This window comes from Haliotis asinina, chromosome 2 (genome assembly GCF_037392515.1).
Source record: "Haliotis asinina isolate JCU_RB_2024 chromosome 2, JCU_Hal_asi_v2, whole genome shotgun sequence".
NCBI lineage: Eukaryota > Metazoa > Mollusca > Gastropoda > Lepetellida > Haliotidae > Haliotis > Haliotis asinina.
The window spans coordinates 29464566-29536654 of NC_090281.1; the positions used below are offsets into that span (position 1 = coordinate 29464566).

Here is a 72089-nt window from a genome sequence, read left to right on the forward strand (position 1 = left end):
CAACGAAACAATCACGATAGGCAATAAATATGTTAGATATCCATCTTAAAACATGCCGATAATAATATACATATTGACACAGTTATCAAAGAATCAAATCTCAGCAACTCGTCTGACTGTAATTTATGAACTACGGCTGGGTTCCAACATCCCGAGTTCCTCCACAAGGTCGATCCAGCACTTCCACTGTGTGGACTTGTTTGGGCAAAGCACTAGTAACTGTTCGGGCGCATGACATTTAAATATAATTTGTTTTAGCAGAAAACTTGCATTTATCCTCCAAGCACCCTTGCCTTGCCCTTGGCGGTGCGTGATCTTCGATAAAAACTGCTGTGATTGCTATGACTAGAACTAAAACCATAATGGATACAGGCTAAATATCTTATACCAAGAGAACGTTTTCCATTTAACCAATTTGAATTTTAAGTGCATTGTTTCTTTTGCTAGCCAGTATATATTTAAACAAAACATAAGATAAATAATAAACTAATACCCTTATGTGATGAGGAAATCTTAATAAAGGCAGAGATATGTTATTCTTTAAAGAGCAGGTCAGGCACACATCTTCCACATATTGGTAAAACAGTTCCTCATTAAAAATCCTACAACATACTTAAAAATTGTTTAATTACATTGATTCCATTCAACAAACATGCTTCAATATACTTCCCCTTACAAAGGCCTAAGCGGAAATAAGGATATAAGATTTAAAACAAGTTAAAGAACACCCATACTTGGGGTAGGTTTGTTGTTAAAAACTGAACTCAGTAATATTCCAACTATATGGCGATGGTCTGTAAATAATCGAGTCTGGACCAGACAATCCAGTGAGCAACTGCACAACCACTGATCTGCGCAACTGGGATACGGTGAGATGTGTCAAGCCAGTAGGCAAGCCTGCCCACGATCTCGTTAGTCGCCTCTTACCACAAGCATGTGTTAACCAAGACCATTTCTATCTTGGATCTTCTCAGGTGTGCCCTCAGCACATCCATGGGTTTCTGAAGATCAATTCTAACTGGAATCTTCATGGATACTTTTCACTCTTGGAAGGCTGTATTGTTGTACACACAACCCATAACAGATTACCTATGATAATTGATAAAGAAATCCAGCGTGTTTAAGTATCTATTGAACAGTTTATCAGCAGTACACAGACAAAACATGAAACAAGCAGAAATGCTACTAGTGCAGCTTGATACACAACTTGTATATATACTCAAGCGAACACTTTCACCACTAGACTACACCAACAGCCCAGTGGGGTCGAATTCTGGACATGAATACATTACACTGTGAAAAAGAGACCTGTCGTCCTTCAGTGCATATTGATGTGGCTACCTATATATAGAACAGTCATAATACAAATAAACTCACATGACATATTTTCATATATCAGAATTTTCCTTGGATTTCTTACTATCAAGGTCGCTTTTATTATTCACACTATTATTATATATTAGTACTGGTTATTGCTCTCAATATGCAGACCAATAATCAGAGCTCAGTAATCAATCACTTGTAATCATACACCGCACAAAAACAATGTTGGCGATAATGAGACAAACATGAACGAGTGAGGGAGAAAAGCTTTGTGCCACACACAGCAATATTCCAGCTATACAGTAGTGGTCTGTAAACAATTGAGTCTGGACCAGACTATCCAGTGATCAACAGAATAGCTTGATCTACGCAATTGATCTACGCAATGTCCAAGTCATATCAGTAAAGCAAGGATGGGTTACTGAAGATCAATTCTAACCAAACCTTTGTGTAACTTGTGCAAAGGCAACTTGTTCTGATTAATTACGACAAGCATGGGTTACTGAAGATCAATTCTAACTCATTCTTCACTCATCTTGTGCAAAGGAAACAGACTCTGATTAATATCATGATCAGGATGACTGATGATACACACTGATGCGTCACACATGCGTGTATGTTGTGTACATTGTTTATGAGAAAGGTAACTGCATCAGTTATTTAGGTGTTGATTTAACAAACAATACAACTCGAGACATTCTTTCCTAAAATTTAATTTGATGTTTCCTCTTTAATGAATATCTGTTAGTCTCCTGAGGATATCTATAATATCTAACATAAGGAATATAGACTGACAGACTAAGCTTAAAACATGCTTGTATTTTTAGATGATAGGGGTAAGACAACATGGGCATCCCGTATATTAGAAACTTTTTGTTTTCTCATGGGTTTGGCTAAATCAAATAGTTGCAAATATTAATCTATTTCTTAAGCAATTTTGAGAACAATCTGTTAGCACGTATCATGAAGCATGTCATTCCTGTTTAGACAATAGTTCAAGATATCAGCTGTACAGATCGCAAAAGAGCTTAATTCAGCCTGAACTGTATCTCTCTGTATTGACATGAAGAAATATCAGACGCATATTTGTCAATTTTCAGTTGGGCTTATTAGACTTATCAGTAACCAAGGGCAGACGACTTTCAATAGAGACACGGTTAAGGTTTTGTCCACTTTGTAGCACAGCCATAGAAGATGAAATTCACTTTGTTTTTATATGCCCGTATTATGTCGATGTAAGGAAAAAATATACCCCAAATAACTACCTATTAAAATATCCTTCCACTGCCTTTGTTTCCATTCTATCCTTCAAAAATGAAAATGTAATATGTAACCTTGCCTTCTATGTAAAACATGCTGTTATCCTTAGAAGCAATATCTTATCTGAACTGTAATTTCTTTTGCGAAGTCTGTAACATGTGCTGACAATATACCTGTATTACTTGTATATGGGCCGGAGACCTTACGTATAATAAATATCTTTGACTTTGACCAAGTGTAAGATATATTCATCATCCAATCAATTACTTCAGCAGTACAATACATGCTTATATCATATAGTCAACTGGACTGTCAATGTTTTTCAAAAATATTTCTCGTCATTGATCTTTTTGCACCTACTGAAGTACACCTACAATCTTCTAAAACAATGGTTTATGAACACGATGAAGTGGCAAGAAGTTAGTTTCTCTGGTCGTCCGAGATTTCAAATATCAATAAACAAAATAATCAAGTGCACTAAACATCATGGACTGAAACTAGCAGCATCCCTCGAGATTAAGTATCAATGTCTAGACAGACCAGGATGAATTATATTTCCAGTCCTTGGGAATATCAGTTAATAATTAATCTATTAACTCAAAGTATTAAACATATGTTAACAAAGACAATTATTCTCGCTATACAGAAAATATGTCTCACTTTCATATTAATTGTTTCAGCATAAACTCAGGTTTAGCTTACCTGGAAATCTATCAGCTTGATGCATTTACATGTTTGTTAACAAATCATTTCTGATGCCACAGCTTATAATATATCTGATCAAGATCACCAGTTGTCCGACTACCACTGGTAGCCACGGTGGCTGCGTGGGTTACATACGAGGGGAAGTCAATATGTTCATAGAACTCGATATAAAACAGAACACAATGGTTGTGATATTGGTTTTATTTTTCAATATAGTCTCCCTGAACCTCGATGCATTTTGCCCATTTGTCTTTGAGACTGTCTATGCCCTTGAAATAGAAGTCTTCAGATTGGTCCCTCAGCCACGCCTCTGTTGTTGCCTTGAGGTCATCATCATTGGCAAATCTTGTTCCACGCAAGTGAGATTTCAAATTGCGAAACAGATAGTAGTCGCTGGGGGCCAGATCTGGACTGTATGGGGGATGGTTTAGTTGTTCGAAGCCACATTGTTGAAGGGAAGCTTGTGCAACACGGCTCTTGTGGACTGGTGCATTGTCGTGGAGAAGCATGACTCCAGCTGTCAACTTCCCACGCCTCTTCTCTTTGATGGCCGCTCTCAATCTTTTCAACAAGTCAGCATAGTAAGCCCCTGTGATCGTAGTTTTAGGTGGTTTATAGTCTATGAGAATCACACCCTTTGAATCCCAGAAAACGGTTGCCATGATCTTGCCAGCAGAAGGTTGTGTTTTGAACTTCTTGGGTGCAGGAGAATGCTTGTGCTTCCACTGCATGGATTCTTGTTTGGTTTCGGGATCCCAGTGATGAATCCAGGTTTCATCCCCAGTAACCAGACGAGCATGAAAGTTATCAGGATCAGCGTTGTAGATGTCCAACAGCTCACGACTGGATTCAACTCTCTGGTGACGATCATGTGCATTTAGGTTACGACGGACCCATCTTGCGGATACCTTGGACATGTGCAGGTGTTCATGGATCACTGTGCAAACACTTCCATGTGAAATGCCACACTCTGAAGCCATCTCGTCCACCTTTATTCTCCGATCGGACATAATTAAGCGTTGGATCCGGGCAATTGTATCTTCTGTAATGGCTTCAGAAGGTCTTCCTGACCGTGGGTCATCTTCCAAGGAGCTGCGACCTCGCTTAAACTCAGCTGACCATTTTGCCACAGTGGAATATTGAGGGGCTTCCTCGCCATACACATTGATCATGCGTTTGTGGATTTCGGTTGCATTCACACCTTCTTTAGTGAGAAACTTGATAACTGCACGAAACTCAGTTTTGGAGGTTTCCACGATTTGTGCAGGGTAATCGTCTTTTAAAGGCTCTAACTCTCAAGTAAATGCTCGAGGAAGGTTGGGTATCAGTATACAGAGTCACAGATGAATCAACTCAATAATGACACCAATGACAACATCACCAAGGATATATCAGCACCCACTTCTATGAACTTATTGACTTCCCCTCGTAGCTCACGATTTCATGCCTGATCCTGAGTTGGAGTTCTCTGTTAACCCAATCTGGCATTCTGATGCTATTTTATCTGATATCTTCAATGAAAGCCAGTATTGGAGATACTTGATCAACTAATTGATATCATGTGATATCTCCTTGGAGAGTTTGCTTTACTGGAATTAAGTTGTATCATAATGATTTGAAGACCATTGTGATATCACTGGTAACCATGACAGCACAATCAAGTGACATCACTTAGAGCTGCAAGTTTTACATTAAAGATTCTGATTATTACCATTTACAAACGGAAAATGATTTTGGACAAATGGAAAATGATTTTGGACAAGTTCACAATAGTGTCATTTGAAATAAAATATATCAACTAGTGTCCAAATATTTTATACCAAAGGACACCTTGTGAGATTCCCTATCTAAAATCTGTCAACATAAACACAAATACATTTCAGCCAACATTTATCATCAGACGTCTGCTGCCCTAGTAAGTATTGTCTGTGTATTGTGATGACCTCTCATGACCACTCTAGACCACTGAGGATGCTCTTTCACTCTCTCACATCTTGACGACAGATCGGGCATGTGGCGTTCCTCTGCAACAACAAATTTCACTCATTATGTAAATGACTCCTCGGTCAGAGACAACTAACAGGATCGAGTGGTCAGTCTTACTGACTTGGCTGACACATGTCATTACTTTGCAACAGCATTGATCAATGCTCACGCTATTGATCACTGGTTTGTCTGATCCAAAACTAATTATTTACAAACCTGGCTCCACTTGCACAAAGCGATCTTAGCGCTGCGACTATCTTAAGCTTATATTGGAGAATGGAAGTTACTATCATTGTCACGCTAAGATTGCTTTGTGAATGTGGGCCCTGGAACACGGTGAGACTCATCTTGGCTTATACTTGGACAGAATGTTAGAAGCAAATGTTGGGAAAAATCAGTTTCATGTAATTTGAAATATTCATGACAGCAGTTAATATATTGTTAATATCCTATAGATTTGTATGAGTGAAATTAATTCCTGCTTGGGAGATATTGTTGTACTCAATGGCAAGATGTTTCTGTCACATGTGTGTTAAAGTTACCACTTTAATGAAACTGAAGATATCGAGGACAACATAAATGTTATTTCAAGATCCTATGCATTCTGACATAAACTGCTGCTTTGGAGAGACTGTTCTATCAAAGGGATGACCTATCTGTCACACTGGGTGGGGAGCTGAAGTTGCAAGCATACGTTCATCCACCTACCTTCAGCCACTCATCAATGCACTCGCTATGATACTCGTGTAGACATGGTAGAGTGCGGAGTGTCTCCCCCGGCTGGAAGGCAGTCAGACACACCTGGCAGTCTGTGTTCTGGGCTGCTGTAGCACCAGCTTGGAATGAGTGGGTGGGCAGATTCCTGATCTCCTCCTCGCTTACTCCCCTTCGCTGTACCTCCCCTAGCCTCTCCGCCAACTCCCACAGCCCCTGAATACAATCAGTACAAGCAAGTAGAGCCAACCATTCAGTATTCAAAGGTTTGGTTTCTAAAATATAATTTGTACAAGAAACCACAAAAGTAAGTATTTTGATTCATGCCTTGCCTACCAAATAAATGGCAGGGCTTCAATTTTAGACAACCATAATCACTATTTTGAAACAATATTTGAATATCTGTTCAAATTATTTCCCAGTAGAAAGAACATAATTTTGGCTCCACCTCGAGCAGATTCTCGAGTGCTAAAATGATTGGAAGTTGATGATGGAGTTCACGCTACATCATCAATATTCCTGATTTCCCAGTCAAATCTTGGATGAAGTTTTCAGTGTGGTATGTTTCCTTTAATAAGCTATGAGAATTAAATGAAATCTGATGTTTTACTTGTATGAAGAATCGTTAAAATGATTGAATTGCAATTCCAATCTCAAAAATTGAATCAAATCAAGGTCATAGTGAATCGATGCAGGCCTTAAAAATAGACAATTGCAATTAGAGTTCCAGTTAAACATGCATTGTCAAAAAATAATTTCACCTCCTCATTAATATTAATTTCAGTGGTTACCTAAAAAAATCTCATTATCATAAGCATTTCAAGGAGGTATGTGACATAATCTGATGTATTTTGATGTCATCAAATTTCAACATGCTGATATTACAAGGTTTTCAAATTTGAAGGTTTTATTGATTATTCGATGCCTGGGCAAAAGCAACTTTCTAATTCCAGATAAAAGTTTATAGCACTGAACACTCAAAAGAAACACAAATCAGAAAACATATAATGCTTGTCTCCTTAGTGATTCCATGATTTGCACTGTAGACCAAAACCACTAATACAGTTATTCCACCCTCAAACAGCTATGATCAACACTCTGCAGAGACTGACTTGATAAGGCCAGACCAGACCTTATTTCTTGTTTTACAGAGAAATGGAACTATCTTTTCAAGAATAAGAAAAAAAATAAAGAATTATTTTCCCCACTCAAAAAATAAAATCATAATGTTTTTATTAGTCAAAAATGTAAACTTACAGGAAATGTTTCAGGTTGATTTTTTTGGCCCTATATACACATGTGGGGAATCGAACCTGGGTCTTCAGTATGACAAGCAAACACTTAACCACTAGACTACATCACAGCCCTGCTGAGGGATTGGTTTGCATGAAACTTGGTCAAAGTTTTTTCCGAGAAAGATTTGCTCACATCATAGTCACTGACATCCACGTTCTGCTCGTTGCCCGTGAAGTCTGCTGCCCGGCTCATCGCCATCACCAACAGCATTGGATCTTGCTGCAACACATGCAGAATGGCAAGATAAGAATTTGGTTAAAACTGTATCCTGTACACTCAGCACAAATTTGTAGCCTAACTTTTGACTAGCATGGAAGTCAATGACTATGCTTGTTTGTTGCTGAATGCGAACTCAGCAATAGTTTAGCTATATGACACCAGTCTGATAATAATCAAATCTGGATCAGATAATCTGGTGATTGACATCATAAGCATCTGTGTATTTGGGATAAGATGACTAGTCCACGACCCTCACCAACCGATCTCGTTTGTCGCCTCACACTGCAACTGAATAGAATGAGCACCTGCTTGTCCCATACAAACGAGCCAAAACATGTACTTTTTTAAAATACAAATATATATATTCCACATTCAAGTAAATAATAGTTCAACCACCTAATTATTTTGGACAAATGTCATCAAACAAAAAAGTGAAGCACAACATTAAATTAGTCACTGATGTCAGTAATGCAAATTATCACTCACCATGATGTTGATAAAGTCGTCATTCATGCCGCCTCCAATGGTCAAAAGCACTGTCTCGGGGTCAAACTCTCCATCTGGGAGCTGGGCTGCAAGCAACATAGCTTACTATGGTTACCAGAATTATGCCAGCAATTAGTGGTGTTCCAGTGATGGGAAATAATCGAAAATCTACCAAAAGATTATGAATAAAAATAATTATTTGCAAAAAACATATTTTCAATCAATCAGAATTTTGCTGTTTTAGTTAAAACACACTTGAATGAACTAACCTGACCATTAAATTTGATGAATCTTCAATAACAAACATGTGCTCAACAGCATAAAGCTATATCTATTGTAACTCTTCTATAGTTTAATTACAGTGTCCAGTGACTTGCCTATATGTGAGCATTTTATTGGCTGGCAGTATTACAGTCGAACCAACATTACAATGAGGTGCAAGGAAGATGTGTCTGTGGAAGGAGAAGGGGGAGCGAAGTGGGAACAGGTTTGAAAACTGATATTGATGACAGTGATATCAGTGATACTGATGGCAAGTAGCAGATTCACGAGACTTACATGTAGCAAATAGCAGATAAACTACCACTAAGCAGTCAAATTACTAAGTTTTGTTTGTTTTTCTTATTAGTACCCCATTTTGACTTAACTTAATGTTATTTCATTCCCCTCTGTGTTAGCACAAGCCTATTATCCATAAAATATTCAGACAAAACCTCGGCTAGGACAGAAATGACACTTTTGGCATTTTTTGTATTGTCAAACACAATAAAAATCAAATCTGAGTTCTGTGTTGGGTTGTGTATGGAAATCGTCAACCGATAAATAGCACATAGAACCTGTTCCAGTAGAGTAGATTGACACGCTTCACAGTTTATTGCTATATATACCCTTGTCACCTTAATGGTTAAATGGACTGCACCGGTACCTCTATAATTCATAAGTACATCTATAAGTAGTTATAAAAAAACATTAGAAAAAACCTGGGCAAAACCCCTTAGAACTGTGGATTACATGAAAAATGTATATAATTCCACTACAACTGATAATCATTCACCACAAGTACTCTGATAATCTTGTCTCTTGGAACTGCATGAAACTGGTGACACAAAATACAGAAGTTTACCTTGCAGTTTCTGTGTGATTTCTGACTAAGGTGACATGTTAAGCATTCCAACCTTTCATGTGCATATGCCTGTACGTTTTAGTGTGAAAAATGTTGGGGTAGACTTGTGGTTAAAGCATTCGTCTGTTATACTGAAGAACTGGGACTGAATCCAAATATAGGTACAATGTGTGAAACCCGTATCTGGTATCTCTTGCAGTAATATTGCTGGAATATTGCTAAAAGTGGTGTAAAACTAAATTCTATAAACACATAACATAAACACAAAGAAAACTTTTATGCATCCCACAAAATTCTCTGTGTACGTTACCGGCAGTCTGTTGGTGTCGGATCGGGAGTCTTTGCCTCCTGAACGGATGCCCTGAGGTGAACTGTATGAAGTTCCTTGGTCCCCGTCTCTGTATCACAGTCACTCTTTCTGGATGACCGACCACATGAGGTTGGAGGCCTGTCCCTTCAGGATCAACATCGGAGTCAGACTGGCCCACCTGTAAGAAAAGTTTTAACTGGTTTTGTAAACAATGTTTACAACAAACATCTTCATAATGAAACGACTGATGATACTGGGATTTTGTCCATTTTATTATTTTCGTGTATTTTAGTCTAAATGCATAAAACAAACTAAATACCAAGATCTTTATGGGTAAATCCTCTTTGACACACAATGTTTTGGGGTCATTTTAGACCCTTCATCAGGTGACCCCGAAACACTGTGTGTCAAAGAATTAAAAGAAGATTTATCCATAAAACATCTTGGCCATATATAACAACTTCTAAATGCTGTATAGAGACATCATAACTAAAATTAGTAATCAGTTTGTGTTTGTCATAACTGTAGGTGCAGTGGGTTAGCCTAGTGGTTGAAGTGATCACTCATCTCGCTGAAGACCCGAGTTTGGTTTTCCACGTGTGACGTCCATTTCTGGTGTCCTTTGCTGCAATGTTTCAAGAAGTCATGTAAAACTTAACTCTCGCACTCATAACCATAGTTTACGTTAATTAATTTAGTAAAGTGACAAGTATTATCAACTACATAATGTTTGTGGAAGTCTCTATGCATTGCCTATAGTATTACTGGGACTACCATGTTATTATTTTGTGACGTTATATTGTGAGATTATGTATTGACAACAGAGAACTGTCATTTTATCATTTTGTGAGGTTATACATGGAAAAGCAGTGTCAGAGGAGATTGCCATTTTATCATGGATAAAGAAACCACCTTTTCTTGTTTTGTGAGATTACATCGGGATTAAAGAGTATTCAAGTACAGGTAAAGATATTTTTTTAAAATGTTACAATAAATGCAACATCATTCCCTAAGTTTCAGAAAAAAGTAGCATGTGTACACTTCTTTCACGACAAAAACAGAATGAAAGGTCAGAAAATGCTCAGTTTGAAATCCAGCACTGAATTATGTAACTTGACTCTTTTTGTATTTGAGTTATCTATCTTTGACCTAGAAAATAGTGTAAACTTTCCCACATGAAAATATATAAAATATAGCCATGTAGATGAGTGTGTGCATAAAATTTGCTGTAAGAGGTACACTTCTTAAAATAATTTAAAATTTTAATCCAGACTTTGAAAATCTGACATAACCACTTCATGGTAGGCTGGATAAAATTATTGATAATCAGAAATATCATCAAAAGCAGAATTTATACATGATTATCAATATGAAATTTGTGCTATTGATACTATTGTACTTTAATTTTTTTGACAGAAAAAAGTTATATTTTTCTCATATAATATACAACTTTGTGACTTTATCCATAATCTGCTTCTCAACACAAAAACTCACTCTCTAAAAAATATATTTACTTATTTCAGATATTTTTTACATTTTTGTTTAAAGCTATGTTTCCAATATTTATTGATAATCAATAGATATTTAGTTAACGAGTATCGATCACAATTATCTCTACCAATAGCTAGCCCTACCTCTTGGTCAAGGCACCAAAAGAATGAATAAATGAACGAACTAACAAACAAACGAATGATCGATTGAACGAACAAACAAACAAGAGTCATCAGAAGATGACATATCCCCCCAGCCCCCAAATATTTGAAAGGAATCAGCTGGCAGTTACTTAATGTTTTCTTAGATAAAGTTTGAATCGTTTCCATGGAAGTCATAAAAAACATAAATGCCATATATCTGTAAACAGCAAAAGGCACCACTTCAAGATCTGTCTCATGTATCTGCCAAGATCTGTTAAAAGGTAAGAAATAGTATTTGAGTTGTGCTCTGGAAACGAAGCCTATCCCTCCATTTTGAGACTATGTCAGAACTGTTTCAATGGAAACTGGAAAAATAAAAAAGCCAAAACATTGTAAATTGAAAAAGGCACCACTTTGTGGTCTGCGTAAAAAACCTGCCAAGTTTTCCTGTAAGATATTAAATAGTTTTCCAGTTGTGCTCTGGAAACGAAGCCCGTCCCTCCATCTCAAGACTAAGTCAGAATCGTTTCCATGAAAAATATACCAAAAACACCTGTAAATAACAAAAGGCACCACTTTAGGTTCTGACTGATGTATGCAAAATGTTTTGCAGAAAAATATTGAACTGTTTTTGAGCTCTGCTCCGGAAACGAAGCCCAACCCTCCATTTTGAGACTAAGTCCGAAACATTTCCACTGAAACCTAGAAAATAATATACCCAAAAAAAGTGTAAGTAGCAAAAGGCACCACTTCAGGTTCTGACTGATGTATGTAAAAAGTTTTGCAGAAATATATTAAACAATTTTTGAGTTCTGCTCCACAAACGAAGCCCATACCACCATTTTGAGACGGTCCGAAACATTTCCATGGAAACAGAGAAAATAATAAATCACAAAAATTTCTAAATCGCAATCTTTGGGGTCTGCCACACATATCTATCAAGTTTTGCAGAAAAATATTGAACATTTTTTTGAGTTCTGCTCCGGAAATTAAGCCCCTCCCACCATTAGACTAACACCAAAATGTTCCATGGAAAAACAGAAAAACTAAAAATGCAAAAACTCTGCAAATAGCAAAATCGCAGGGATGGATGGACGGACAGACAGACAGACAAGGCGTCGACTATATCCCCCCGCATTATAAGCCGGGGGGATAACAAATGAATGAAAGAAAAAACGAACAGACAAACCTCTGGGATGTCTCCCCTGAGGTGCTGAAATCCCAGCCGTTGTTGTTGCTGCATGTGTCTCCGGGCATTGGCTGTCTCCTCTTCCTGCCTCTGAAGCTGCCTGGCCAAGAGCGAGTCCACTTCCGTCATTCCCCGATAACGATTAAACTCTTTCTGCAATTGTTCTGCACATTCACTATCACTGAGGACTCCATTTTCCTGTCCATTTATCTCCTGGGCAAGTTGTTGAGCCAGCAGCTCATCATTGTGAAACTGTGTCGATCTCTGTTCCTCTTCCTGCTGAAGTTTCCTTGCCAGTTCCTCATCTGTGACCAGCGCTTGTTGCCGCTTGTATGCCCTCAGGGGGCGTTGAACCAGAATAGGTTTGCCTCCCTTTTTTCCTCCCCCAGAGCTTGCCATTTTGGGAAATGCCCCTGAAGCACAGAATGAATAATTATGGAAAGGTTAAGCAGCACAAGAGTGAGTGAGTGAGTGAGTGAGTGAGTGAGTGAGTGAGTGAGTGAGTGAGTGAGTGTTTGAGTGAGTGAGTGAGTGAGTTTACTGTTCCAGCAATATCTTGAAGAGTGACATGAGAAAAGGGATAAAAACATTTTGCCAATGCAAGAAGTCTAACCCAGGGGTGGAGTGACTGAGAGAGTGAGTGAGTTTAGTTTTATGCCGCTTTTAGCAATATTCCAGTAATATCATGGCAGAGGACACCAGAAAATGAGCTTCACACATTGTACCCATGTGGGGAATCGAACCCGACATGAAGAGCGACCACTTCAACCACTAGGCTACCCCACCGCCCCACCCAAGGGTGGAAATAACTTTTAAATTGTTAAAGTTCTTCAGTACAATGGTACACGTTAAATCACCTGCCTTGATAATTTTTCCACTATCCCTAATGGATTACTTGTTGATATTTTAAATAAGCAACATAATTAATTTTGTACAAATGGGCTTGCATGACAGAAAAAAAGCACTGGACTGTAACGTATGGCCATTTCCATTGAATATTCCATTCAGTGAATTTACAGTCCATTTGATTTCAGTTGAAACCTTTGAATTGCTCACTAATGCAAAAATTTTGCACACTCACATGAAATTTACAGACCAACTCTGATGCTTTGTCTCATAATTTTGACCACCCTAATAAAAAAAAGAGTTAAACAAATGACCATTGTTTTGTTGTCATTTATCCCTATTTTCTCATGAAATTTCATGGCACACACTTATAAAAAACATCACAACACACCCTAATAAAAAATACCAATAAGTGACAACAAAATTACGATCATTTGTTACACAACTATTTTGTTCGGGTGGTCAAAATTGTGAGACAAATCATCAGTGTTGGTCTCTTGATTTTGTGAGACTTCAAAATCTGATTTTGCTGGAATAATTAGATTTTGTGTTAGTGAGCAATCGATTGGTTTCAAATGAAATCAAACGGACTGTAGAACATGTGACTTTTACATTGAAAATATCTACATGATCTGAGGCCTTCACAACATGTGTAGATAGACAAACTGGTCAGTTGACACCCATTCACAGCATGGTGAACTTTGAGTTTGTCAGGTCCTCTCAGAAGGATATCAATATTGGCCGAACAATCGCAGACTGACATGTACACATTGGAAGTGCGGCCAGACTGGAAGTATAGGAAGTCAGCCACTAGTGCTTGTTGGAAATCAGATGAGAAAATGACTGAATCATGACATTGTTCACTTAAAACTGAAGGAAAAACAGGAAATCTAAACATATTAACAAAGAAAAAGGATATAAATTGACATAGTAATTCATAAATGGAAACAATGGTGTTTGTTTAACATTTCAGCGATTCCTAATTTGAATTACCAGTCTGAACTTTTTGACATAAATCTTTTTATCTTTTCTTATTATCATGCACTGATGCCTTACTTAATACATGTAGTTTTCTGTTGTATGTTTAATGCCACATTCAGCAATATTCTAACTATGTGGTGGCAGTCTGTAAATAATCGAGTCTGAATAAGACAATCCAGTGATCAACATTATGAGCATCACTCTACCTAGTCGGGATATGATTACATATGTCAACGTTGTCAGCAAGCCTGACAAATAAACAAATCTTTGAGACCTGACTTTTACATCTTCATTCATATAAGTTATCTTTCTCCTCTTTGTTTCAAATATTGTGTACATAATGCACATAAACACTGAATATCAACCTGTTTCATATTCTTTTTCTTTCACAGAAGAACTCATATAAAATATATGTAATATTCTCAACTTCATGTTAGTCATGACTGCTAAAATGTCCTAAAATTATTGAAAAATTCAACCTGCATAATTTGGTGAAAATTCACATACAAGAACAGAGCAATATAACTATAACATGAAGACAAGGTCATCTCTTTTCCCTACCAGTGCTCTGACCCTAAATTTGTTCCTGTTTTATAATTCCACCATAACATTCATGTCCTGAAAACACACACCACATTTGGTTTCCCTATCTATAACGGTAACTGTCAAAATCTGTCCTCATTGGAGATAACGTGCAGTAAGTTAAAAAACACATGACAGGGGCCATAACTAGTCATGTTCTGATTAGTTGAAATAAGTGACCAAACAACCAATCAATCAATCACATTTTCTCACAATCGCACACAAATGATTTTGGAACAACTGTTTTAGTGCTTGAAACACATGGTGATGGAACACTCCTTGGAAATTGTCAGGGTCTGAAAACATGTTTATTTCTCAGAAAACTCACTTCACCTACTGAAAAGTCATCTTGAATATGCATGTGAAGTCTGGGACAGGTGTACTCTCGAACAAATAAATAAACTAGAACAGATTCAGTTACAAGCAGCAAGAATAGTTACTGGTCTACCAATATATACATCTCGGGAAGTTCTTTACTTTGAAACTGGATGGGAAACATTACAAGTTTGTCACAGAAAAGAAAGTCTATGTTTGATGTATAAAATTCAACATAAAATGACTCCTTCATATCTAAAAGAACTCCTTCCTTTGAATGTTGGTTCTAAATCTAAGTATAATCTACGTCATTCTCGAAATATATTCATTCTAACTCCAAGACTTAAACATTCAAAAGAATCCTTTTTCCATCTACAATATGCTCTAGGAACAATTTTCCTCTGTGAATAAAATATGTTTAAAACAAACAAACAAACAATTACTAGAGAACTCACAAGAATATCTAAAATCCCCCAAATTAAGTATCATATATATACATGGTTGAACCACTATCTGTTACTTCTGTTAAGTCTGCGGAAGAAAAATATGAGGAGAGGAACTCTTTCCCTTTGTCGTTTAACCTCACACTTAGCAATAATCCTGCTACAGGATGGCTGTCTGCTGGAAATCTAGTCAGAACCAAACAATCCAATGACTAATCTAATTATAAGCAATATATTTCTCTGTGTATCAGTGTTTTTGACTGTGTGAGTGTGTGCAAATTCTTTGTATGGAGGGGGTGTGTCAGTTTGTTATCAGGGTCGCTCTCAACTGTAATCAAGTTATATGGCGTAAACAAATCGAGTCTGGACCAGACAATCCTATGACTGACACCATGAACATAGATAGTTATGTGTGTTTTCGCTATGTTTCATTCGTAGCAGAAATACCTACATGTTAGCAATATGAAAATAACATCATAAGAAATATGTAGAGTCTGTGATGAATCACAGCTGTTGTTTCCAGTGTCTCATCACCATAATTATCACCACAACAAGCTTCCCTGTCCAGTCTCGGCGATTGGCGGTATTGCGTAATGGGTGGCAGAAAACTATCAAATCTCCTTGACAACGCCAGATGAATAAACCAGAAGGAAAGTATACCTACTTCACACACCTGGATGTACGTAATCAAGGCAAAGGATTCTTCACCTTCCTCATTTCGCTTTCGGAAGATATTCTATCTGGGTGTATTCCTTGAAGTTATGGTGATTCCCCATACAAACTCCTCACACCGATAGCTCAATGCAAAGCTCAATATCACCACACCATCTTTGAACACTGGTTCCACGGTTAAGTTGCGCTTCACGCTAAACCTTTATGTTCAGACAAGGAGCCCAGTCCTTTGGGAAAACGAAGCTTCCACGCGCTGGGAAAGAGCTTTACAAAGGGGCGTAATTCTTTAGTTTGTTACTGTTTTGGAGTACTTTGTGACATTAAGATCGTAAGTCGGAACATGGCCCTATGTGTTTTATATATCTATGTATTTCTAAACACAACTAGATGGCAAAAAAACCTCGCAAGTGCTTCGTAAAGAATAAAACCACAACTAGAATGCTTGAAGTTGCCATAAAATATGAATATGTTTACAACCATTAACATCGAATGTTCTGGAAGGTTTGTCGTGTTTATAATGTGACTAAAAACCAGATCACACTTATGGATCCAACAAATCATTATTACACAAGAGTCAGACCACAAAGTAATACAATTCACCACTGTATCCCGAATGAGTCACTGTTGTTTAGCACGCAAATGGAGGAGAACGTCTTGAAAGAATCTGTTCACGAATTACTGTGGTATCCTTCTGGTATCGCACGCGTACACAGACACAGTTGTTAACGTAGTTTATTTACTGTTCTTTTTTCACAGGTAAGATTGTTTGTATGATGGGTTTGTAGCTTCTGGTGTCGCTGGGCCGTGTCGTTCCATCGCTAGCAGTAGTAAACACTCCATAGGAACAAGGAGGATATATAGATACTTAAGATGAGCAGAATTAAACAAAACATTTACAATATGACAATTATTGTGAAAGATAACTGTACTAATAAATCACACAAATGTATGTGTGATATACAAACAGTTTCAGGTGTGTGTAGAATCCTGACAGGATGCTGGGGTTCCGATTCGATAGAGACACAGAGACATAAAGTATATGGAATGATTTCAAAATATATACTCTTGGAAAAAGGTTAGGCACAGTGGATATTTTTAAGAAGTTTTATATTTCGACTGACATCAGAGGTGTCCATGTCGATAAAGTTGTAATGTCTTCAGAAAACACTGAAAGGAGAGTTTCCGTTTCCCGGGCTAGTGTACCCTAGGGTTTCAGGTCTGGATGCATGGCACTGCCACAAGGGTGTGGCAGGGGTTGGGATGGGCCACGGAAGGTGAGTCACTGCATTATTCTGCATGAAAACTGTCACTGCACGAGATATAACGGTGTGGCCCACTGTTTTCATCCATGAATACAGGTCTTGTTCCAACACTTCTTGGATACACAGATCATGTGTCAAATTCCCATGTGTTGTCACGTTTATAGTCATCAGAGACACACCCCCACACCATGACGGAACCATCTCCAAAGGCAACAGTTGGTTGAATGTGGCTTTGCTGCCAATGTTGTATGTCGTTGACTCCAAACTCTTTTAAAGCGTCCACCAGTGAAGAAAGAATCGGCTTTCACCAAGCCAGTATGTATTCTTCGTCCAGTCCTCAGATCCCATGGTAATCACCAAGTCAAATGTGTTTGTTGGTGATCACCCCTTTCAACTGTCAGCAAAGGGCGTTTGATGGCCCATTAGCTCTTTAGGCGCTTCGGGACTGTAACCAATAGTGTTTCATACTAGTCCATGAGGCAAATGGTTATTGTCGTCCAGCGATAGTACTCACGATCTGACGTGACGCAGGGTCGTCAAATACCAAGATGTGGCACGTGCACAAACTGCGATTTTTTGATAAATAGTTTGCTCCCAGGACATGTTTGAAGACAGTATCAACGGGGTACTCTTGTAATAATGTCGTAAATGAACAACAGCGCATGTGAGTGAGTTTAGTTTTACGCCGCACTCAGCAATATTCCAGCTATATAGCGGCGGTATGTAAATAATCGAGTCTGGACAGGCAATCCAGGGATCAACAACATGAGCATCGATCTACGCAATTGGGAACCGATGACATATGTCAACCAAGTCAGCGAATATGACAAGCCGATCACGTTAGTCGCCTCTGACGACAAACACAGTCACCTGTCGTGGCAAGCATGAGCTGCTGAAGGTCTGTTCTACCCCGAGACATAAACGTAAAAAAAAATAAAATAATTATTTTACTGAATGATTTATTATACCGGACGGTTGTGACGTGACACATACTGGCTGACGAACAGCTATAGCCATATTTTAGCGTATTTACAAAATTACTCCGCCCTTCGTTAAATTAATGAAACAGAATTAATTGTGATACTTAATTAGCTATAGACCAATTTGCCCAGTCCGTCTGTAGCAGGATAAGGGGTGGTGCTTCAAGATGACCGACGCCTGCTGGAGTGTGAGTGTTGACTTGCATCCACAATTTATTGAAACAATCTTTGGCTTTCGATTTCCACCCTGTAAAACAATTATAACACACCTGTACTAATACAGTGGATTACACAATTACAATATAATAATACAAATTACCCGAACTGCATAAACTCCAGATAGACATCGTTAATAATAAACACATGTGGTTCACAAAAACATTGCTGTATCAAAGCATTACAATTATAATCAGACAAAAAATACATACATTTCCACACATATTAGCAATAATAACATGACATAAATATATGGTACCTAGGTGATGGTGTGGATTCTACCCTACACGATTCTCACAGCATGTCCCATCTATAAATAACATAACACCACTAAGTAATAGACTGTATAAAATAAACCTACATAATATACATGTATCCAACAGTTATATGTACTGAGATATGCACAGAAATATATGCAATAAACACTTATGAAATTATATTACATCTCAAGTGGTACACACATTACATTTACCAGCAATAGATATAAAACATGGCTGTTGTGTAGGTACACATGCTTGTGTGTCACCTGAATCTCATAAAAAAGTTCAATTGTTACTAGTGAACTTGTGATTATAATCTTGGTACAATAAACATGAAAATATTGCCTATAAACACACATTATTTGATTTAGACTTATACTATTCATAAAACACTTTCATATCTTCACATCACACTGTAATAATGTAACCTAGACATGCATGATATTTATAATATAACTATATTTAACAAATATTACATCCTACATAAATATCTATAATTACGTTCACTAACCGGAAGACGTGGCTTCGACCAACCAGTCACAGTCTGTCAATCATGTTAGACATGACATGGCGGTAGCAAAACATACATACTTGTGATCATCAAATACCATGTAGGGCACATGGGCCATCTTGTGAAAAAAAATCTCCAATCAGGTTACCTGCTACTGGGTTAGATTTAGCTAGTAAATGTTTTTACATTTAACTGCTAAACTAAAATATAGTAAATGTTGAGAATTTATTGATGTCAACTTCAATATTATGAGAAACACAACATTTATACTCCTTTACCAGATAACGTCTCAGCTTCATGTGTTTGACTTCAGGATACTGTTCAAAGATTAGAAAAAAATAGCGGGAGGTGCATTTTCGGAATAACGTTACCTACAGTTGTGCCCGTTTGTCCTCCCAGGATCTGCTATTTCTGAATTCGAATCTAACAATTATTAGTTAACGTCTGGGGTTTCGGATTAAATAGGTTCCATTGTTTGATTTAACACGACCTAAAACAAAACTTTAGGTGTGGGCAGAGGTGTGTGTGATCTAAAGTTATGTCGATCGGTCTAAAATACACTCTTGTGAAGTTTCACTTGTCACCTTCCTGTAAGATTTCTCTAAACACAGACAGGGGAAGAAAGCAATTAAATTAGCCGATCGGTTGGGCGATGCGAGTGAATGTATGAGTGTGTGTGTGTGTGTGTGTGTGTGTGTGTGTCCAATCACAGTTTTCCCCGATTTTATGTTTGTCTGTCATGTATTTCAACTATATGGCGGCGGTCCGTGAATGATCGAGTCTGAAACGGACAAACCAGTGATCAGCATCATGAGCACTGACTCACACAACTGGGACATGATGACACGTGTCAACACAATCAGCGAGTCTGACGACACGATCCCGTTAGTTGCCTCTTTCTACAGGTCAGGGTTGCTGAAGATCAGTTCTAACCTGGATCTCCACGGGCAGTTTCACTAAATACAGTGACATACGTCTTAGACCAGGTGCACTCCATGATCTAATAATATTCAGTGAATGAGTGAGTGAGTTTAGTTTTACACCGGTTTGAGCATTATTTCAGCAGTACCATGACGGGGTGCGCCAGAAATGGGCTTCACTCATTGTACAAATGTGGGGAATCGAACCCTGGTCGTCGGTGTGACTACCGACCGCTTTAGCCGCTAGGCTACCCCATCACCTAACACCAAACTCACTCATTCAGAACTATGTGATAGGGTGAGTTTACAACTTTGCTGAAAGGTTCACAACCTAGGATTCGAACCCAAGACTAGTGACGCAACAACACCCATCGCCGAGTCACCGATCTGCCAACAGACACCAAGAACTGATTAAATATTTCATAGCAGTGATTTCAAAATTTCAAAGCACATTTGAGACCATTCTCTCAGCTGAAATCATATACTCAGAATGTGATTCATGAACCCAACTGAATGATACCTAACCCACGGGCGGATGCAGATTTTTGGGTTAAGGGGTACACGCATATTTTCTCGGTGAAATTATTTCCTCTTGAAAGAGACAATATGACACTTGGATAGTTGGTGTGGAATATATACATCCGTAAAACTATGTGCGCATGCCTGTGAACTTTGAACCCAGAAGACAGGTGACACGTTCTTTGGGGAATTGTCTGCAGCCGTGAAAGTCGACATGTAAATAATGCCTATATATGTCAACATCACAATCAAGGGGTTTAAACTCAACCTGGCTCGCGTATAACGGTCGTCTCAGACAGGCTTTACAAGATCGTATCATATGGTTACACTATAAGTCAGAGATGTCTATTGCGAATGCCCGGGATGTGTATTCCATTCCCTGGAATGTAACTTGGCACTGATAATTTCTAAACCAAGGGACCCGTGAAGGTCCCGGGGTAGAATAGGCCTTCAGCAACCCATGCTTGCCATAACAGGCGACTCAGTTTGTCGTAAGAGGCGACTAACGGGATCGGGTGGTCAAGCTCGCTGACTTGGTTGACGCGTGTCATCGGTTCCCAATTGCGCAGATCGATGCTCATGTTGTTGATCACTGGATTGTCTGGTCCAGACTCGATTATTTACAGACCGCCGCCATATAGCTGTAATATTGCTGAGTGCGGCGTAAAACTAAACTCACTCACTCACTCACTCTGAACCAAGGTTTCGAAGTAACTTTGTCTTGCCACCACTATAAAATACTGATCGTAAAATATCACATAACTGGAAACTTCCAATATATTGTGGTGACACCTGGTTTCGAACCTGCAGCTCTTTGCTTTTCAGTTTGGTTTGTTCACAAGGCAACGAAGAATCGCTGTGACGAATGAGATTGTTTGTCAGTATGAACCACATATTCTTCTGACGGCGGATACTGTGAGCAGCGCACGTACAGGACACGGGTAGCGCGAGAAGAGCTCATGCATTGCGCAGTCAAAGACAAGGTGTTGGCTGCCAGTTGTACCCCAGCTAACTCAGACTGTTCAATCACTTGCAGGCCGTTCTATCTATGTTGTTCTGCTCCGTACATGTACACAAAACATTGGCACAAATTGAAAATAATGCATATTTCCTGTATACATTCATGACGGTTCACTTCTCCTCGGTTTTGGTGGCAAATGAGAAGGAAAATCCCCAGGGCCGAACAAACTCGTTATACCACGTGTCGGGTAGATGTTGTTGTTGATTTTTCTGGCAGACTATATCTAAAGCGGTTGATAAATTATATCCTCGGGATGGTGGTTTATCTATAACTGAGTTTTAGTTTTAAAAAAGCTTGATGTTTGACTGTGATTGTCGGACTAACCATGTGCTCTCAGCAGTGGGTGGAATGCACGAGCTTTTCGTGAAAATCAGTCAGGTAACGGCCACGTGATGTGAACGCACTCGCTTTACCGTGTACCCGATGGATATTTATTATAACGCATCGAAGCTATTGGTATATTGTTTTAAAAGATAGTTTACACAAAAATGGTTGATAAGTTGGAGAAACAAGGACTACGGGGATTTAAAAGAGTTTGTGAACCGTGTGAGGAGCTAGGGATATCCCGACTCTCAGTCTATTGGAGACCGTCGCAGTCAGGCTTTTTCCCACACCAAATGATAGCGCACCTGAAATACCATGCCTGTTTGCAAAACAGTCACGAAAGTGCTCTCGCTATTCAAACAATTGACTAATTCAATCAATAACCAATCAGGGGGGAGAAAGTGCATTCTGCTTTTATTTTGTTCAAGCGGTAGTTTCTTGAAATACCATCGGACAATATAAACGTACCTCTAATCTTAGTACTGTCCTCTGCCTGGCAGTTCAAAACTGGAATTAGGATACCGATGTGATAGACACAAAATGACAAAAGTACCTGAAATCTTGTGTTTGTTGAGGCTGCTCCCCTTGTTTCAGACACATGTAAGAATCCCAGTCGCCTCTGGGGAGGAGAGGAAGTCATTAGGCTAAAGCGTTCATTCAACAATGCCTCGGGTTCAACCTTTCACTTTTCAACCAATCAGAGGAAATAGGTGCATCCTGTTTTTCTTTTGTTAAACCGGTAGTTTCTTGCACATCTTAAAATGCTATCGGACAATATAAATTAGTACTGCCTTCTGCCTGGCAGTTCAAAAATGGAATTATGATAACGATGTGATAGACACAAAGTAATAAATGTACCTGAAATCTTGTATTTGTTCAGGCTGCACCCCTTGTTTCTGGCACATGTAAGAATTAGGTTAAAGCGTTCATTCAACACGCCGATGACTCGGGTTCGATTCCCCAAATGGTAGCAATTGTTTGAAGCTATTTGCTTGTTCTTACCACCGTATTCTTATTAAAATCGACATGAAACACAATTCACTCACTCATGGCATAAGTTCCCTAAACAAAATGACGAACTATATTTTGAATTCAGTGTTCGGCAGTTATTTTTATTTGGACAAACCGAATGAAAAGCCAAACTGTTTCCGAATCTGTTTGGTTAAAAAGTCAACTTTATTTACATTGTAGATTCAAAGTTCGCTCAAGCTGTACAAGAATTTGGCTCTGGAATAGATGGCACTGTGCAGTTGTACCCGCTACCGGAAATGACGTCATGCAGTTGTGACTGGCTGAAGCAGTGGACGAAGCCGAGGGGGATCGAGCTTTGGATGAGAGGCACCATGTCACAGTCACACCTGAGGGTGACATAAGATACAGCCTTCAGACCTTCCAGCGCCTTGCAGCCCACGTTCATGATGGATCCTTGGAAGATGTTGGAGGTTGAGGAGAAGGACGTTGTATTCAGTGAGGCGAAAGCGTAGTCGTTGAGGTTGGTGACGTTGTTGTAGTAGAAATTGAAGGTCTTGCTGCTAGATATCCTGCTGAAGGCGTACCCTTGGACGATGGTGATGTTGTTGCGTTGAAGGTTGAGGGCCGCGAGGTTTGACAGTCTGTAGAAAGCGTGGGATGAGATCAAACCAATCTGCCCGTATGTGATTGAAATTGTTCTGGCAACATTTTGTAGGTTTTGGAAGGCACCAGATGCGATGTTACCGATGCGAACTCTGGAGATTGAAATTGTCTTCGCGGGAATTCCGCTGAAGGCACATCTGGCAATGGAACTGATATTGCCATTGGTGATTGAGATGGACTGCAACCTGGGCATTGCTGCGAAGGCGTTCGGGGGTATATTGCTGTTGATGTTGTTGAGACGGAGAGTTGTGACATCGGGGAAGGCGAGAGTGGGAAGGAAGGTGAGGCCGGTGCAGGTGATGCTGGTGCGGCCTATACAGGAACATCCGGTCGGGCACTGGGCTGAACACAGACTCACAATCAGTAACAGCAGTAGAAGACGAAGAGCCTGGGAAAAATAAATTGGACATTCTTAGGGGTTAATGGGTTAGCGAATCCCGACGCTATCAATGAAAGCAAGTGCGCGGCGAATACAACAGATTAACGACATAGCAGTAGTCGGGAGGTTCAATTTGATGATGGTGTCACGTTTTATGCACACAGTCGTCATTATATTAGTACGTCATTTCGTCAGTAGGTTATTACTTCACAAGACTGTTCCGTCACTAGATCATTAAGTCAGTAGGTAATTGCTACAGCGTATCATTACGTGAGTAGATGAATGAGTGAGAAGACCATTGGGTAAGTAGATCATTGCTTCGGTTGACCATTGGTAAGTAGGTCGTTAGGTCAGTAGATCACTGGGTAAGTTGACCAATGGACAAGTAGATCATTGAGTCCGTGGATCATTGCGCCACATATTTGGGATTACACTTAGTAAAGTACAGATTATGGTACTTTTTGAGTATACTTCAAGTCGCCAGCACACTAAGACAGCGATTAAGCCCACTAAGCTCCCGCGGTTTACTGAGAAAGTGTAGTCCCATTTATAACATACGTTGTTGTTCTGCCTGGCCCTCGGAAGTATTTCTATCTTGCCGTTTACCCCCCACTAGGCTATAGTTCAGCTATGACGGTGCTCTTTTTTTTATCGACTGTGGACCAGACGATCCAGTGATCAACATCGATCTATTCAAATGGGATACGATGGCATTGTGTCAACCAAGTCAGCGAGCCTGACCATCCGTTCCTTTAGTTGCCGCTTACGACAGGCATGGGTTGCTGAAGATACGAATCTTCACGGGTCCGCTCAACATTTGAACACGATGTGGTCAGTTATGTGTAGGAATGGGGTATCCACTATAGACTAATATACGAACATCCCCTACACTCGAACGCACGGACGCGCACGTTCATTCACGTTTCCGACTAACCGAAATAGTCTTCGTGGCATTCAGGTCCGTTTCACCCACTCCACCATACACGTCTGCAATGTACCCAATGACAAGAAAAATTCATTGACAAAGTCCTGAAAAGTCATTACAATCTCAACATTTCTTTTACTCTGAGCGATACAAAGTCACCAAATCGTTATGAATATAACTGTTGTTATAAGTGTGAAAAAAATAAAATAATTATTTTACTGAATGATGTATTATACCGGACGGTTGTGACATGTGAAACATACTGGCTGCCGAACAGTTATAGCCATATTTCAGCGGATTTACAAAACTACTCCGCCCTTCGTGAAACAGAATTAATTGTGATACTTTATTAGCTATGACCAATGTGCCTTTCCCTGTCAGTGCTGCCGAGGCCGTTTATACGGTTATGGGCCGGGAAAACTACTTTCTTAATTATAAAGAGGAAAGTAGGGGTAGCTTTACCGGTCATAGAGGATGGGGTGCGTCACGGTATGTGATTACGGAGATGTAGCTTTACCGGGAATCAAGGCAATAAAAAACTAAGTTACCGTATTCACCATATTTAATTTGTTCGGTTTTGCTTGCCATATATTACAAACAATGTAAATGAAATAAATGTATATACATGTAAAATGTAAGTTTACACCAAAAAAATTCCTGTAAGTAGTTACTGCCATTTCATCATTGTAATCCTCACATCACTCCAGTTTTAACAGTTCAGATACACAGTCAACATATTCCATATCATCTATGTCCTGGTTCCGTAGATCTTGAGTCAGGATCTAAGACGACTGTCTTCCTGCCGGTAGCGGCGTTTCCTCTGTGGAGCACTAGGGTAGGTTGTTAGTCGGGCACAGGACACTTCGATCACTGACTGCTCCCTTTTGAAAACTCCAACGACTTCAAAATTATTGGGGTGACTCTTTCTGGCTTGCTGATTAAGTTTGTGATGGAACCCTTCTAGGTGGTTATTTGTCCTTCGTCCCCGAAATGGTTCCACACCAATGGGGAAAACTGGTTACCCTCCACCCACGAAGCAGTCACATAATCCAGGAATGATCGCACTTTGAGGTCATCGGGGCTGTCAGCAATACGTTCTAACCAAATATTATCTACTTTGTCAAGGAGGCACAGGGGAAGAGCAGCAGCTCGACGTACTATCCTCCGCACATCATCGTCCTCCTTGTAGTCGTTGACGAGGTTCTCTTTCTTGACTCTCCTCCAAAGGCACTGACAATAATGAGAAAAGCACCCCGAAGATGGGTTGTTGGGGGGAAAGCCGATCTTACTGCATTATGGGCTGCCAACTCAAAATCCAGCTGAACAACAGGAGGACTGAAATGCAAGTTCAGGGTCTCAGCCAACTGATGAAGGTACTCGAACACAGCAGAGTAAGTTGTCTCCTTCCTATCTGGGAGTAGTCCATACACTAGGGGAAACGTGTGTCCTTGGAACTGGGCTTGAATTGTATATATATGGTCGAAGAGACGAGGTGCAGCAAAGAATGTTCCGTCACAATATATTGTATCTGCGTCACACAGGATCTTCATGTTCTTGTCTGTGGTGAAGAGGGGGATGTCGTTGCTGATCCGATGAAGGAATCTCTTGCCAGCTTCTGTCTCAGCCCACTTGTCCTCAAGATGAATCTCAGGTCTGGAAGCAGGCAGTCTGGGAACAGTCCTGTGTCTCTGTCTACACATGATTGTCTTCACAGAGTTGAAACATGGAATCAGTGGCAGCAATCCGTCTGGAAATCTGTCGTGGTAGCGCCGGAGAAGTGAAACCTCATCGTCGTAGATCGTTGGTAAGGGGTACACTCTTCCTTGGATCTATCAGTGAGTCTCGATTTGAACTGAGCAACCTCCATTTTGAATGGTACAGCAGGATGTGTGTGTTCTCCTTCTTCAACGGCATGAAGTCTGCTGTCTCTGTATGCAAAAGGAATATTCATGAGTTGATATCCAAAAGTACATCCTCGCTTACGCTCGGGAGTACACTTAACATATTAACCTCTCTCTCTATATATATATACTTTGTTCTATCTATCTAACATCGTTTAATATTTCAAACATTTTTAGTTTACCCCTTAATTTGCGTAGCAATAACGTATCAATGTAAAACAAAATGTACTACCTTGTGGTCAAACGAGCAGGACATCCAGCAACAGTGCATCTCCAGTATTTCTTTTCTGCCTTACTTCTGCGACACCTGAACTTGTATCCATCAAAAAATAAATGTTGTCCTCCGCGCACTGTGTCAACGAACGTTACTATTACTTGTGCGTTTGCCATGATGACTGAAGGTATAGCCCCATCAGATAATTATATATAATGAGAGATACGAAACTGACAAACATGAGTAGATGTGAGTTGGAGGCGGATGTAGTTTTCATCAAAATTGTAAACATCACACACTACTCTGTGATTCTAATAGGAAACAAATCGTATTAAAAAACAGAAAATCACAGAGGTCGTTTTTCTATTAATCGGTAATTTTCAGGGTTAACTGATCACAGTGTTCATTCAGTTAAGTAGCTTTGGCGGTACAATCTTGCGTTGGAGAAAGTAGCTTTCCCGGAACTACGCTAATTAAAAAAGTAGCTCTCCCGGGCCGACAGCGTTTATACAATACCGCAGCGGAAAAGAGAATCATGGCAGTACAAATAAATGTTTTCTCACAACTAACTGTAACCATATGCATTTCAGAATTCCTCATGTCGTTTATGAATATAAAATACAAATACATTGTAGATCAATTCTTGCCGTTTGACGTAAATACCAACAACTGACTTTTACGAAATTATTCGTTTTTAGGTTTTGCATTTGAGAATATTATAAATACATTTTATCCTCTGAAGAAAAAAAGAAGTATACATATTCTTACCATGCTCAAGGTTCGTGATGTCAACGAGGCTGTTAGTCGCTCACGCACAGAGGAGTGTGTTGGTAGAGCCTTGATTCATCAACGCGCATATTTATCAGGTACACGCGCAGATGGGCGGGTTGGTTTTAGAGGAAGGCGTGGCTTCGGCCGACCAATCAGAGCCTGTCAAACATGTTTAGGCCTGTTCGAGTAATGACAGTAACAAAACATGTTTAAACACCATCGTCAAATACCATTTGGGCCATGTTATAAAGACATCTCCAATCTGATGACTCCTTACTGGTTTAGATGTAGTTTGAAATGTTTCAACAGTTAACTGTTAAACTAAAATAAAGTGAGTGAGTGAATTTTAGTTATACGCCACTTTTGGCAATATCCCAGCCATATGACGGAGGGGGACACCAGAAACTGGGCTTCACACATTGTACCCATGTGGGGAATCGAACCCGGGTCTTCGGCGTGACGAGCCAACGCTTTATCACTAGGCTACCCCACCGCCCCTAAAATAAAGTAAATGGTGAGAATTTATGGATGCCAACTTCTTTATTTTGAGAAACATAACTTCCCTTACTGCTTCCTTCTCCTGTCAAATTCTCAACTTGTGTGTTTTACTTCTACAATAAGGAGAACTGGAGAGGGTGCAATTTCGAGGAAACTTTACAAAACAATGTGTCAGGAACCGCTTATTCTAGATTCGAATCCAACATTCGGCCATTCCAGTTTACGTTTGGAAATGTCCGGATTAACAAGGTTCCATTATTTGTTTATACTAATCAGCAACAGAGAGCAGTGAAAACCTTTACATGACCCGAAGCAATGCTTTAGCTATGGGCAGTACTCTCCATCTAAAGTTAAGTCGGTCGGTCGGTTTCAACTACAATGCATTGAAGTTTTACTTGTCAACTACCTGCACGGGCCGGGGGAAAGCAATTAAATTAGCAGTCGGCAGCAAAATTGTAATCGGTCGGGCCATACGAACCAGTAATTGTTGCCCTGCAGGCGTGGAAATGAAGGTGGGCTAGTCTAGTGGTTCAAAGGGTTCGCTCGTCGGGTCTAAGGCCTGGGTTCTCTGACCCACATGTCTACAAAGTGAGAAGTCATGGTGCCCCCGCCGTGATATTGCTGGAATGTTGCTATAAGCGGCGTAAAAATAAACTCACACTCTCATGGGTGCCATTTTCGTCTAAGGCTCCGCAACTAGGTTTGGTGGGAAGCGTCCCAGAACTGACTGTGATCGTGGGTTCGAATCCCAACCAACCAAGTCAGCGAGCCTGACCATCCGATCCCGTTAGTCGCCTCCTGCGACGAACATGGCTTACTGAAGGCCAATTCTAATTGTCCTTTATTGATAACCGATAGAACTTCTGATAATATTTACTGAGTGGGGGAATGAGTATAGTTTTAAACCGCCTTCATCGACATTCCAGCAACACCACGGCAGGAGGACACCAGAAATGGGCTTCACACATTGTACCCGCGTGGGACAAGCGAACACTTAAACCATTAGGCTACCCCGCCGCCATTTAATAATATTCAGAGCGGCTTAACTCAGCGTGTAACCGTATGTGTACAGCTTTGCTGAAAGAATCACAGCCTCGAATTCGAACCCAAGACAAGTGAAGCAACAACACCCATCGCCTAGCAACCGATCTGCCTGTGACACCAAGAACTGGTCAAATGGCAGTGACGAAGAGCTGAATACATTTTCAGAGTACGTTTGATGTGCTTTTGATAAAGACCATTCTTTCAACTGATGCACTTAAGCTCCAAGTATCAAAAACCAAAATCAAGACATATTTAGAAAAAAAATATGGAGGGTTGAAATCGGACGAGGGAAAACAAAATGGAGGCGCGGTGGGCGAGGTGTAAGGTGCCTGGGTAGTGATCCAGCGAGCTTGGATGTGCCGGGTTCGAGCCCACCTGTGACCGGGTGTAAAAACTTCAGCTTTGTGTGCAGACACTTTATGTGTTGTCACAATCCCCAGTGTACAGTACACAGTTAAAAGAACCTACGAATCCGTCGGTATATGACCAGAAGTTGGCCACACGAATACGTGCAAACATCTTGTTGCGGGTACAGCAACGTTCGGTAAACTTGGACAAAGTGCTGTGACTATGTGACCCATACAGTCCACCTAGATGCTAGCGGGTATGGGAAAAGCCGGACCACATTAATTCGGCGCACCTAGCAATAGCTGTATGGTTCCAAGGGAACTGAGATTGAAAACACGGTGTGCCGCTGTGATGAACATCCAATGATTGAGGGAAAAAATGCCTTTGCCATGGGTCGGATTTCTGAGAAGAAATATCTAAATGTCAGAAAGGTCGTAATACTCGTAAAGAACTGAATAGCTTCACAGCTGGGAGCTTTGTTGACGAAGAATCGTAGAATCCTCGACGAGGACAACAATACAACAATGCGCATGCGTGATATCACTGACCCGGAAGACAAATGACGAATTTCCAATGCATTCGTCACCACTCGTCAAATTCCGTAGCCTCAAAGACGCTTGAATGAGGCATATCAACAGGTTTTCCACGTCCGAACAACATGACACATACTAAATCTTTCAAATACCCTTGTCCCAGGGAAATTTTTTTGTAGGTTAAAGATTGGTGCAGTACTTGCATCCCAAGTACACTGTCGTCAGGCTCCCCATTGTTCTCGGTGCCCTTGGTTTGGTACCTTCTGCTCTCTTGGCGCAGATCAGGAGAGTGCCTGGGTTCTCCACCGGGAGCACAGCCCTTCTGACAATCTGGGTAATGCAGAAGGCTGCAGTGTTGGGGAGCCTCCATATTCTCCGGAAAGTTCTTGGTGGGTTCGACTAGGCAGTGTTTCCTGGGAGAAGTCCCATTCGCTGTCTGGGCTGCGTGTAGAGGGGGCGAGGGCCCTGAGCTGATGATGAGCTTGACCAGCCTGACCGTGCTAGGGTCACCCAAACCCTCTCTGCTGCATTTCTATCTCAATCTGTAAAAAAATAATGATACTTATATGCGCCTAGTATCCATCTGACTAGATGCTCAAAGGACGCTGTAATCTGAATCTGATTATCATTACCCCGGATAACCCACGCTGCCTGTTAGGCGCTAGAAGGTTATAGTCACATGACTTTATCTCGCCGGGTACCCATGTCCTGCTAATTTTCTGAACAGAGGCAAATTTGAACTAACTCACTTGCCTAAGGTGAGACCACATGTTTCCTATGTGCTTCGTTGTGGGGCAGGACCGAAGTTCTAGAAACTCTCAGGAGTCAAACTGCCAAACATATTCACCCATCCAAGCACTGCCCGAGCACGACGGGACTTAACTTGAACTGATGGTGACCTGAGCTCTACGCACAGGACCACTTGCCACCAGTGAATATAGCGTTCCCTCGCCAGTCCGATAACCTTATATTGGACTCCCCAGGTGTGCGTGGTATTCATCGAAGAAGGTATTAATCGTAGAATTGCATTATACTGTAAGTTTCGGCCGGTTATAGTAATTGTGTGACGATTTATCGATACGCATCGCATCGTTGGGCCGTCAATACATTGAATCGATACAAAATCTTACATTGTCGTATATCCCGATACGGTAGTTCAAATGGGCCACGATACATCGATGTTTTACTTTGAATATTGCCGAATGAATTAGTTTGATATCTGTCAAGAAAAAAGACTTAATTTTGCTCTAAGACTGAAATATATATATGTTTATTTTCCCTTCAATAAGTAAACGCTTTCTCGGAAAGCTTGATATTAACATTTCCAAAGTTCGTGTAGAAACGTATCTCGTTTCCGAACATTGAAAAACGCTGGCAGAATTTGACGAAATACTTTGAAATAGTTTGGTTTTGATCTTTAGGTGTTTAACAGTTGGTGTTGGCGTTAAAGATTTTAGTATCAAGATACGTATCGTATCGCCACCCGTATATCGGGATTCGTATCGTATCGCCACCCGTATATCGGGATTCGTATCGTATCGCCACCCGTATATCGGGTTTTCGTATCGTATCGCAGCTTAAGTGAAACGTGATTTTAATCAGGGATACTCTACAACAGGGATAGGTCACTCGCTTGCTTTCTTTACCTTTGTACTACTTAACGTGTGTCTCGTCATGCTCCAACGCACACATGCAGTGACTTGGTTCGCTCCCAGCACAACCTCAGTTTTGTTTAATAGAACTTCAGCCAGTCGGAATTTTACAATCAATGAATGAATTATGGTAAGAATTAAGAGCAAGAATTATGTGAATGGATAAAAGAAACAAAGAAAAAATAAAAGAAAGAAGTACATATGAATGAATGAAAGAATAAATGGTACACCGCGGCCTTCCCTCCCAACACACGTTAAAGAACGCAAAAGTACCGTGAGAACACGTGTTAACATCAGCTGTCTTTTTAAAAAATCTACTTTGGGGCAGTTTTGTTTTCATTAATAATTAATTCGGTTACCTTATTGCATGTGGGGAGTGGAATGGACATTAACAAAATGTTAACTGACACTGTCACACTGCCCTCAAAAATAAAGTGTAAAACTGTCACAAAGCGTTCTAAAACACCTTTCCAGTTTTGCCAAATATAATAAGATCAACAAGAAAGAAAGAAGTTATGGAACTATAACCCTCAAGCATCAATGGCGAATCGGATCAGATCGGCAATATGTCATAATTTTCAAACACCTCAAATACACACATTATGTTTTAGATTATGAAACTATCAGTATTACTTGCAAATTTCAGCTGGTAGTATATTCCCCTAATAAGAATTAAATAAGAATTAAGACGTTTTTGAAGTAATAACCAGAAACACTCAAACAACGGCGTGTAGTATTTCAATGGCAGATCAGAGCAGATCGGTCACATTTTTCACACACCTCTAATACCCCCTGACATTCTTTTTTGATTATGAAACTATCACTATTACTTGCAAACACATTTCACCTGATTGTATATTCCCCTCATATGAATTAAAAGTGTATGTGCAAGATGTTTTGAGGAAGTAACTAGGAATACTCAACCAACGGCGTATAGCATGTTAATGGCGGACCAGAACAGATCAGCGATATGTCATATTTGTCACACACGTCAAATACACCTAACATATTCTTTCTTAGATTATAAAACTATCACTATTACTTGCAAACACATTTCACCTGATAGTATATACCACTCATAAGAATTACAAGTGTATGTAAAAGATGTTTTTGAAGAAATAACTAGAAACACTCAAACAATGAGGATCAGAACAGATCAGCGAAATGTCACATTTTTCACACACCTCAATTACACCCTAACAATTTCTTAAGTCATACAACTGTCACTTTCACTTGCAAAGACCTTTCAACTAAAGGTATGTTTTCCTTCTAAAAATTAAACAAATGTGTGAAAGAAGTTTTTAGCGGCACAATTTAGTCTATCTTACCGGTGAATCGAGAATAGACGCCAGAGAGCTATAACATACCGACTTGAAACTTTACTACAAATCTACTGTCCTAATACGGACACTAATACCAATTATTTGTCTTAAACTGAAGTGACAAAATAGTTAACCTATCTTCAACATGTAGGATTTCAGTTGTTACAACACTCGGCGAACTTAATCAGCTGTAGAAAATAAACCGGGCTCAATCTTAAATACTACGCTGCCACCATACTGGCTACACTGGTTACGTAACGACCCGAGACATACGTTCAGCGGCTTTTAGGCAAGTTTCTTCTCCCCTTCTATATAGACTCCCTGGTTTAATGAATGATATTGAGACTAAGTTTATCGTTGTAACTGAAATGTTAGTACTGTGATCTTGTCGCTATGTGAACCTTGAACCCGGAAGACACGTTGCACGGATTCTCGTTAATGTGTGCAGCCGCGAAAGTCGATGTGAAAATGCCCGTCTCTTTACAACACAGTCAAGGGGTCTGACCTCAGCCAATGATGGCGCACCTGAAAGACCACGTTATCAACGTCTGCCTTTTTACAAAACAATCACGCAAGTGTTCTCGCTATTCAAACAATTGGCTAATTTACTCCTCAACCAGTGAGAGGAAATAGGTGCATCCTAGTTGTTCTTGTTAAACCGTTAGTTTCATGCACATCCTAAAATAACACGGGACAAAGTAAACGTACCTCTAATCTTAGTACTGCCTTGTGCCTGGCAGCTCAAAACTAGAATTAAGACTTCAATGTCACAGACACAAAATAATAAAAGCCCCTGGAATCTTGTATTTGTTCACTATGGATACACACACAAACAACCAAACACAGACACAGACACAGGCAGACAGACAGACAGACAGACGGACACACACACACACGACAAAAGTGTGCAATTATAGAGTGTAAACTAAGTAAAATTTGATATTTCACACCGTAACACCAGCCAAATAGACATTTTACATTTTATGATGAACCTCCCAGTTTTACCACACTTTTCTATTTGTTCGAACTTACGACTTGCATAACAGTATGCCAAAGTCTTTCTTCAGCCATGGGTCGTGCAGTAATTTCCTGAGCAGTGAGTCGTCAAGTTACGGCGAGAACGAACATTTGACGAGTTTTAACGAGGAATGTAAGTATTGGTGTTACTCTTATAATAGTTAAACAGACGCAAATTTAATAGCTTGAGATCATTTTAATGTCTTTTGCCAGCCTTTCAGTTTTTCTATAATAATCTCTGTCCAACATAATTGAACATTGGGAAAGTTGACCGAATTGCTGTAGTTCTTACCTTTCCGGGTAATCGATTCCGATTCAGGTAAGTACATGCGGGTACTCGATTCCATTTTTCCTACCCTTCAAACAAGCAGAGGTTATCCGAAGGTGGTGTATTCGATACAGGCGATACAGGTGTGTCGTGAACCTTACGTTTCGAAACATTTAATGTTACAAGCATTTTCCTTCCCTTCACCACGTCACTAAACTTGACCACCATACCCACCCAGTGGCCTTTCAAGAACATTAGTGGGTATACATTATAACCGTAATGAAACTGTTACATCTACAATGTCTTAACAGAAAACCCATGAACAGGATCCGATACACTCGATAACGCAATATAATGAACAACAAAGGAAACGCAAGTTCCCAAAACATGAAATCTTCATGTTAGGTCTTCCACGTGAAAGACTTGGAAAAAAACAGAGTTTGATCTCTTTTGCTGTTAAATATGTTTACATTTCAGTAGTAAGCTGAAAGAACACTCTGCTTTCTTGCTGCATTGAATTATGTATGAAATTCTATGTCATGAGACCAACAATTCTTCTAAGATTTGCGAGATCAGTTACTGTTTAAGAAACGTGTCTTCGATATGGTTTACAGCAAACACGTGCGTATTGATAAAATCTCGTGTACCCGGAAGATCTTGGAGGGCCCGCGGGGCTCAGACATCTTGTTCGAAAATCATGGGAAAAAATTACCGTCACAGGTACGGACGACATAATGCTGATTTGAAACTATGCATGGCAAGTTTCTGTTCACAACTGCTGCTGTCACACGGTATGAAAACGCAACGAATTAAAGTTTTATGCAAACATTTCATGCCTTTGACAATACCATTAAAAGGTAGATGCTTACCCAAAGGGAATGTTGAAATGTTTAAAATCGCTACATGAATACAGTTTCTGATGTTATCATTCTTGATCAATAAACATGTTCTCTAGAATACGAGACAAACCAATTTTCTACACAACAGACTGTCAAAGTCCATGCACTTGGCCATCGGCGTCATTGTCCATGCTCCTGACCACACCAGTCCCTTTCTTATGTTGTTCTTGAACAACTAGTCATTGTCTTTGCTCCTGACCACACCAGTCCTTTTCTTTGTTGTTGAGCAACTAGTCATTGTCCATGCTCCTGACCACACCAGTCCCTTTCCTTGTTCTTCAACAACTAGTCATTGTCCTTGCTCTTGATCACACTATAGTCCCTCTCCTTGTTCTTGAACACCCTAATCATTGTCCATGCATTTGGTTAAATCTGATTTTCTTTGTCAACCAAAATATTATCTACATGTCATTCAGTTCTATATCCATGTTCTTGGCCATCCGTGTTGTTGTACATAGACACGACCAATCTATTCAATGTCCATACTCTTGACCTCACAAGTTTATGTCTGTCCTGACCACACGAGTAAATGTCTATTCTCTTTACCAAACGAGGTAATGATTGTGCTCCTGACCACATGAGTAAATGTCCATTCTCTTTACCACACGAGGTAATGATTGTGCTCCTGACCACATGAGTAAATGTCCATTCTCTTTACCACACGAGGTAATGATTGTGCTCCTGACCACACGAGTAAATGTCTATTCTCTTTACCACACGAGTAAATGTCTATTCTCTTTACCACACGAGGTAATGATTGTGCTCCTGACCACATGAGTAAATGTCCATTCTCTTTACCACACGAGGTAATGATTGTGCTCCTGACCACACGAGTAAATGTCTATTCTCTTTACCACACGAGGTAATGATTGTGCTCCTGACCACACGAGTAAATGTCTATTCTCTTTACCACACGAGGTAATGATTGTGCTCCTGACCACATGAGTAAATGTCTATTCTCTTTACCACACGAGGTAATGATTGTGCTCCTGACCACACGAGTAAATGTCTATTCTCTTTACCACACGAGGTAATGATTGTGCTCCTGACCACACGAGTAAATGTCTATTCTCTTTACCACACGAGGTAATGATTGTGCTCCTGACCACACGAGTAAATGTCTATTCTCTTTACCACACGAGGTAATGATTGTGCTCCTGACCACACGAGTAAATGTCCATTCTCTTTACCACACGAGGTAATGATTGTGCTCCTGACCACATGAGTAAATGTCTATTCTCTTTACCACACGAGGTAATGTTTGTGCTCCTGACCACACGAGTAAATGTCTATTCTCTTTACCACACGAGTAAATGTCTATTCTCTTTACCACACGAGGTAATGATTGTGCTCCTGACCACACGAGTAAATGTCTATTCTCTTTACCACACGAGTTAATGTTTGTGCTCCTGACCACACGAGTAAATGTCTATTCTCTTTACCACACGAGTAAATGTCTATTCTCTTTACCACACGAGGTAATGATTGTGCTCCTGACCACACGAGTAAATGTCTATTCTCTTTACCACACGAGGTAATGTTTGTGCTCCTGACCACACGAGTAAATGTCTATTCTCTTTACCACACGAGTAAATGTCTATTCTCTTTACCACACGAGGTAATGATTGTGCTCCTGACCACATGAGTAAATGTCTATTCTCTTTACCACACGAGTAAATGTCTATTCTCTTTACCACACGAGGTAATGATTGTGCTCCTGACCACACGAGTAAATGTCTATTCTCTTTACCACACGAGGTAATGATTGTGCTCCTGACCACACGAGTAAATGTCTATTCTGTTTACCACACGAGTAAATGTCTATTCTCTTTACCACACGAGGTAATGATTGTGCTCCTGACCACATGAGTAAATGTCTATTCTCTTTACCAAACGAGGTAATGATTGTGCTCCTGACCACATGAGTAAATGTCTATTTTCTTTACCACACGAGGTAATGTTTGTGCTCCTGACCACACGAGTAAATGTCTATTCTCTTTACCAAACGAGGTAATGTTTCTGCTCCTGACCACACGAGTAAATGTCTATTCTCTTTACCACACGAGGTAATGATTGTGCTCCTGACCACATGAGTAAATGTCTATTCTCTTTACCACACGAGGTAATGATTGTGCTCCTGACCACACGAGTAAATGTCCATTCTCTTTACCACACGAGTAAATGTCTATTCTCTTTACCACACGAGGTAATGATTGTGCTCCTGACCACATGAGTAAATGTCTATTCTCTTTACCACACGAGGTAATGATTGTGCTCCTGACCACATGAGTAAATGTCTATTTTCTTTACCACACGAGGTAATGTTTGTGCTCCTGACCACACGAGTAAATGTCTATTCTCTTTACCACACGAGGTAATGATTGTGCTCCTGACCACATGAGTAAATGTCTATTCTCTTTACCACACGAGGTAATGATTGTGCTCCTGACCACATGAGTAAATGTCTATTTTCTTTACCACACGAGGTAATGTTTGTGCTCCTGACCACACGAGTAAATGTCTATTCTCTTTACCAAACGAGGTAATGTTTCTGCTCCTGACCACACGAGTAAATGTCTATTCTCTTTACCACACGAGGTAATGATTGTGCTCCTGACCACATGAGTAAATGTCTATTCTCTTTACCACACGAGGTAATGATTGTGCTCCTGACCACACGAGTAAATGTCCATTCTCTTTACCACACGAGTAAATGTCTATTCTCTTTACCACACGAGGTAATGATTGTGCTCCTGACCACATGAGTAAATGTCTATTCTCTTTACCACACGAGGTAATGATTGTGCTCCTGACCACATGAGTAAATGTCTATTCTCTTTACCAAACGAGGTAATGTTTGTGCTCCTGACCACACGAGTAAATGTCTATTCTCTCTACCACACGAGTAAATGTCTATTCTCTTTACCACACGAGGTAATGATTGTGCTTCTGACCACATGAGTAAATGTCTATTCTCTTTACCACACGAGGTAATGATTGTGCTCCTGACCACATGAGTAAATGTCTATTCTCTTTACCACACGAGGTAATGTTTGTGCTCCTGACCACACGAGTAAATGTCTATTCTCTTTACCACACGAGGTAATGATTGTGCTCCTGACCACACGAGTAAATGTCTATTCTCTTTACCACACGAGGTAATGATTGTGCTCCTGACCACACGAGTAAATGTCTATTCTCTTTACCACACGAGGTAATGATTGTGCTCCTGACCACATGAGTAAATGTCTATTTTCTTTACCACACGAGGTAATGTTTGTGCTCCTGACCACACGAGTAAATGTCTATTCTCTTTACCAAACGAGGTAATGTTTCTGCTCCTGACCACACGAGTAAATGTCTATTCTCTTTACCACACGAGGTAATGATTGTGCTCCTGACCACACGAGTAAATGTCTATTCTCTTTACCACACGAGGTAATGATTGTGCTCCTGACCACATGAGTAAATGTCTATTCTCTTTACCACACGAGGTAATGATTGTGCTCCTGACCACATGAGTAAATGTCTATTTTCTTTACCACACGAGGTAATGTTTGTGCTCCTGACCACACGAGTAAATGTCTATTCTCTTTACCAAACGAGGTAATGTTTCTGCTCCTGACCACACGAGTAAATGTCTATTCTCTTTACCACACGAGGTAATGATTGTGCTCCTGACCACATGAGTAAATGTCTATTCTCTTTACCACACGAGGTAATGATTGTGCTCCTGACCACACGAGTAAATGTCCATTCTCTTTACCACACGAGTAAATGTCTATTCTCTTTACCACACGAGGTAATGATTGTGCTCCTGACCACATGAGTAAATGTCTATTCTCTTTACCACACGAGGTAATGATTGTGCTCCTGACCACATGAGTAAATGTCTATTCTCTTTACCAAACGAGGTAATGTTTGTGCTCCTGACCACACGAGTAAATGTCTATTCTCTCTACCACACGAGTAAATGTCTATTCTCTTTACCACACGAGGTAATGATTGTGCTTCTGACCACATGAGTAAATGTCTATTCTCTTTACCACACGAGGTAATGATTGTGCTCCTGACCACATGAGTAAATGTCTATTCTCTTTACCACACGAGGTAATGTTTGTGCTCCTGACCACACGAGTAAATGTCTATTCTCTTTACCACACGAGGTAATGATTGTGCTCCTGACCACACGAGTAAATGTCTATTCTCTTTACCACACGAGGTAATGATTGTGCTCCTGACCACACGAGTAAATGTCTATTCTCTTTACCACACGAGGTAATGATTGTGCTCCTGACCACATGAGTAAATGTCTATTCTCTTTACCACACGAGGTAATGATTGTGCTCCTGACCACACGAGAAAATGTCTATTCTCTTTACCACACGAGGTAATGATTGTGCTCCTGACCACACGAGTAAATGTCTATTCTCTTTACCACACGAGTAAATGTCTATTCTCTTTACCACACGAGGTAATGATTGTGCTCCTGACCACATGAGTAAATGTCTATTCTCTTTACCACACGAGGTAATGATTGTGCTCCTGACCACATGAGTAAATGTCTATTCTCTTTACCACACGAGGTAATGTTTGTGCTCCTGACCATACGAGTAAATGTCTATTCTCTTTACCACACGAGGTAATGATTGTGCTCCTGACCACATGAGTAAATGTCCATTCTCTTTACCACACGAGGTAATGATTGTGCTCCTGACCACATGAGTAAATGTCTATTCTCTTTACCACACGAGGTAATGTTTGTGCTCCTGACCACACGAGTAAATGTCTATTCTCTTTACCACACGAGGTAATGTTTGTGCTCCTGACCATACGAGTAAATGTCTATTCTCTTTACCACACGAGGTAATGATTGTGCTCCTGACCACACGAGTAAATGTCTATGCTCCTGACCACACGACTAACTGTCTGTACTCCTGACCACATGAGTAAATGTGTGTACTCCTGACAACACGAGTAAATGTGTGTACTCCTGACCACATGAGTAAATGTCTGTACTCCTAACCACCCGCGTCTATGCTCTCGACCACATCAATAAATGTCAATGCTCTTGACCACACGAGTAAAAGTCTATGCTGTTGACCACATGAATAAAAGTCTATGCTCTTGAACACAATTCACTGTTTATTACGAGGGAGGAGTGCAGAGAAAGGCACAGCCAGGTGTTCGAGAAGCACGTGCACAAGTGCCGAGGACGTTATTTATTCAGTAACCTGCGCTGTGCTGTCTCCATGCTTTCTCGCACGCCTGGCTGTCCCTTTCTTTTCACTCCTCCCGCGTAACAAATAGTGAACTGTGTCAATATTTTAATGGCAGATTGTTAAACAACTTGTTTATTCTTAGGGGGAAAATCTGCAAAAACCTCACAGAATGTGTATGATGCTTAGTTATGATCAACGTTTCACTGAGTATATTATGTGTATTAGTCTTCGAGCTGGATTGCAATTCTTCTGTCCGCTTTCGAGTCACACGGACTATCAATTGAAAAACGACGATTATCGAGGAAAACGTAAATCAACCATAACCTAAAAACTATGTATAAACTCTGTACATGTCAACCACAATCAAACGACCTCTATGAATCGTGCAAATATGTACCTACTTAATATTTTATGACATAACTTTTAAGTTCTGTTTTGTATCACTTTGTGTGGTGAAGCGTTGTCAAGATGCAAGGATGAAATATTAACAATACGCCCGCGTGAACACGTTACTCATTGGACACGTGGTATTCCGAGAATTACTCCAAGTGTTCACATAACACGTTGTATTACTAGAATAACACCAGGTGTTTACGCGACCTGTATATGTACACTCACAGCAGAAACGGACACAGCTGTTTACACTAAAGGTGTGCGTACACTCCAGTACACCGGGTGTTCACAAGAGAGGTGGTTACACTCTACTTCAGGAACGGACACAACTGTTTGCACTACAGGTGTCCGTACGTTCCAGAACACCGGGTGTTCACAAGGTACTTGTCGAATCCCCTGAGCCCCTTTGTTGTTTGTCTGTTTGTGTTTGTGTGTGTGTGTGTGTGTGTGTGTGTGTGTGTGTGTGTGTGTGTGTGTGTGTGTGTGTGTGTGTGTGTGTGTGTGTGTGTGTGTGTGTGTGTGTGTGTCTGCTATTCAGTTTATCTGTTTGTTTGCCGTCCATCCGCACTGATTGAGGTTAGGGATGAGAGGCACTTAAAACATAAGGTACAGAAATGTTCTTTTTAGTTACACTGGAAAGTGTCAACCTGGTGAATGAAAAAGATACAGTAGCTACGTTTAGAATTCTGAACGTCCTTTTGTGAAGTACACTTTTAAAAGTAATCATAGTGACGTTCATGGTCGGCTTCCATGTGGAAAAAATACCGTTAGTCCTACAACAATTTAACACTTTCATAAACTCAGTGGGATTTACACTCATCAACACACGTCTAACTTGGTCAACAGCAGACGTTATCAAACTTAGTGAAAAAGGAAGTCGTGAAACTAATGGACTCATTAAATAAATCCCCTCTTAACTGAAATGCCTGGGTAATGACCAGAAGAAAGGACCTGTGTTGGGTACGGGTATTCGAGGTTGTGGTGTTTGCCGAGGGCGTCGTGGCAGTTTGGACCTATAAATACAGTTTACACACATAAACAGTGTCCGCCATCCCTGTGTAGGTTGTTGGTGTAAACCAGGAAGTTAGAAGTGTTGGATGAAGATGGCACGATGCCTGACAATGTCTATGTACTCGGTTTTGAACTGCAAGCCGTCAACAACCATATGATATAGCTGAAGAAGTGAGAAATAGTTTTAGCAACGAGAATATAATGTAAGGAGCGAGAATATAATGTAGGGAGCGAGAATATAATCTAAACAACGAGAAAATAGTTGACAAATGCAACTGTGTGTTTTATTGTCAATAAACAATAAACAATAAACAATACACAACATGCATGTTTAATCTTATCTGTTTATGGACTCGATTTTGTTTCGACTAAAACCTTTTCAAAACATAAATGCTTTGAACGCAGACATATATAACAAGTTTACGACAGTATGTACATCAAATAAACACTGTCGACACGAATCATGTTAATCTAAGCTGTTGTATATGACTCCATGTTGCAAACAAAGACAGGTTTTGTATTCTCTATCGAGTACTATGCAAAAAGTCATTATAAAAGATAGTAAAGAAAGATGGTCAAAAGAAACATAAATTAACAAGCCAGATATGCATGCTTGAATTTTATGAATTCCACGAAGCCACTTGAATCGAGGTAAATCACCACACGTCATGGCCATAGAAGCACGTGACTGCTTGAGAGCGATCCGGGTACAAACGCTCCTCCCTGATGCATGTGATCGACAGTTTGACGGCTTGGTGTACTGATATATAACTCCGGGGTTATTCGCGTGAGCCGTGTGTCTTCACAGAGATCGTGACCATATAACTGGTGTGTCGGATATATACAACACCCCAAATGGTAGGTTTTTACTATTTTACAATATCGATTTTATTATCCCCATGTATGTTAATATCAGGTCTGCATATGGATAATAATTATGTATAAGTTGCTACTCTTCCAATCTATTGATTGGAAGCAGCTGCGGGTACATTTAGGGTTGTAATTTTCCTAAACACATAATATTAGTCTCGTGTAAAGGCATTCTCTTCCCACAGAGGTTGCTTGTCATATCTTCCTACGAACCTCTGTTCTAATACGGCCATATTTCGCGGTTCTCGTAAAATCCCCTAGAGGCAAAAATGGCAGCAGATTTATCTCCCTTTTTTCTGTCCAATCAGAACACGTTACATAGACCTAGATTCAACTTGACAAATACAAGCAATGTGGAGAAACAAATATGACATGACTGAGTTCTGTCTAGAAGAAACATTTGAGTATCGCACTCGGGAAGAGGTTCTAGTTTTCACGATGCATCCGGAAATTAGCGAGATCTTGCGAACGATATCTTTTGAAACAAGGTCGCTGATTGCACTACTAAATCTGATTGCCTCCAATCACGAGTCTTGAACACTCACACGCCCGCACAAACACTGCCTGAACAAGCAGCATCATCCACCTGAAAGACTTATTTCCGAAACATCGAGTTCAATAATGTAGAAGCTGATATCCAAAATACTTTGATCATAGTTCATCTTCTTAAATGCATTTATGGGAAGTGGGGCGGTAGAGTAGCCTAGTGGTTAAAACGCTCCCTCGTCATGTCAAAGATCCAGGTTCGATTTCCCACATGGGCACAATGTTTAAAGCCCATTTCTGTCACCCTCCTGATATTGCTGGAATATTGCAAAAAGCTGCGTAAAACCCATCTCACTCATGTTAAAGAAGTAAGTACCAGTAAAACATCAATAAGTTTCGTCTTTCAGTGTATTTTTACGAATCCTTTTTCACAGATGTCCTCGGGCAACCTCGTGTTCCTGATATGTGTGTGTGTGTGTGTCCAGTTGGCAGCTGGCCAGGTCGGGTGTCCATCCGGCTGCAGCTGCCCCACCTCCAACACCGCCATGAGCTGCAGCCGTCTCTCCGTCTTCCCTACTTACATTCCTTCCCGCATAACCACGGCCTATTTCTACCATTCAAACTTCAGGGAGATCTCCAGCGGAATATTCCATGGACACCCTAATCTGAAATCTATAAGCTTCACTTATGGATCCATCGGCACCATACAAAGCTGCGCGTTCTCAGATATACAAGCTTCAGTGTCTTTCTCCACAGTAAACATCGCCAACATCAGGGGAGGCGCCTTTAGCAACCTGAACAAAAACATCCTCCGTCAACTCTCATTTTCCAATTCCAACATCACCACCATCGAGTCCTACGCATTCCAAAACCTGACTGGTATGAACTCAGTTACCTTCAGCTATTCGAGGATCACCACCATCCAACCGTATGCTTTCAAGGACATCATCTACAGTCGGTCCTTGAGGATTCAGTACACCAACATCACAAATCTGATGAGCTACACTTTTGATCTATTACCCTACAGTTTCCAATCGTCACAGATCACCAGAAGCTCCGTCATGAACATCGGCTGCAACACCCTCGAGGAACTAACGTCGGTGCAGTACCTGACAACACCTTGCAACTGTGACAACGTCGAGTTGTATAGACGCGGAACCCGGTTCTCCGGCAAACAGTACTGCTTTGCCCCCAACCAGATCCAGAATCTCTCCCCAGGCAGCATCAACCGATGTCTACGTCCTGAAATCAGAATGCCGAGTGCATGCCCCGGGAGTTTCCATATTGTTGATACTGGCGTCACACCGACCGTCAGAGTGAGTACATTTTCTTCCCGTCCTGGAATGTTTTGGTAGTTGTCAAATGTAAATGGGTAAGTTGTTATATCTTCTGAATGACGTCATACTGCAGTTTAATGAGAAGGACACAATGTACTTCAGTTATGTTCTATGTAAAGACGCAGTTTCTCACCTTGTACACCTTGTAGACTGTCCTTTTATTTCGGGAGCAGTCTTTAGATATGTCGTCTGTCTCAGTGAACTCTGCAGAACGTCCCAATATTCCAGGGAAGGGCTGAAGAACGTCCTTTCGTCCCAGGAACAGTGTGTAGACAGAAACTCTGCAGAAAGCCTCTGTGTCCAAGGAACAGAATCAAAAGTCCCTGTGAATCGGGAACAGTCTCTAGATATTCCTCCTGACCTACGGATACCCTGCACAATACCCATATGCAGCAGGGGTGGACTAAAGAAGGTCCTTCTGCACCGGGAGCAGTCTGGGGTATTGCGTTTGTCCCATGGAAACTGTGTAGAAAGCCCTGGGATAGGCTAAACTAGTTTCATTGCCTTACAAACAGGGGGCAGCAAGTCGTTCTGTCGGATGTTGAATTGTAGAAATAACCCGTGGCCCAGTGATAGGGTACAAATAACCCCAGTATCACAAGAATAGTCTCTAGAAAGTGTTTCCTGGAACATTCTGTAAACTATCTGTCTGTCTGTCCAAGAGTCATTTAGCATGTCGCTCATTAGATGTATTTTGCATTCGATCTCCCTGTCCGAAATATTTAATAATGTAAAAGCAAACAGCAAATCTTACTTAATACCTTTCAGCGTGATAGCACTTGCCACCAAATCGTGTTTCTATGTTGGCAGTTCCATACACGTATTCGTTTCTTTCCCCAAAGTTGCAAACACTTCATCGAGGTCTTGTACCCCATGTCACACTTAATAGAACAGAAAGATTTTCTAACCTGCTTAAAACTCAGTGAACAAAATATCAGACTGTCTATGTAAAAAGCTGACGATTAAGGATAACAACTTTTCACATGTAAATATACTGAGGGAAAAAGTAAGGGATCACATGAAAGCACAAGTGTGCCTTTATTTTTTTACAGGTTTCTTCGTAAGCTTTGCGATGCAAACCTTGTGATGAAACCTTAAAACAATAAAGGAACACTTGTGCTTCCATGTGATCCCTTATAATTTTCACATAAAATCAGGACTACTAATGTATTCTGATTCTTTCAGCCTCCTATCCCAACAAGTGGCAACTGCACCCGTGAACAGATCCGTCTCCAGCTGGCCAATCAGAACTACAGGGAGGTGCTGGCCTGCTTCCGGTTCAACTTTGACATGTCGGACAACAACCTCAGCTTCAAATTCGACATGTTCCTCAATTGAAACAGGACTATATCTTGGTTTGTTTCATAAAAATAATTAAGCTGATATGAAGGAACAATAAACATAAAACTACAAAAATATGAGTGTTATTTGGCAACTTTTAATGTAAAAATGTGTAGCAGTGGGAGTAGTGAGTGAGTGAGTGAGTGAGTGAGTGATTTTAGTTTTACGCCGCATTCAGCAATATTCTAGCTATATGGCGGCGGTCTGTAAATAATCGAGTCTGGACCAGACAATCCAGTGATCAAAAACATGAGCATCGATCTGCGCAATTGAGAGCCGATGACATGTGTCAACCGAGTCAGCGAGTCTGACCAACCGACCCCACCCGCCTTTTACGAATAGCCTAGTCGCCTGTTATGGCAAGTATGGGTTGCTGAAGGCCTATTCTAACACGGGACCTTCACGGGTCGGGAGTAGTAGTAGTAGTAGTAGTAGTAGTAGTAGTAGTAGTAGTAGTAGTAGTTGCAGCAGCAGCAGCAGCCGCAGCAGTAGTAGCCACTGGGCTGAGTGAGTGAGTGAGTGAGTGAGTGAGTGAGTGAGTGAGTGAGCGAGTGTTTGCGCCGCACTCAGCGATATCTCAGATATATGGTGGTGGTTTGTTAAAATCGAGTCTGGACCAGACAATACACTGGTCAATAGCATGAACATCGATCTGCGCAACTGAGAGCCGATGACATGTGACATGAGTCTGACTACCCGATCCCGTTGGTCGTCTCTTACGACAAGCATGGTTTGCTTAAGATCAATTCTAACCCGGAAACCTGTCTGTGATGTGTGATTAGTTGGAAAAAAAATTAAATACTGTCATTTAGACACTACAAAGAACACAGCTAACAGTATAGTGTTGCCTAAATTGACGTTTTCGGTAAGGATAAGACCAAGAACGGTGCGAGACGTTTACATCACCTCAAGTGTTTTCTGAGACGATCTTACGGACTTATTTGTGATTTTATGTGCGCTTGCCAGCGTATTTAGGCAAAGAAATTATTAATGGTAACGCGTTTCATAACAATATATTGACATATGACTAATCAATGTTAACTTATGCAACATGCATACATTTCACTTCACTGGGTATAATTAGTCTGGTCTTTCTTAGGTCCTTCATATTTTCTCAGCGTATTCATTTTACATTCCGCCGTTGTAATTCCTCCGTTCTTATCGCAGCTAGGTTAAAAGGAAGTTCAGACAACTGATAGACACCGCGTAGATAGAATTATAGCATGACCCTCCACACATTATTCTTTTTGTTTGAGATATTGTGTTGTATGTGGGTACTTATTACAAAAGAAATTAAATGTTATTTTAAGTATTACTAAATATTACGCTGCTTATAGCAACATTCCAGCAATATCACGGCAGTGGACACCAGAAACTGACTTTGTTCCGGGTGTTCAGAGTCACGAGCAAACGCTTGAACCAGTATAGTCCGTTTGGCTCAAAAGTGGACCGATGAATTGCAATGTAACTCGAAAATTAAAATGCATAACATACTCAGTGAAACGCTGATCATAATCAAAACATCGAACCAACTCAGTGAGGTTTTTTTGCAGAATTTTTATCCAAATGATAAAAAAAGTTGTTTAATAAACTATCACTAAACTATTGACCCAGTTCACTGTTTATTACGAGGGAGGAGTGCAGAGAAAGACACAGCCAGGTGTTCGAGAAGCACGTGCGCAAGTGCCGAGAAAGTTTCGTGTTCACTAACCTGTGCTCTGCTCTCTCCAGGTTTCTTTATTTTTAGAAAAAAAATCTGCAAAAACCTTACAAAGTTGTTGTGATGTTCTGATTATGATCAGCGTTTCATTGAGTATGTTATGTTTATTAGTTTTCGAGCTAAACTGCTATTCATCGGTCCGCTTTTGAGCCAAACGAATTATTGGCTAGTCCACAGCCTCTCTTCGGGAAATAAAAATCCAATTTACAAATCTTAAACGCGTATGTAGAAATTAACATTTAGAAATATATTACCCATCAAAAGTTTAGACTCACTAGCCAATTACTTCAATCAACTGTTCTAAACTAGATTTTTAAAAATATTCCATGCTGTTGAAAGTTACTACGGTCTGAAGTATTGTGAAAAAAAATCGTAATGTTGAAGGTACTACTGTCATGAATTCAATAAATGATAAACCTCAGTGAAAATTGGCGAATTCTTAACAACACTTAACACCAAAATGCAGTTGTTTAAAATGACGATATCTGCATTTGGTTTTCATCAATCTGAGGCATGAACCTCGTGCAATTTATCTGCGTAGGATTTGCAGTTGGTTCCCCCAAGTGAGTGGAGAAATTCACCTTCGATTTAACCATATAAAACACAACATGCAAACTTTGCATGGGGAGTATATATTAATAGCTGGTAATATGGGCAACGGGGAAGATCTATGGATAAGAAAAACAATATGTACGGGTGTAAATACATACAACATTTTATTCACGATAGTTGCGTTTCGGTGCAGGTACTAACACCGTTGTCAAACAAGGCATGTACTATACAAAAGGAAAGACCATGTGTACATGAATAAAGTTTGTACAGTAAGGTGATTTATAGGATATTGAATGAGCTTCCCCTATCTTATCAAGTTCATGTCCTTCGTGAAATAATTTTGGTTTGTCACGAGTTTTGCGGGTTATTATAGAATTGAGTTATCATAGAATTGAAAATAATGCTAGTAACCACTCTAAATGAAATAAATTTATCTAGTTCCATAGAAGTGTTTTCGTTTTACATGCTCTCAGGTGTGAAAACTTTTGAATGAAAATCATGAATGGAATGAGTGATGAAAGTACTACCAGTAATGTCAAAGTTCACGTATTAGCCAATGAAATCACTCGAGGGTGTTACGACACATATGTGTCGTAACACCTTGTTATGAAACACCTTTACAAAGTACCACATGGAATGATGCTTACACAATTGATATGGTCAGTGTGCATGGGAGTGAAGGATGTTTACACAATACAGATAATTGTTAAACAAGCTGAACTAACTGGGGAGGATAACTGTATATGGATGACAACTTCTTTAATACTGGAACTTGACGTTTCGATACAGGTTCTTGTATCGTTTTCAAAGTGTAAATGATACAGGGAGAGAACAGGCGATGTATATACATAAACTAATTAACAAGTGATGATAAAGACAACGGGTAAAAGGATAACATGGAAGCCAGTAGTGCACAGAGCCTAGTATGAATACAAGTTAACAAAGTGATGATAACTAAGGAAGCCAGTGAGGTACACAGAGTGGGTTGTTTGTGCAGTAGGCTAGAGTGGTTTGATGAGCTCATCGTAAGCTGTGGGGATGGGGTAACCTTGGTCTTTGTTAATCAGGGGTCGGTATCTTTTGATGTTGATTGCTTCAGTTATTTTCCTTTTCCTAAAGTCTGATTGGTTCTTTGAGAGGATGGTGTAGTCAGTCCAGTTGATTTGGTGGTCGGGATGGGCCGCTATGCGATCTGACACTGCTGATTTCTGGTCCGATTTGATGGTAGATTTCTGATGTTCCTTGATCCAGGCCTGTCGACACCAGAATCAAGGAACATCAGAAATCTACCATCAAATCGGACCAGAAATCAGCAGTGTCAGATCACCTCGAACCATTGATTGTGTGACCAACTGATTGGCTTGTGAGCTTGAACTTGCTATTAAATAAATCGTATGACATCCTCCAACTAAGTTCATTTTTAAAGGGTTCATAACTTTATCATTAATCTTTCTCTCATGCTACGTGCCGTGAAGAATTTTCCTTTGCTGTCCTTTATTGTCAAATACCATAGGAAAAAAACACCGGCTAATGATTGACCGGAACTGCGCATGTGTACTACTCATGTACTGGCGATATATGTCCGGCAGCCAGTGTCAAGAGTGAGTGAGTTTGGTTTTACGCCGTAATTAGCAATATTCCACCTATAGCACGTACGGCAGGTGAACACCGAAAGTGGGATTCACAGATTGTACCCATGTGGGAATTAGAACCCGGGTCTTCGGCAAGCGAACACGTTAATCACTGGACTACGCCACACACCCCTAGTACCGGTTGTGTCGAATGTTCTAGTAGTGTTTCTCGTTCTGGTTCTGTTGTAAATGATAATAAAGCACACCCATGCTGCAGAGAAGTCGTTTTACTCAAGAGGCTGATAATACAATTCACTTTCGTTTTTCAAATGAGTCCCAGTTGTTTACCCAGCACGTTTGCTTGCAAATTATTGTTCAATGGCTCTCCATCACCTAGGTATCAAAATTAAACACGTCTGTGTAAGTTATCTCCCCTTGACCACGGAATTTGATATTGACTGTTGGTTAAAATATATATTAGTCTTGGGTGTCTAAACTTCTTGTTTTGTTTCAGTTTTATTCATTAAACATGATTACTTGATATACTTTCCTTCATCTGTCAGTCAGTTTTTCCAGTCAAGATTTATTTGTCCTGACTATTAAGCTACAATGTTAGTTTATATAATGTGTTCGTTTCTTTGTTGTTCAATGCCAGCTCCGCAATCTCCCAGGTATATTTGGGTTGGCCTGTTAATAGTCAAGCCTGGCAATCCACAGATCAAAATCATGAGCAGATCCTGTCAGTCACTGTTTACGAAGTCACTGTTCATGAAGACCAATTCTAACCTGCATCTTCACCAGTGGGAGTAACTTCAATGAGAAGTTTAAGAGATCCCACTGATAAAATTGTGACCTGTAATCTACGTCTTATATCATTAACAATGTGATTGCTCTGGAAACATTCATCTGAGGTGGCACAATCGATTGTGCAGAGATGTGTCTCATGTTTCCGCAAACCACCAGTGAGTATAATGAGAGCATCGATCTCTGCCCATGGGTACTAATGACATGTGTCAACAAAGTCAGCGAGCCTGACCACCTGCTCCCTTTAGTTGGCTCTTATGCCAAGCATAGTCGCCTTTTAAGGCAAGCATGGGTTGCTGAAGGCCTATTCTACCCCAGACCTTCATGGGTCCTTTGTAATATCAGACAAATATGAAAACAGGAATGATGTCTTTATTTTGTAAACAAAGAAAAATAGCATCTGAAACAATTACCTTTGCAAAGCTTTAAATACAATCTGAAAGGCACTTCCTAGAGAGTTATATCTCAAGCATCTGTTAAAAAATCTACCATTCTGTTTACATATAACAGCAAATCTTAACAAATAATAGCTTCATTGTACTGCAGTCTGAATGTCAATTGGCTGTTACATAGGAAATCATGTAAGAAAAATGTAATGATGTAAAATGATATCAAGTGAGTCTTTAACACACACTGTAATATTTCAGAAGAAACCATTTTCAGAGTATTTACATCCTCACTTGACTGTCCACTGGTATCATGCGGACGTACTGCTTCCCAGAAGGAAGTTCTACTGCTGTCATGTCGAGAAACATTTTCTTAGCCTCATCATTGAAAAGGGATGGAACAACCATACATTTATCTCCAGCCTGCAACAAACAGCAAGGGAACATGACATGGCTGCTCAATCATTTTGCTTGGTTTGGTTGTTGTTAAACACTACATTCATCAATATTCCAGTGATTTGAGGACGGTCTGTAAATAATCTAGTCTGGACCAGACAATCCAGAGATGAATGGCATGAGTACTGGTCTTTTCAATTATGATACAATATTGTGTTGACCAAGTCAGCGAGCCTGACCACCCGATCTCGTCAGTTGCCTTTGATGATAAGCATGGGTTACTGAAGATCAATTCTAACCCGGATATTCATGGGCTGGTAACATAATTAAATATGGTTAATGCATCATTAATGGGCAACTTCATAAGATTCAATAACATACTCAATAAATAAATAAATAACAAATAATAAATAATAACAAATAATAATAAATAACATACTAAATAAATCTAAATTCACTCTCATAAGAGTGAATTTAGATTGATGCCACTTTTAACAATATTTTAGCAAAATCGTGGAGACACCAGTAATTGGCTCACATATTCTTATCATGTGGGGAATCAAACCCAGGTCTTCAGTGTGATAACTAATGCTTTAACCACTCGACTACCTCACCTACATCCCCCAAAATGCGAGCATATGAGCAGGTCTCACTAATTCCCCCAACTATGATTCCCATCTTTAGGCGAACAACATTTAATAATGTTTATGGTCAGGACACCAGACAAGAGATTCCAGGAAATTTGTCAAAGACGTCAAAGCTTCATGAAGTTCACAGATGTTGTCTTACTTTCCAGTCGCCCGGGGTGGCAACTTTTTTTGTGGCTGTCAGCTGGAGAGAATCAATTACTCTCAGGATTTCACTGAAATTAGAACAATAACGTACAATAAGTGCAACCAGAACAAACATCATATCCTAACTGCAACCAGAAAAAGGACAAATATCACACAATGTACACCATCAAATCTGGTATTTCCTATACTTTGATGCTGTATTTTCTGTTTATCAGTAGAAGTTAATTACTAAACAATTGATGGTCTACCATTGATAAATTGCTCAATCTATAGTCTGATGCATCGTTACAACTATTTAACAATATACTCATCAGTCTGTTAACATATATCACAATCATACAGAATACATTGTATAATTTTAAACTCTTATTTTGAACCTTGTCAATGGAACAATGTGCACCTGATTTTGATTCTCAGCTCCCTGAGAATCGTATAACCCATGTACTACGTGGGGCATGAACAGTTTAAAAGGCACAATGCCACAGAGGTTTAAGGATTATTTTAGTTGGTCAACACCGCAAGCTCAAGTGCTTCGTAATGAATAAAACGACAACTAATATGCTTGAAGTTGCCATAAAATATGAATATGTTTACAACCATTAATATCGAATGTTCTAGAAGGTTTGGCGTGTTTATGATGTGACTAAAAACCTGACCGCACTTATGGATCCAACAAATCATTATTACACAAGAGTCAGAACACAAGGTAATACAATTCACCTCTGTTTCATGAATGAGTCAATGTTGTTTAGCACGCAAGTTGGGGAGAACGTTTTGAAAGAATCCGTTCTCAAATTATTGTGGTCGTTCTGCTAACGAACGCGTACACACACATACACACTTGCGCGCGCAGAGAGAGAGAGAGAGAGAGAGAGAGAGAGAGAGAGAGAGAGAGAGAGAGAGAGAGAGAGAGAGAGAGAGAGAGAGAGAGAGAGAGAGAGAGAGAGAGAGAGAGAGAGAGAGATTACACTAATGCATCCAACAAATCATTGCTACCCAAGTCATACCACAAGGTAATACAATTCACCACTGTATCCCGAATGAGTCACTGTTGTTTAGCACGCAAATGGGGGAGAACGTCTTGAAAGAATCTGTTCACAAATTATTGTGGTATCCCTCTGGTATCGCGCGCGTAGTTAAAGTGCCCGGGATGAAAAACCTGTTTACCCACCATAAAGTGCGAACAATTCGTAATTTAATGACATCTGAACAATATGTATCCGATTTGAGAATGATACAACTGCTTTCTACGAAAACTTTAATGCGCAATAAAACGCCTACTACTGCATTCTCGAAGAAAACTAGAGGAGTACTGTATTATATAAACGCCTTTTGTGATCAGTCATTAAGCGTACAGAAAACATCACAAACCCTACTGTCGTAATTTTGAGCGCATTACAATTGCCGCTTTATACGAGTCACAGGTGTACATAACACCAACTCGTGGGAACCTATCAAACACACATTTGGGTTGCTTTGTGTATTTGTCGACTGATATCACTGACAATGACATTTTCCCCTCAAGGCTTGCATATCACAGTACGTAATCTGCAATTTTTCGTTCCATCTTTAGCAGTAGTAAACACTCCATAGGAACAAGGAGGATACTTAAGATGAGCAGAATTAAACAAACATTTACAATATGACAATAGTGAAAGATAACTGTACTAATAAACCGCACACAATGTTTGTGTGATATAGACGCAGTTTCAGGTGTGTGTAGTATCTTGACAGGATGCTGGGGTTTCGATTTGATAGAGACACAGAAACATAAAGTATATGGAATGATTTCAAAATATATACTTTTGGGAAAAGGTTAGGCACAGTGGATATTTTTAAGAAGTTTTATATTTCGACTGACATCAGAGGTGTCCATGTCGATAAAGTTGTAATGTCTTCCAGAAAACACTGAAAGGAGAGTTTCCGGTTCCCGGGCTAGTGTACCCTAGGGTTTCAGGTCTGGATGCATGGCACTGCCACAAGGGTGTGGCAGGGGTTGGGATGGGCCACGGAAGGTGAAGGACTTCAATGTTCTGAAAGAAAAGTGTCACTGCACGATATATAACGGTGTGGCCCACTGTTTTCATCCATAAATACAGGTCTTGTTCCAACACGTCTTGAATACACAGATCATGTGTCAAATTCCCATGTGTTGTCACGTTAATAGTCATCAGAGACACACCCCCACACCATGACGGAACCATCTCCAAAGGCAACAGTTGGTTGAATGTGGCTTTGCTGCCAATGTTGTATGTCGTTGACTTCAAACTCTTTTAAAGCGTCCACCAGTTATATGAAGAAGGAATCGGCTTTCACCAAGCCAGTATGTATTCTTCGCCCAGCCCTCAGATCCCATGGTAATCACCAAGTCAAACGTGCTTGTTGGTGATCACCCCTTTCCACTGTCAGTAAAGTGCGTTTGATGGCCCCTTAGCTCTTTAGGCGCTTCGGGACTGTAACCAATGGTGTTTCACATTAGTCCATGAGGCAAATGGTTATTGTCGTCGAGCGATAGTCCTCACGATCTGACGTGACGCAGGGTCGTCATGATCAAATACAAAGATGTGGCCCGTGCACAAACTGCGATTTTTCTAATAATTAGTTTGCCCCCAGGACATGTTTAAAGACACTATCAACGAGATACTCTTGTAATAATGTCGTAAATGAAGAATATATGTGAGTGAGTGAGTTTAGTTTTAAGCCGCACTCAGCAATATTCCAGCCATATGGCGGCGGTCTGTAAATAATCGAGTCTGGACCAGACAACCCAGTGATCAACAGCATGAGCATCGATCTGCGTAATTGGGAATAGATGACATGTGTCAACCAAGTCAGTGAACATGACAACCCGATCTGCCTAGTCGCCTCTTATGACAAGCACAGTCACCTCTCATGGCAAGCAACAGCTGCTGAAGGCCTGTTCTACCCCGGGACCTTCACGGATCACTAACGTATGTACGTATCATCATACGTGTACACGCTGAACCTGTACACGAGTGCGTAACTTATTCCAACGTGTATATCTTACTAATAAAGCACACATATAATTATGTCGCATAGTTGAAGTTCAGGGGTACGGTATTTAGATTCGTGCCAGGCAATACGAGTGGTGTTTACGCAAGACAAAGATGACGAAGACTAGATTTACTGAACCATCGTTGATCTAGGGGCGGTGGGGTAGCCTAGTGATTAATGCGTTCGCTTGTTACACCGAAGGGAACAAGGTGTGAAATCCATTTCTGGTGCCCTCGCCGTGATATTGCTCGAACATAGCAATGTCACATCCATCCCCGCCTTGTCTTATCCAGAGTGATAATATTACCTTTGAATTATTGTATCATGCACTGTTGTGTTCTTCACGTTTAGGATTTCTCCAGGCTACGGGTGAGTGAGTTTAGTTTTACTCAACAATACTCCAGTCATATGGCTTCGGTTTGTAAATATTCGAGTCTGGACCAGACACCCAGTCTATGAACACCTGGTGTCATCGGAGATTTCATGTGGTTCATAATTTGTTAGCCTTTTACGCCCAGTACTGGGGAAATGGTGTCGGCTTGTGGTTAAGTGTTCTTTCGTCCCCCCGAAGACCCGGGTTCCACTGTCCACGTGGGTAAATTTACTCACTCACTCATTCAATCACTTGCCTGATTACAAAAAATTAGTTGGTTGGTTTGTTGTTTAACACCGCACGTAGCAATCAATATTCCAACTAGTTTTCAACGGTGTTGAAAGATTGTCAACCCGATTCCGTTGGTCGCCTATTGGCAAAAAGTCTTCGCTCGCAAACCGAACACCCGAGTTCGGTTTTCGATTCTCTACATGGGTACAGTGAGCGAGACCCATTTCTGCTGGAATATTGCTAAACCCGGCGCAATATGAAACTCCCCATCTCTTACGACTCACTCAGTCACTCTTTAGACGACTCGGTGGCCATTGCGAAGTAGGCCATGCACTAAATTGCATTGTCATGTGTCATGTATGCGTATATGATTTGGACAAACAAAATGCATTCAGCGCACTGAGCGAACCTCAGTGTTAACAAATCTTGAACTGGTGTCCGCTACAAGCAGACCTTTGAGCTTCTGGGGCTCCTTTCACAAAGCAACCTTTGCTAAGGTTAACCGTAACTTCCATTCTTTAACACTGCACCAAGGTTACCTTAGATTTAGGCGGTTTTGTTATGCATTGGTTTTCAGTCGACAAACTGAATGATATGAAGCTAATATGTTTCCAAAAATACATCTGATCGGTTTAAAAGCCCAGGGTCTGGGTTCTATTCCCCACGTGGAAACAATTTTTGGAGCTATTTTCTTGTGCTTAGCTCCGGAATTTTATTAAAATCGACATGAAACACTATTCATTCACTCATTGCATCAGTACCCTAAACAATATGACGAAATATATTTTGAGTTCAGTGTTGTGTATTTATTTGTATTTGGACAAACCGAATGAAAAGAAGCCAAATTGTTTCCAGATATGATTGATTAAAAAGCCAACTTTATTTACATTGTAAATTCAAAGTTCGCTCAAGCTGTACAAGAATTTGGCTCTGGAATAGATGGCACTGTGCAGTTGTTCCCGCTACCGGAAATGACGTCATGTAGTTGTGACGGGCTGAAGCAGTGGACGAAGCCGAGAAAGACAGAACCTTGGATGAGAGGCACCATGTCACAGTCACACCTGAGCGTGAGAGAGGACACAGTCTTCAGCCCTTCCAGCGCCTTGCAGCCCACGTTCATGATGGATCCCCGATAAAAGTTGGAGGTTGAGGAGAAAGACGTTCTATTCAGTGAGGCGAAAGCGTAGCCGTTGAGGTTGGTGACGTTGTTGTAGTAGAAATAGAAGGTCCTGCTTCTAGATATCCTGCTGAAGGCGTACCCTTGGATGGTGGTGATGTTGTTGCGTTGAATGCTGAGGGTCGCAAGGTTTGACAGTCTGTAGAAAGCGTGGGATGAGATCAAACCAATCTGCCCGTATGTGATTGTGATTGTTCTAGCAACATTTTGCAGGTTTTGGAAGGCACCAGATGCGATGTTACCGATGCGAACTCTGGAGATTGAAATTGACTTCGTGGGAATTCCGCTGAAGGCACATCTGGCAATGGAACTGATATTGCCATTGTAGATTGAGATGGACTGCAACCTGGGCATTGCTGCGAAGGCGTTCGGGGGTATATTGCTGTTGATGTTGTTGAGACGGAGAGTTGTGACGTCGGGGAAGGCGAGGGTGGGAAAGGAGGTGAGGCCGGTGCAGGTGATGCTTGTCCCGCTACAGGAACATCCGGTCGGGCACTGGGCTGAACAAAGACTGACAGCCAGCAACAGCAGTAGAAGGCGGAGAGTCTGGGTGGAATACATTTGAACTTATTAGCGATTAAAGAAAGGGTAACGAGACAACAAATACAGGACGATATCTAATAATTAGCGGATCCTGACGCTAGCAAGAGAAGCAATTGCGTTGCGAACACCGAAGGTTATTGTAGTACGACATACCAGTCGTCGGGCAGCCACTCAGTGAGTAACGAATGAGTTAGTGACTGAGTGAGTTTAGTTTTACGCCGCAGTCAGCAATATTCCAGCTATGTGGCGGAGGTCTGTAAATAATCGTGTCTGTACCGGACAATCCAGTGATCAACAACATGAGCATCGATCTGCGCAATTGGGAACCGATGACATGTCAACCAAGTCAGCGAGTCTGACCACCCAATCCCGTTAATCGCCTCTTAGACAAGCATTTGACGAATGATATTGTACCCCCATGGTGTCATGTTTTATGTACACAGTCGTCAATATATTACTACGTCATTTCGTCAGTAGGTCATTACGTTACCAGATTGTTCCATCATTAGTTCATTAAGTCAAGAGGTCCTGGCGTCAACGTATCATTACGTCAGTACGTAATTGCTACAGTGTATCATTACGTCAGTGGGTCATTGATTCAGCGTATTAATACGTTAATATGTCATTACTACGGCGTATCACTACGTCTGTTGGTCATTGCGTCAGCGAGTCATTTCGTCGGTAGGGTCACTGAGTCAGCTTATCATTATGTCAATGAGTCATTACGTCTCTAGATAGTTCCGTCACTAGATCATTACGACAGAGGGTTATTGGGTAAGAAAATCACGGCGTCGCTTGACCATTGCATCAGTAGACCATTGGGTCAGTAGATCATTGCGTCAGGAGACCATTGAGTAAGTATATCGTTGCGTCAGAGACAATTGAGTAAGTAGATCGTTACATCAGGAGACCATTGAGTCAGTAGATCGTTGCGTCAGGAGACCATTGAGTAAGTATATCGTTGCGTCAGAGACAATTGAGTAAGTAGATCGTTACATCAGGAGACCATTGAGTCAGTAGATCGTTGCGTCAGGAGACCATTGAGTCAGTAGATTGTTGCGTCAGTAGACCATTGAGTCAGTAGATCGTTGCGTCAGGAGACCACGGAGTCAGCAGATTGTTGCGTCAGGAGACCATTGAGTAAGTAGATCGTTGCGTCAGAGACAATTGAGCAAGTAGATCGTTACATCAGGAGACCATTGGGTCAGTAGATCGTTGCGTCAGGAGACCATTGAGTCAGCAGATCGTTGCGTCAGGAGACCACGGAGTCAATAGATTGTTGCGTCAGTAGACCATTGAGTCAGTAGATCGTTGCGTCAGGAGACCATTGAGTAAGTATATCGTTGCGTCAGAGACAATTGAGTAAGTAGATCGTTACATCAGGAGACTATTGAGTCAGTAGATTGTTGCGTCAGGAGACCATTGAGTCAGTAGATCGTTGCGTCAGGAGACTACGGAGTCAGTAGATTGTTGCGTCAGTAGACCATTGAGTCAGTAGATCGTTACGTCACGAGACCACGGAGTCAGTAGATCGTTGTGTCAGTAAACCATTGAGTCAGTAGATCGTTGCGTCTGGAGATCACGGAGTCAGTAGATCGTTGCGTCAGGAGACCATTGCGTGTAGTCCCATCTATAACATACGTTATAGGTGGCACTTGTTGTTATTCCGCCTGGCCCTCGACAATATTTCTATCTTGCTGTGTAACCCCACACTCGGTTATAGTTCAGCTATGACGGTGATGTGTCTATTATCAAGTCGACATTGACAGTGATCGACATTACAATTAACTATAACATTTATCACCATTTCAGAATTTCTCATGTCATTCGTGAAATAATATAGAAACAGATCCAACTTTGCCGTATGACGAAAATGCGAACAACTAACTTTCATGAATTTATTCGTTTTACATGTATTTATTTGCAAAGGAAATATTGTAAATACAGTTTATCCTCAGAATAAAAAAGAAAGTATATATATTCTTACCATGTTCAAGGTTCGTGATGTCAACGAGGCTGTTAGTCGCTCACGCACAGAGAAGTGTGTTGGTAGAGACTTGATTCAGCAACACGCATATTTATCAGGTACACGCGCAGATGGGCGGGTTGGTCTTAGAGGAAGGCGTGGCTTCGGTCGACCAATCAGTTCCTGTCATTCATGTTTAGGCCTATTCGCGTGATGGCGGAAGCAAAACATACATAACTATGATCATCAAACACCATTTGGGGCATATGAGCCATCTTGTGAAAAGGTATCTCCAAACTGATGACTTGTTAGTGGGTTAGATTTAGCTAGTAGTTTTTTGGGTTTTTTTGCATTTAACTGTTAAACTAAAATATAGTAAATGGTGTGAATTTATGGATGCCAACTTCAATATTATGAGAAACACAATATTTCTTACTCCATCACCAGGTGACTATATCAGCTTTATGTGTTTGACTTCTGAATACTGTTCAAAGCTTAGAAAAAATAGTGGAAGGTGCAGTTTCGAACGTTACCTACAATTGTGCCCGTTTGTCTCCAATCACAGTTTTCCCCGATTATATTTTTCTCATCATGTATTTCAACTATATGGCGGCGGTCTGTGAACGATCGAGTCTGAAACGGACAAACCAGTGATCAGCATCATGAGCACTGACTCACACAACTGGGACATGGTGACATGTGTCAACACAATCAGCGAGTCTGACGACACGGTCCCGTTAGTTGCCTCTTTCTACAGGTCAGGGTTGCTGAAGATCAGTTCTAACCTGGATCTCCACGGGCAGTTTCACTAAATACAGTGACATACGTCTTAGACCAGGTGCACTCCATGATCTAATTATATTCAGTGAATGAGTGAGTGAGTTTAGTTTTACGCCGGGTTGAGCATTATTTCAGCAGTACCATGACGGGGTGCGCCAGAAATGGGCTTCACTCATTGTACAAATGTGAAGAATCGAACACCGGTCTTGGGTGTGACTACCGACCGCTTTAGCCACTAGGCTACCCCGCCGCCTAACACCAAACTCACCCACTCACAATTACGTGTTAGGGTGAGTTTACAACTTTGCTGAAAGGATCACAACCTAGGATTCCTGTCATTCATGTTTAGGCCTATTCGCGTGATGGCGGAAGCAAAACATACATAACTATGATCATCAAACACCATTTGGGGCATATGAGCCATCTTGTGAAAAAGTATCTCCAAACTGATGACTTGTTAGTGGGTTAGATTTAGCTAGTAGTTTTTTTGGGTTTTTTGCATTTAACTGTTAAACTAAAATATAGTAAATGGTGTGAATTTATGGATGCCATCTTCAATATTATGAGAAACACAATATTTCTTACTCCATCACCAGGTGACTTCTCAGCTTTATGTGTTTGACTTCTGAATACTGTTCAAAGCTTAGAAAAAATAGTGGAAGGTGCAGTTTCGAACGTTACCTACAATTGTGCCCGTTTGTCTCCAATCACAGTTTTCCCCGATTATATTTTTCTCATCATGTATTTCAACTATATGGCGGCGGTCTGTGAACGATCGAGTCTGAAACGGATAAACCAGTGATCAGCATCATGAGCACTGACTCACACAACTGGGACATGGTGACATGTGTCAACACAATCAGCGAGTCTGACGACACGGTCCCGTTAGTTGCCTCTTTCTACAGGTCAGGGTTGCTGAAGATCAGTTCTAACCTGGATCTCCACGGGCAGTTTCACTAAATACAGTGACATACGTCTTAGACCAGGTGCACTCCATGATCTAATTATATTCAGTGAATGAGTGAGTGAGTTTAGTTTTACGCCGGGTTGAGCATTATTTCAGCAGTACCATGACGGGGTGCGCCAGAAATGGGCTTCACTCATTGTACAAATGTGAAGAATCGAACACCGGTCTTGGGTGTGACTACCGACCGCTTTAGCCACTAGGCTACCCCGCCGCCTAACACCAAACTCACCCACTCACAATTACGTGTTAGGGTGAGTTTACAACTTTGCTGAAAGGATCACAACCTAGGATTCCTGTCATTCATGTTTAGGCCTATTCGCGTGATGGCGGAAGCAAAACATACATAACTATGATCATCAAACACCATTTGGGGCATATGAGCCATCTTGTGAAAAAGTATCTCCAAACTGATGACTTGTTAGTGGGTTAGATTTAGCTAGTAGTTTTTTTGGGTTTTTTGCATTTAACTGTTAAACTAAAATATAGTAAATGGTGTGAATTTATGGATGCCATCTTCAATATTATGAGAAACACAATATTTCTTACTCCATCACCAGGTGACTTCTCAGCTTTATGTGTTTGACTTCTGAATACTGTTCAAAGCTTAGAAAAAATAGTGGAAGGTGCAGTTTCGAACGTTACCTACAATTGTGCCCGTTTGTCTCCAATCACAGTTTTCCCCGATTATATTTTTCTCATCATGTATTTCAACTATATGGCGGCGGTCTGTGAACGATCGAGTCTGAAACGGATAAACCAGTGATCAGCATCATGAGCACTGACTCACACAACTGGGACATGGTGACATGTGTCAACACAATCAGCGAGTCTGACGACACGGTCCCGTTAGTTGCCTCTTTCTACAGGTCAGGGTTGCTGAAGATCAGTTCTAACCTGGATCTCCACGGGCAGTTTCACTAAATACAGTGACATACGTCTTAGACCAGGTGCACTCCATGATCTAATTATATTCAGTGAATGAGTGAGTGAGTTTAGTTTTACGCCGGGTTGAGCATTATTTCAGCAGTACCATGACGGGGTGCGCCAGAAATGGGCTTCACTCATTGTACAAATGTGAAGAATCGAACACCGGTCCTGGGTGTGACTACCGACCGCTTTAGCCACTAGGCTACCCCGCCGCCTAACACCAAACTCACCCACTCACAATTACGTGTTAGGGTGAGTTTACAACTTTGCTGAAAGGATCACAACCTAGGATTCCTGTCATTCATGTTTAGGCCTATTCGCGTGATGGCGGAAGCAAAACATACATAACTATGATCATCAAACACCATTTGGGGCATATGAGCCATCTTGTGAAAAAGTATCTCCAAACTGATGACTTGTTAGTGGGTTAGATTTAGCTAGTATTTTTTTGGGTTTTTTTGCATTTAACTGTTAAACTAAAATATAGTAAATGGTGTGAATTTATGGATGCCAACTTCAATATTATGAGAAACACAATATTTCTTACTCCATCACCAGGTGACTATATCAGCTTTATGTGTTTGACTTCTGAATACTGTTCAAAGCTTAGAAAAAATAGTGGAAGGTGCAGTTTCGAACGTTACCTACAATTGTGCCCGTTTGTCTCCAATCACAGTTTTCCCCGATTATATTTTTCTCATCATGTATTTCAACTATATGGCGGCGGTCTGTGAACGATCGAGTCTGAAACAGACAAACCAGTGATCAGCATCATGAGCACTGACTCACACAACTGGGACATGGTGACATGTGTCAACACAATCAGCGAGTCTGACGACACGGTCCCGTTAGTTGCCTCTTTCTACAGGTCAGGGTTGCTGAAGATCAGTTCTAACCTGGATCTCCACGGGCAGTTTCACTAAATACAGTGACATACGTCTTAGACCAGGTGCACTCCATGATCTAATTATATTCAGTGAATGAGTGAGTGAGTTTAGTTTTACGCCGGGTTGAGCATTATTTCAGCAGTACCATGACGGGGTGCGCCAGAAATGGGCTTCACTCATTGTACAAATGTGAAGAATCGAACACCGGTCTTGGGTGTGACTACCGACCGCTTTAGCCACTAGGCTACCCCGCCGCCTAACACCAAACTCACCCACTCACAATTACGTGTTAGGGTGAGTTTACAACTTTGCTGAAAGGATCACAACCTAGGATTCGAACCTAAGACTAGTGAAGCAACAACACCCATCGCCGAGCCACTGGTCTGTATACAGACACCAAGAACTGGTTAAACATTTCATGGGGGAGGGAGGAAGTTAAGATATGCGTCAACATACTCACGATATGATTCATGCACCCAGCTGAATGATACCTATCCCTGGGGCGGATGCAGTGTTTTGGGTTAAGGGGTACACGGATATTTTCTCGGTAAAATTATTTCCTCTTGAAAGAGACAATATGACACTTGGATAGTTGGTGTGGAATATATACATCCGTAAAACTATGTGCCCATGCTTGTGAAGTTTGAACCCGGATCACAGGTGAACGTTTCTTCGGAAATGTCTCCAACCGCGAAGGTCTCTGTACACCATAAACAAGGGTTTAAACTCAACTATCAACCTGGCTCGGGTATAACGGTCGTCTCGTCTCAGAGAGTCTTTACAGACCATACCACACGCCTACACTATATAAATCAGAGATGTACATTGTAAATATCCGGGATGTGTATTGTATTCCCTGGAATGTGACTTCGCACTGATAATTTCTAAACCAAGGTTTTGAAGTAACTTTGTCTTGCTATCACTGATCGTAAAATATCACATAATTCGAAACTTCCACTATACTGTGGCGACAACTGGTTTCGAACCTGCAACCCTTTGCTCTTGAGCTTGGTTCGTCCATTAGGCGACGAAGAAAGCTGTGTCCGAGTCTTATTGTAATTCGCGGAAAGAGACGAGTAGTTACGAATGGAATGGAATCGCTTGTCAGTATGAACAAGTGTTCCTCACAAGACGGGTACTCTGGGCAGCGCACGTACAGGACACGGGTAGCGCGTGAAGAGCTCATGCATCGCGCAGTCAAAGACACGGTGTTGGCTGCCAGTTGCACCCAAGTTTACTCCGGCTGTTCAGTCATTTGCGGGCCGTTCCATCTGTGTTGTTCTGCTCAGTACATGTACACAAAACATTTGCACAAACTGAAAATAATACATACATGTATTTGTGACATACATTCATGGCGGTTCATAGGTCGCATGAAACACTTCTCCCCGGGTTTTATGGCAACTGTTAAAACACGGAGGAGAGAAAATCCCCAGCGCCGAACAAACTCGTTATACCGCGTCTCGGGTAGATGTTACTTGGGCCGCGATATAACAGTGTATGAAATAGCGTCAGCCCGGTGGCTCGCTGCTTGCTAGTTATGTGGTGGGCTAACGACTTTATTTTAAAGCCGGCCCTGTGCGCCAATACATTTTTCAAGGGCATATGTTTGATCATGTCACTGACCACGGGAAATATTTCGAAAAAAATTACAATTGTGGTAACTAGATGATGTCTGTATAGTTCATGATCAATCAAGCTGTAACTTCCACAGATAAACCTACCCATTTATCTAACACTAAATGTGACTGGTCTAGAGTGAGTGAATGAGTTTAGTTTTACGCCGCACTCAGCAATATTCCAGCTATATGGTGGCTGTCTGTAAATAATCGAGTCCCGGACAATCCAGTGATTAACAGCATGAACATCGATCTACGCAAATGGGAACCAATGACGTGTCAACCAAGTCAGCGAGCCTGACTACCCGATCCCGTTAGTCGCCTCTTACGACAAGCTGAGTCGTCTTTTATGGCAAGCATGGGTTGCTGAAGGCCTATTCTACCCCGGGACCTTCACGGGTCTCAGCCAATGGATAATGTCGTTCTGTTCCGCTTTTCTAATTCAGATAGCAGTGACAATGAATCAGCAGCGACCACTAAGTTATAGTTTTATCAAATTTGCTTTTGTAAATGTTTAAGTTTACCTTACTACAAGTAATTCATTAATTACTTTCGTGAAACACCACATCTCAATTTCTTATATATTTAGTACAGGGCTGGTTACATGTGAACAGGGCCGGCAACATTTTTATGTTATGAGCCCGGTGGGCTTCTTGTTTTTTTGTAGAAGTTTCACACACATGATATAAACACGTTGTAGTTGATTTTACTGGCAGATTATATGTAAAGCGGTTGATAAATTATATCCTCGGGATGGTGGTTTATCTATAACTGAGTTTTAGTTTTAAAAAAGCTTGATGTTTGACTGTGATTGTCGGACTAACCATGTGCTCTCAGCAGTGGGTGGAATGCACGAGCTTTTCATGAAAATCAGTCAGGTAACGGCCACGTGATGTGAACGCACTCGCTTTACCGTGTACCCGATGGATATTTATTATAACGCATCGAGACTAGAGGTATATTGTTTTAAAAGATATTTTACACAAAAACGGTTGATAAGCTGGAGAAACAAGGACTACGGGGATTTACAAGAGATTGCGAATCCTGTGGGGAAGGATATGTCCCGACTCTCAGTCTACTGGAAACCCTCGTAGTCAGGTTTTTTCCCACCCCAAATGATAGCCCACCTGAAAGACCATGCACGTTATCAGTCTCTACCTGTTTGCAAAACAGTCACGAAAGAGATCTCGCTATTCAAACAATTGACTAATTCAACCAGTCAGGTGGGAGAAGGTGCATTCTACTTTTCTTTTGTTCTACTGGTAGTTTCTTGAGCATCTTAAAATACCATCGGATAATATAAACGTACCTCTAATTTTAGTACTGTCCTCTGCCTCACTGTTCAAAAATGGAATTAAGGTACCGATGTGATAGACACAAAATACTGAAATCTTGTGTTTGTTCAGGCTGCTTCAGACACATGTAAGAATCCCAGTCGTTTCTGGGGAGGAGAGGACGTCATTCGTTTAAAGCGTTCATTCAACAATGGCACGGGTTCGATTTCCCATGTGGAAACATGTTTTTGAAGCTATTTTCTTGTTCTTACCGACGGAATCGTTTTAAAAGCGACATGAAACTCAATTTACTCACTCATTGCATCAGTACCCTAAACAATATGACGGAATATATTTTGAGTTCAGTGTTGTGTATTTTTATTTGGACAAACCGAATGATGAGCCAAACTGTTTCAAAATCTGATTGATTAAAAAGCCAACTTTATTTACATTGTAAATTCAAAGTTCGCTCAAGCTGTACAAGAATTTGGCTCTGGAATAGATGGCACTGTGCAGTTGTCCCCGCTACCGGAAATGACGTCATGTAGTTGTGACCGGCTGAAGCAGTGGACGAAGCCGAGGGAGGTCGAGCTTTGGATGAGAGGCACCATGTCACAGTCACACCGGAGGGTGACATAAGATACAGACTTCAGACCTTCCAGCGCCTTGCAGCCCACGTTCATGATGGATCCTTGGAAGAAGTAAGAGGTTGAGGAGAAGGACGTTCTATTCAGTGAGGCGAAAGCGTAGTCGTTGAGGTTGGTGACGTTGTTGTAGTAGAAATAGAAGGCCCTGCTGCTTGATATCCTGCTGAAGGCATATCCTTGGATGGTGGTGATGTTGTTGCGTTGAATGCTGAGGGTCGCGAGGTTTGACAGTCTGTAGAAAGCGTGGGATGAGATCAAGTCAATCTGCCCGTATGTGATTGAAATTGTTCTGGCAACATTTTGTAGGTTTTGGAAGGCACCAGATGCGATGTTACCGATGCGAACTCTGGAGATTGAAATTGACTTCGTGGGAATTCCGCTGAAGGCACATCTGGCAATGGAACTGATATTGCCATTGGTGATTGAGATGGACTGCAACCTGGGCATTGCTGCGAAGGCGTTCGGGGGTATATTGCTGTTGATGTTGTTGAGACGGAGAGCTGTGACGTCGGGGAAGGCGAGGGTGGGAAAGGAGGTGAGGCCGGTGCAGGTGATGCTGGTGCGGCCTATACAGGAACATCCGGTCGGGCACTGGGCTGAACACAGACTCACAATCAGCAACAGCAGTAGAAGACGAAGAGCCTAGCGGAAAAGGCATTTTAAATTCTTAGATATATGGAAGGGTAACGAAACAACAAATAAATATACAGAACGAGATCTAAGAATTACCGGATCAAGATGCTACCAAGGGGAGCAAGTGAACGGCAAACCACGACATCTCAGCAGTTTGATGAACGACGTTGTGCATCCATATTGTTTTAAAGACACGTTTTATGCACAGTCGTTTTAGTTCATCCTTCATTACGTTAGTAGGTCATGACGTCACCAGCTAGATCCATCACTAGATCGTTCAGTCAGTTGGTCACTGTGTCAGTAAATCATTATGTCACTGCTCAACGTTGTGTCAGTTGCTCATCGTCATTGCGCCCATAGATCATTGCGTCAGTAGATGATTGGGTCAGAAGGTCATTGGATAAATAGACCACGGAGTCAGTAGATCATGGCGTCAGGAGACGATTGCGTCAGTAGATGATTGGGTTTGGAATATGATTGGGTAAGTCGAAGATTGCCCGCACGACACTGACCATTGAGCCAGTAGATCGCTTCATCAGTAGATCATTGCTTCAGGACCCCATTAAGTCCGTAGATCCCTGGATCAGTAGATCATTGCCTCAGTAGACCACTGAGTCAGTACATCATTGCGTCAGGGGGCTATTGAGTCAGTACATCATTGCGCCAGGAGACCAGTGAGTCAGTACATCATTGCCTCCAGCTCTTTGCGTCCGTGGATCATTGCCCATGTAGAACATATTATATTTTGTTGGGATTACACTTTCTCAGTGATTATGGTACTTTAAATCTGAGCACTTGTAATCGCCAGCACAAAGAAAGACCGCAATCAAACCCACTAAGCCCCCGCGGTTTACCGAGAAAGTGTAATCCAAACTATGACATACGGTATAAATCTTGTAATTCTGCCCGACCCTCTAAACATTTCTTTCTTGCTGTTTAACGCCATATCCGACTATAGTTCAGCTATGACGGCGGTCTGTCTTTAATCGAATCTGGACCAGATAATCCTGTGATCGATATTATGAGCATGGATCTATTCAATTGGGATATGATGACATGCATCAGTTAAGTCACTCACACTACCCGATTCCGTTATTCGCCTCTTGGGACAGGCCTCGAGTTGCACAAAATTCCATAGGTCCGCTCGACATTACAGGTACCGATGTGGTCAGTTATGTGTATGAAGCGGATATTTACTACAGACTAGTACGAACATCCCTTACACTCACGCTCACGGACGCACACGTCCAATCATGTTTCTGAGACAGCAAAATACTTTTCGCAGCATTCAAGTCCGTTTCACCCATTTGATCACACAAATGTCCCCAACCACAAGACAAAGTTTTGAAAAAGTCATTAAGATTCAAACAAAAATGTTTTGGCTCTGAATGGTGAAAAAAGATAATAAATGGTTTTGAATGCAAATGTAGTTATAAATCTGAAGAAACAAAAATAACTATTTTACTGAATGATTTCTTCGTCGTTTTATTATACCGGACGGTTGTGATATGTAAAACCTACTAGCTGTCGAACAATCATTGACATAGTTTAGCGTATTTACAAAACTACTCCGCCCTTCGTTAAATTAATAAAACAGAATTAATTATGATACTTAATTAGCTATAAACCAATTTGCCCAGTCCATTCAATGCCGCCTATCGTGTTTTTAAATCCCACGGCGGAAGGGAGTCATGGTAGTACAAATATATGTGTTCTCACAAATAACTGTAACAGTTATCGCCATTTCATAATTTCTCATGTCATTCGAGAAATAATAAACAAATAGATCCAACTTAGCCGTACGTGGGAAATACCAACAACTAACTTTTTTCATTGATTCATCATTACATGTACATGTATTACATGTGTTCTATTTTGTGTAAAAAGGAAATATTTTAATTAATACATGTTATTCTTTAAAGGAAAAAGGAAGTATATATATTCTTACCATGTTCAAGGTTCGTGATGTCAACGAGGCTGTTAGTCGCTCACGCACAGAGGAGTGTGTTGGTAGAGCCTCGATTCAGCAACACGCATATTTATCAGGTACACGCGCAGATGGGCGGAATGGTTTTAGAGGAAGGCGTGGCTTCGGTCGACCAATCAGAGCCTCTTGATCATGTTTAAGCCTGTTCGAGTGATGACGGTAGCAAAACATGTTTAAATTCATCATCAAATACCATTTTGACCATCTTATGTAAAGAAATCTCCAACCTAATGACTTCCTACTGGGTTAGATGTAGTTTGAAATGTTTCTACATTTAACTGTTAAGTCAAAATATAGTACATGGTGAGAATTTATGGATGCCAACTCCTTTATTTTGAGAAACATAACTTCCCTTACTGCTTCCTTCTCCTGTCAAATTCGCAGCTTTGTGTGTTTGACTTCTAAGATACGAGTAAAATTGAAGAGGGTGCATTTTCGAGGAAACGTTACCAACAATTGTGCCAGGAACCGCTAATTCTTGACTTGAAACCAACATTCTATCATTCCAGTTAACGTCTGGAAATGTCCGGATTAACAAGGTTCCATAGTTTGTTTATACTTATCAACAACAGGGAGCAAATTAAAACCTTAACACGACCTGAAGCAATGCTTTCGCTATGGCATTGTTCTCCTTGATCTAAAGTTAAATGGGTCGGTTGGTCGGTTTCACCAAAATACATTCTTGTGAAGTTTTATTTGTCATTTAGTCAGGAGGAGAAAAGCAATTAAATTAGCAGTCGGCAGCCAAATTGTAATCGGCCAACGACCCAAAAAGGGTTGCCCTGCTGGCGTGCAACAGAGGGTGGGGTAGCCTAGTGTTTGGAGGGTTCGCTCGTCGTCAGGACTAAGGCCCGGGTTCGATTCCCTAGCATGTGGGAAGCCCATTTATGGTGTCCCCAGCCGTGATATTGCTGGAATATTGCTAAAAGTGGAGTACAAAGAAACTCACTCACTCTTTGGTGGCATTGTCGTTTTGGACTCTTCAAATGGGTTTGGAGTAAAGAGTTCTGTTGACAAACTTCGTGGGTTCGAATCTCAGGTTTCTTAGATGATATTTGTATATGTGTCAGACCCATACCTTTGTTGGTGGGTTTCACTACAGTTTGTTTGTCTGTTTGTTTGCTTTTAGCGACACGCAGCAATATGCCGGCTGTATGGCAGCTGTTGGTGAAGAATAGAGCCTAGAACAGACAAACCAGTTTTCAACATCATGAACATCGCTGTACGTAACTGAGATACGATGGCATGTGTCAATCAAATGACCGAGCCTGACCACCGGACCCCGTTAGTCGCTTCATTCAACAAGCATGGGATACTGAAGACCAGTTCCAACTGGGATCTTACACGGGTTGATAACCGTTAAAGACCTCTGGCACTTCTTCTGATAATATTTATTTGGTGACGAAATGAGTGTAGCTTTACGCCGCTTTTAACAATGTTCCAGCAACATCACGGCGGGGGACACCAGAAATGGGTTTCACATATTCTACCCAATATCCATGCAAGGATCGATGAAACAAAAACAAAAGGCCTGTGCCATGGGTCTGAGAAGACATATGTAAATGTTTCTGCACCTGAACAGAAAGGTCGTAATACTTGTAAAGAACTGAATAGCTTAAAAGTTGGGAGCTTTGTTGACGAAGAATCGTAGAATCCTCGACGAGGACAACAATACAACAATGAGCATGCGTGATATCACTGAAGACAAATGACGAATTTCCAATGCATTCGTCTGGATTCGCCCTTTCCGCAGCCTCCAAAACAGCATGTCCTGGAGTAACACGAGTTGGCCACGAATGTTTTCAATGGTGTCGTTGATTATGTCCCTGAATAGCAAACACACGGGGCAGCATAGGTATCACTCAGGTGACATGAGCTCGAAGACATCTGAAGAATATTTGATTAGGGTGTGGGTGCTTGAATTATATTCTGGGTAAACTGACGCATTTCTATGCAAGTGTATAGGACATGAACGATTTAAGGAACAATTTGCTTCTAGTACACACGCCCAATATTTCAGAATGGTGTATATGCAATATATATAATAATCCTGAGTTGTAAAGAACTGCTGTTGAACTAAACAGTGAAACCGTTACATTGTTTACATTGATGTACCCGGAAGAGAGTTCATTCTTGACGAATCAGAAGACAGCAACTACCGCCCTAAAGATGTATTGATAAACACTTTTCGCATTCCTTAAAATGGAATATTGACACAAGAATTTAGAACCTCGCCCGAACCTTTCTCTTTTTCTCAAAAAGGATTCCAAGCACTCATCATAAAATCCGCTCCGGTACTTGCTCAATAAAACCTCCTATTGCTAAATACACGCCATGTGGAATGTTTGCCAATATTATGAGTAAAGGGGTGAACTGAGCATTTGTTAAATTATTAAACATTTTAACAAACGATTGCACAGAAGTTACAAATATTAGCACACATGGCTGAACTTTTAAATGTGATATCATGTCAGAAGACATACCTATTCACGGGTCCTTTTGACTTGTTGTGAACCTCACAGGTAACATCACGAAACTGGGCCATCACCGGCCATATCCGTCAAGATGAAAACACGATGCGTTATTATTATCTTTTTTTGCCCCTCTGGATGGGCTTGTTCAACAAAAGCTTTAAATTCAATTCACCTGATGCATTCAGTTTTAAGTACTTCAAAGT

General features: G+C 40.8%; 6 protein-coding genes across 7 annotated transcripts; 1 reads left to right on the forward strand and 5 right to left on the reverse strand.

Moving 5' to 3' along the window:
• Positions 1-2528: 2528 nt before the first annotated feature.
• Positions 2529-16170, reverse strand: LOC137273558 (uncharacterized). 2 transcript variants are annotated; one of them, XM_067806299.1, is made up of 7 exons: positions 16077-16170; positions 12246-12658; positions 9423-9600; positions 7990-8075; positions 7417-7503; positions 5983-6204; positions 2529-5312 (listed from the first exon to the last, which is right to left on the reverse strand). In XM_067806299.1, the coding sequence occupies exons 2-7, from the start codon at positions 12642-12644 to the stop codon at positions 5268-5270; spliced, it is 1017 nt and encodes a 338-aa protein (XP_067662400.1). In that variant the 5' UTR covers positions 12645-12658; positions 16077-16170; the 3' UTR covers positions 2529-5267. The 2 variants fall into 2 exon arrangements, with proteins under 2 accessions (XP_067662400.1, XP_067662401.1); XM_067806300.1 differs by having other exon boundaries at positions 4724-5312; positions 16086-16170.
• A 7104-nt stretch (positions 16171-23274) lies between these two features.
• On the reverse strand, positions 23275-27955 carry LOC137272444 (leucine-rich repeat and immunoglobulin-like domain-containing nogo receptor-interacting protein 1-B). The gene is made up of 2 exons (XM_067804823.1): positions 27920-27955; positions 23275-24120 (listed from the first exon to the last, which is right to left on the reverse strand). Exons 1-2 carry the CDS (start codon positions 27920-27922, stop codon positions 23302-23304), a joined length of 822 nt encoding a protein of 273 aa, XP_067660924.1. The 5' UTR covers positions 27923-27955; the 3' UTR covers positions 23275-23301.
• A 14980-nt stretch (positions 27956-42935) lies between these two features.
• On the forward strand, positions 42936-46206 carry LOC137272445 (leucine-rich repeat-containing protein 4-like). Its single transcript, XM_067804825.1, has 3 exons — positions 42936-42987; positions 43920-44801; positions 46008-46206. Exons 1-3 carry the CDS (start codon positions 42985-42987, stop codon positions 46158-46160), a joined length of 1038 nt encoding a protein of 345 aa, XP_067660926.1. The 5' UTR covers positions 42936-42984; the 3' UTR covers positions 46161-46206.
• Positions 46207-51218: 5012 nt separating this feature from the next.
• LOC137273561 (1-Cys peroxiredoxin-like) lies at positions 51219-53214 on the reverse strand. The gene is made up of 3 exons (XM_067806302.1): positions 53107-53214; positions 52382-52454; positions 51219-51619 (listed from the first exon to the last, which is right to left on the reverse strand). Exons 1-3 carry the CDS (start codon positions 53115-53117, stop codon positions 51479-51481), a joined length of 225 nt encoding a protein of 74 aa, XP_067662403.1. The 5' UTR covers positions 53118-53214; the 3' UTR covers positions 51219-51478.
• A 3575-nt stretch (positions 53215-56789) lies between these two features.
• LOC137273549 (leucine-rich repeat and immunoglobulin-like domain-containing nogo receptor-interacting protein 1-B) lies at positions 56790-59819 on the reverse strand. The gene is made up of 2 exons (XM_067806286.1): positions 59713-59819; positions 56790-57728 (listed from the first exon to the last, which is right to left on the reverse strand). The coding sequence occupies exons 1-2, from the start codon at positions 59713-59715 to the stop codon at positions 56913-56915; spliced, it is 819 nt and encodes a 272-aa protein (XP_067662387.1). The 5' UTR covers positions 59716-59819; the 3' UTR covers positions 56790-56912.
• A 6747-nt stretch (positions 59820-66566) lies between these two features.
• LOC137272446 (leucine-rich repeat and immunoglobulin-like domain-containing nogo receptor-interacting protein 1-B) lies at positions 66567-69447 on the reverse strand. The gene is made up of 2 exons (XM_067804826.1): positions 69374-69447; positions 66567-67434 (listed from the first exon to the last, which is right to left on the reverse strand). Exons 1-2 carry the CDS (start codon positions 69374-69376, stop codon positions 66616-66618), a joined length of 822 nt encoding a protein of 273 aa, XP_067660927.1. The 5' UTR covers positions 69377-69447; the 3' UTR covers positions 66567-66615.
• Between the last annotated feature and the right edge of the window lie 2642 nt (positions 69448-72089).

What these genes read in the sequence shown, in the direction of transcription:
- LOC137273558 (XM_067806299.1), bottom strand. Translation starts at nt 12,644, where the DNA reads ATGGCAAGCTCTGGGGGAGGAAAAAAGGGAGGCAAACCTATTCTGGTT. An exon ending in ACGACTTTATCAACATCATG is followed by an intron (nt 7,504 to 7,989) that starts GTGAGTGATAAT and finishes CATGTGTTGCAG; the next exon opens with CAAGATCCAATGCTGTTGGT. An exon ending in TGGATGTCAGTGACTATGAT is followed by an intron (nt 6,205 to 7,416) that starts GTGAGCAAATCT and finishes GATTGTATTCAG; the next exon opens with GGGCTGTGGGAGTTGGCGGA.
- LOC137272445 (XM_067804825.1), top strand. An exon ending in GCGTCACACCGACCGTCAGA is followed by an intron (nt 44,802 to 46,007) that starts GTGAGTACATTT and finishes TGATTCTTTCAG; the next exon opens with CCTCCTATCCCAACAAGTGG.
- LOC137273561 (XM_067806302.1), bottom strand. An exon ending in CCACCCCGGGCGACTGGAAA is followed by an intron (nt 51,620 to 52,381) that starts GTAAGACAACAT and finishes TGTTTGTTGCAG; the next exon opens with GCTGGAGATAAATGTATGGT.